The 72089-nt window shown below is 38.7% G+C and overlaps 1 protein-coding gene across 1 annotated transcript; it reads right to left on the bottom strand.

Moving 5' to 3' along the window:
- Nucleotides 1-41997: 41997 nt before the first annotated feature.
- Nucleotides 41998-70765, bottom strand: CPA3 (carboxypeptidase A3). The gene is given in 14 exon segments (XM_024769109.1): nt 41998-42185; nt 52484-52514; nt 52516-52569; nt 54256-54458; nt 55454-55544; nt 56585-56695; nt 58057-58158; nt 59190-59297; nt 59407-59509; nt 67647-67771; nt 70527-70576; nt 70579-70601; nt 70699-70747; nt 70750-70765. Coding segments are annotated over 14 exon segments (1254 nt in total).
- Nucleotides 70766-72089: the final 1324 nt, after the last annotated feature.

Genomic DNA, 72089 nt, shown 5'->3' with positions numbered 1-72089 from the left:
GTATGAGGCTGGAGAGCTGAGATTTTTTTCCTCCTCCTTTCTTTTTTCTTTTCTCTTTCAACTCTTCCCTTCTATTCCTTTCTCCCCTTTTCCTTCTGCTCTGTGTGACACTACTGAAGTGATGGCCCTTGTTTTTTTCTTCCCCTTCCTTCTTCCTTTGCTTCCGTTGCTTATAACGGATTCCGAGGGAAAAAAAGAATCAAATATCTGTTTCACAGCCATTTCATAAACAGTACTGGCTCCTTTCTTTTGATACCACTAGGCAATGAAAAGCACTGTAGGAGGACATTTGTGACAGTATAGTGATGAATTCATGACGCCTCCATAGCATCGACTTGAAACAGACCCACTGTGTTTCTCTGCATTTAGCCGAGACCAAACCAGAAAGAATGCCCATGGGTGCTCAGCTGGATACATGAAACAAAGAGGTTTTCTATTTTGTGATGAAAGGAAAATAATTTGGGTAGAAAAACCCTATCCAGATCAGAAGTTGAGTTTGTGTTTGTTTCAGCCAAACTGCTTCAAGGCCTGTCATATACTTCCGTGGACCTTGATTGTCGCGGAAATGTTTTTAAAGCCTTTCAGGTTTTTGTTAAACCTCTCCGGAAGTTTATTTCAAAATGGAGTTACTAACACAGCTTTCCCAACATTAGATCATATTCAACCTTCTTTGCTTTTAAACAACTTGAACTTTTGGAACCGAGTCTCTTTTTTAAAAATTGCATTTTGAAGTAGTCTCATCTCATGTGAAACGGATTTGCAGGACTTTATTTTAAAATCTGATAAGGATAGAAAATATTCCAGTTAACCGCAACAGGAGGAAGGATTAACATGGCTTATACCATTCTTCTTTTTCTTGTTATTTAAAACTTTTCGTGATCAAGAATATGCAACATATTGCATAAAAACAAGAAAACAAACTTTCAGCTGGAGCTGGAATCCTGACGTATGCTGTTGTGTAGAACAGACACACACAATGCTGGGGAGTCCATTCACATCAGAGCCATTGTACCTTTGTATATTTATTACAACAATTCCCTAGCAAATAGCTTGGAAATATTTTGGGGAAGGGGCTTCCCCTTCACCCTTCAATTTGCAAAAAGGTGACATCTGGGAAAGCAGTGGCCCTGATAATGAGTTAGTATGTAAAAGGTTTATTTTTGCCCCTTTGGTCTTAGGCCTCTAGCTGAATTGAAACGATTAATCTGGATTGGTTGTATCCTACTGTGCTTAAACTTAGGGACTTTCTCCCAACTTGTGGGTCATTCCAAAACAAACAAACACATCAAAAAGCAAAACACAGGGTATTTGCATTCTTCAGTTCCCCTTGTTTCCATTTGCTTTTTCCTGAGCCTGAACTGCTTCTTCTCCTTCTTCTCCTTAGTTGATACTTTATGCCAGATGTTGTTCTAAGCTCTTGATGGATGCTAGCTAATTGAGTCTTATACGTTAATCCTTTTTTAGGGATGAGGAATCTAAGGCCCAGAGAGGATAAGTAATTTTCTTGTGGTTACACAACCAGTCCGGTGACATAACCAGGATTTGAACTCTGGCAATGTGGCACCAAAGTTCCTGCTTTTAACCACTCTGCTCTTCTGCCTCGTCTGCGTTGGTCTCTTTTCCCTGAAGCCTGGGCCACTGTCTGAGGCCCTATTTTAAACAGCTCCGGCCATCCACGGCCCCATGGTAGATCTGCCCCTCCTTCATTGTGCCACTCAATCAGATTTCCTCTGGGCACTGTCCTTTGGTGTCTCGCTACACCTCCTTGAGGACCAGCCTAATTTGGATCAATTCCCTTAGCCCCGGTCCCCTCCAATTCCAATTTTCTGCCGTTCTCTATTGCGTTATCGCTGAGGTCTCAGCACACCTTCTGGTCGACCCCAGCCGCCTGTGACAGATGAAGGATGGGTGAGGGCAATTGCTGTTGAATTTGTTTCTACCTCCTAGCGTGCCAAGGCCTCAGGAGTTTGCCATGAGCTGTGCTGGCTTGACCAGGGTGTGGGGAAACAGGAAGTCTCCTTTGTTGGTGGGAAGATAAATTGGTGCAGCTGCTCCGGAGGGCAGTTTGGCAACCTCTGCCACATAGTTTCAAACTTTAGTTAGACTCTGACCGCAGCTCTGAGTCACCACATCTCTCACCTGGGTTGCTGCAGTAGACTCCTCTCCCATCTCCCCGCCTCCACTCTTGCCTCCCAAACTGTATTCTCAACACATTCTCTACTCTCAGTACATTCACGGTAAGTATTTTAGAACAGAAGCCAGATCATGTCCCACGTCTTGCTCAAATCCTTCCACTGGCTTCTCATTTAATTAAGAGAAAAAGCCAAAAGCCAAAATTCCCGTAATGGGCTACAAGGCCCTGCAGAACTTGGCCCCGGCACCTCTTTGATCTTATGTCTTATTCCGTCCTTCCTGCTCCCTCTGGCTCCAGCCACACGGGTCTAACTTGCTTTTCCTTGAATGTATCAGAGATCCTTCCATTCTAGAACCTTTACATGGGATGTTCCTTCTGCTTAGAACAGTCTTCCCTAGATATCTGCAGGGCCAAATCACTTACCTCCTTCAGGTCTTTGATGAAATATTACCTTCTCAATGGGTAATTGAGATTACCATTGGGTAATCACCAATGGGTAATCACCACTCGATTTAAAATAGCAAACTCTTGATCCCGTTCCCTTTTACTTTTCTCTACTTATTTTTAACGCTATTATCTAACATACTGTATGACTGACTCATTTGTTTTGGTTTTGTCTGTTTCTTTCCATATGATGTAAGCTCTACAGGGCAGAAAGTAATTTTTCTGTTTTGTTTATTGACAGTGCCTGGCAAGCTGTCAAATATTTATTTATAAATACATTTAAAAAATACTTATTGGATAGTTTTTGAACTGAGTGAATGGTATTTGACTCAACAGTTCCATTTCTAGGAATTTATTCTATGACACACACATGCACAAAGTGACATAAACACTGAGAGCCACTGAATATTATTCATTGTATGAAAAGACTGAGCATCTATCTCAAGAGATTGAGTGTTACCTGAAGGGTCTATTGGACAAAGTCTCAAACCAGATAGGAATAAAAGTTGCTTCGTGTTCCCACCACCTCCTAGAAAGTGGGGGCTGATGCGAAGACCACATTGGTTATAGTCAAAACCACATTTTCTTTGCACCTCTGAGTAAAAAACTGGAATGTATATCTGTGTGGAGTTGTACTTTTCTCACTTCTCCCAAATTAGTGAATAAGCTACAATGTTGAGAACAAAGAAGTGTTCACATGCTGAAGAAAGCCGCCAAAAATTAAGGTCAGACACTTCCCTTTGGGCTTCCCAAGAGGTGCCAAACTGGGGCTGTCCCCTCAATTGTCTCCTCTGCCCCCATATGCTTATATAAACAGATTATAGAATAAGTCCAGTGGTCAAGGTTCTGTCTCCCAAGATATGGTGAAGGGGCTCCAGAAAACTCACTCTTAGGATGGGGGCTCCTGTTAAGAAGTGGCATTTCCTTTCCTGGATGGATGTAGCCCCATCTGGAAGCTCACTGTGGTGTTGCCATTGGAGTGAAGCTCACTTCCTGGGAGAGCTTGAAAGTTGCTCCAGGGGTTGGGAGATAATCTGAACCCACTGACTACTGCTTATCTGGGAATTTCTGTAAGCAGGAGGCCTGCAGGGGTCATCCACTGCAGCAAGGTGAGAAGGGATGGGGGTCGTTTGCTTGGGAAGGGGAAGGGGGCCACCCCATCTGCAGCTCTCCATGCCCTTAAGAAAAATGGAAGATGAATTCACAGAGTACTGGATCTTCATGTAAAAGAGCATGAGGGAGAGAGCTGAGAGCGTAGGCTATGGGGTTGTCCAGGCAGCATCTGGTCCAAGTGGGTATACAGGGTTTGGGGACTGTATTAGTTTGTTAGGGCTGCCATAACAAAATACCACAGACTGGGAGGCTTAAACAACAGAAATTATTTTCTCACAGTTATGAAGGCTAGAAATCCAAGATCAAGGTGTTGGCAGGTTTGGTTTCTTCTGAGGTTTCTCTCCTTGGCTTGAAGACGGTTGTCTTCTCACTGTGTCCTCACATGGTCTTTCCTCTGTGTGTGCAGCCCTGGTGTCTCTTGTATGTCTAAATTACCTCTTCCTAAAGGGACACCCAGTCAGATTGGATTAGGGTCCAACCTAACAGCTTCCTTTTAACTTTTTTTTTTTTTTTTTGGTAACTTAAAACCTTTTTAAAGACCCTATTTACAAATACAGTCACATGCTGAGGTACTGGAGTTTTGGGCTTCAATCCATAAAATCTGGGGGGACACAATTCAGGGACCTAGTCTTTTAGTGGGGCTGGAGGGAGACAGAGCTGCCACTTTCTGAGATGGTTCTCAGCAATGGAGGAAGTCATGGGGAAGCTGAGTACCATTCCAAGAAAACCATCCCACCTGTGGGGAGACCCACCCCCCCCCATCAGCAGAGGCTACCAGTAGCAGGTAGAACTAAGCTGAGCCAGAGAAAGACCAGAGAGGCCTCCTAAACACCCATAAGTTGCCAATAATGTAAGACAGTCTTTGCTTCTCTTCTTCCTCCTACCCCCCAACTCAATCCAAAATGCCTGATCCGGGAAAGGAACCAAACTCCCACTTCCTCCATCCAATGAAAGAGCTTCTTCCCAACTCCAAGTCCCTTGAGGCAATGCCAGGTCTGGAGAGAAGAGAGGAGATGAGATTTAAATTGAATATGAAGTGGGGATTTAAAACAAATTAAAATGAAATTTAACTGAAAGTGGCAAGAAAGTTATAGGACCTGCCTAAGCAGTTGTATAGGAGGAGAAAGGAGATTCTTCAGAGCTCAGTTGAATATAGTGCTTGAAAAAAATAAAGATATCTCAATTTAAACTCCACTGAGTTGATATTTCTCAACAAACTCGCCATCTATCTGTCTATACAAGTAAAGGAGCATGTCTTGGAAAACACAACAAACTGTTTTCAGTAGTTATCTCTGGGAAAGGGGAATTAGAGATGGGAGTTGGTGTGGGAAGAAAACGTACCGTTCACTTTATACCCTTTTGAACTTTAAAAAAAAATACCATGTGCAAGTGTTACTTAAAAAACAAATAATTTAAAACTAATTAGAGGGCTTCCCTGGTGGCGCAGTGGTTGAGAGTCCGCCTGCCGATGCAGGGGACGCGGGTTCGTGCCCCGGTGTGGGAGGATCCCACGTGGGCCCGTGAGCCATGGCCGCTGAGCCTGCGCGTCCGGAGCCTGTTGGTCCGCAACGGGAGAGGCCACGACAGTGAGAGGCCCGCGTACCGCAAAAACAAACAAACAAACAAACAAAAAACTAATTAGAATCATATGATACTAATAGAGCAAAGACTGAGTTAAGAAATCGTCCACAAAGACACATGTCAAATCCAAATATATTAAAGGAGTTTTTCACCAGTGGGAAAAAATAATTATTGTAAGTTAAACCAGGGAAACTGTAATGGAAAGAAGGTGAGGTTTGCTGGATGTGAGGAGAAAAGCTTTCCTAAGAATTTGGAGAAAGATCTATAGAAGATGGAGTAAGAGAGCCTTGGACCAGAGCTCCAGTGTTAGAAAACAATGTTAACCGCTGATGCTGTCGCTTGAAGGGAGATAAATGTTGTGACAGATGCCTGCAAAGAATTTGGCAAGGAATGGGGTTCCATTTGGTATAATGCGCTTCAAGGTTAAGCTCCTTTGTGTCATGTAGACATGGCATGTTTTTGGCTCAGTGCTGAACCTTGGGGCTTGGGATTGATATAATTGTGGAAGACATTAAGTCAAGCGGCAATGCACAATGATTTGGCCAGTAACATTTGAAATAATATCTCACACATATGTTCAAGCAATAGAAATCACTGCCGAAATACCAGGAAAGGATTCCAGCAAAATAGGAAGGAAACAGAGAGGGGTCACTTATGTTAACACACCATAAGTTTACGCACGGATCATTATTTCCCCTTATATGATTAATTCTATTCTCAATGTGTTGAGCACATAAAAATTGAGAAATCATCACAAAAATTGTGAAATCATCCACATTCTGTGTGCACGGACAGTGGCTTAAGAGTGGGATCATAATCCCGTCATCCTCCTGGAACTGAATTAAGCCTGGATAGGAGTTCTGATGACATGAGGTGCAAAACTGGACATCAGAATGGATGCAACAAATGTGGCTAGTCCACACTGCCTGCCACAGTTCTTTCCCCTCATAGTCAGAGATGAAAGGGGAAAAACTATAAAATAGTAAGATAAATAGTAAAAAATGCGGGTTTCGAAACTGAGCTATTTGTAATGAGGTGGATAGACCTAGAGTCTGTCATACAGAGTGAAGTCAGAAAGAGAGAGACAAATACTGTATGCTAACACATATATATGGAATTTAAGAAAAAAAAAAAAACTGTCATGAAGAACCTAGGGGTAAGACAGGAATAAAGACTGTGTCCTACTAGACCTACTAGAGAACGGACTTGAGGATATGCGGAGGGGGAAGGGTGAGCTGTGACAAAGCGAGAGAGAGGCATGGACATATATACACTACCAAATGTAAGGTAGATAGCTAGTGGGAAGCAGCCGCATAGCACAGGGAGATCAGCTCGGTTCTTAGTAACCGCCTGGAGGGGTGGGATAGGGAGGGTGGGAGGGAGGGAGACACAAGAGGGAAGAGATATGGGAACATATGTATATGTATAACCGATTCACTTTGTTATAAAGCAGAAACTAATGCACCATTGTAAAGCAATTATACTCCAATAAAGATGTTAAAAAAAAAATGCAGGTTTCTGCCTTGTTTTAGAAGGAGGCTTTGCCATTGAGGAGCACATTCCAACGACTCTATTGGATCTTAAAAAAATGCAGCTATTGGCTTATCTTGATGCTTGTTACTCATTCAAGCCACCAATCTGATGGGGGTCAGACCAGTTACGTTGCCTAAGAAGTGTCTCCCCAAGGGGGGGCTCGCATACTAACTCCTCTTGGCTCATATATACGCTATTTCCATTGGATTTTAAAATGGAAGGTTTTTGTTTGTTTACTTAAAGCCTGGATTATGTGAGATGGCAGGAAGCTACTGTTTCACTAAACTTATCATTTCAGCTTTTTGGTGAGGCTTGCAGTTCTGAAAAGTATTTGTTTCTGAAGAATCATCAATAGAAAGGCTAGAGCGTCCACTGTAGGAAGGTGGAGAAGAGGCAGCCAGGAAAGAGGGAAGAAGCAGGGTCCCCAGCCTGCCCTGATGGGATGTAGGCTCATTTGACCATTCTGAGGTCAAGCATTTTAAAAACAACATAAAACTATGGAGGGTAGATGAAGTAGATACTGGCTAGTTTTTGTCTACACACCATTCTTTTTCTCATTTATGGGCAATGTATTCCCAGTTTCCTTCTGGGAAACCTTCCTCTTCTGCTGTCAGTTAAGGTGCTTTGACTGAGCCTGCGCCCTCTTCAGCTCCAGGAGTGGGCACCTGACATGGGTCTAAGTCAGTTAATAAATTCTGCTGGGTCACAGTGATTGCTTCAGACTCCAGGAAGAGGTACGGGGCTCAAGTGGAGCCAGTCATAGTGAAGTTCTGGTCCTGAACAGAGCTGACTGGTAAGGAGCGGTGCTCTCTCTCTTCTGAGGGATGTGAATGAGGAGGGATGCGGTAGGCAGAAACTGTTTTGGACATCTTGCCACGCTGTGGGTGGTGGCGGTGAGGCCTGTTTAGAATGTAGCAGCACAGTGGAAGCATGGAGAGAAGTGGGTCCTGATGAAAACTTTTGCATTTTTAAACTTAGTTATGCCTGAACCGAAAACTGCAAATTGATATTTTCAGTAATGTGACTTAACATATTCCACCTTCTTTACCCAAACATTTATTTTGCTCCAGGCATTTTTTTTTTTTTTTTTTTTTTGCGGTACGGGGGGCTCTCACTGTTGTGGTCTCTCCCGTTGCGGAGCACAGGCTCAGGACACGTAGGCTCAGCGGCCATGGCTCACGGGCCCAGGCGCTCCGCGGCATGTGGGATCTTCCCCGGGCCGGGGCACGAACACGTGGCCCCCGCATCGGCAGGAGGACTCTCAACCACTGCACCACCAGGGAAGCCCTGCTCCAGGCATTTTGAGTGAGGGCTTCTGTCACATGCAATAGAAGGATCCCTACCGGTTACCGTAAAGTGTTATGAGCTAATGATAAAAATCTGAGATGTAGGAAGAAATTAAAAGGAAAACCAGAATCTAAATATGACAATTAAATCCCAGTAAAGACAAAAGATTGGGAGCTGAAATTATGGATAAATAGGTGATTTAAAATAAAGATACAAAGATTCAAAGTTTAAAAATATAACATAAGAAGAAGATATGCACATAGAAGACTAAAACTCATGATATAAAGGTTTAGAATATTAAAGTAGAGGGCATTAAGGATTAAGAAAAGGAATTGGAAACAGTAAAGATAAAAATGAAGATTAAAAACCTCAGAAGAATAAAAATAGTTATGAAGAAATATTTTTGAGAGAAAACAAAAACCAAAACCTTAAAGATTGGAGAGAGTGATAGGAAAAAAAAAAAACAAACCCAGTCCAAAGTAAATCAGTGAGAATTCACACAAAGTTCAAGGTGGTGACTGAAAAAATTCTGTTGATGAGATGTCATTCAGTGGGGCAAAGAGCCAGGAAGGCAGAAAGCCCATAGCTTGAGTGGTATCTGTAAATACACAGGGTTTGTCTGCTTAATACTGACACATGGCAGAGCAGTGGGGAAAAAAAAAAGGCTTCTCATCCCTGGAAAACTTGAAAAGCTAGTGTCACTCACCTCCCTCCACCACCACGCACGACAGGTCTAGTTCTTTATTGTCTGAAAATTTGGAACCTTATGTGTACAGCCAATAGAACCTAGTTATCATCCATTAGACAACTGGCAGGAAAAGCAGGGAGTCACTCGATACATTTTTTGAAATGATTTTCTTTTAAAGCAGAAATACTTGGAGAATAGGCCGGAAATAAAGTAGCCCAGCTATAATTAAAAATGAGATTACTCAAAATGAACATTTCATACTCATCAAAAGTCTGAAAATATTAAGTATTATTGAAAACGAGGGGAAGTAAAAACTCATACACTGCTGGTGGCAATATAAACTGGTATACCACACGAGAGCAATTGGACTATATCTAGTATAATCAGAGATCCCTACATGCTTAATATATGCCTTAGAGAATGCTTACAAATATACATAATTAGACATACCACAATTACTTGTAACAGCTAAAATGTATATGAAACATATTAATAGAGGAATGAATAAAAATTGTGGTATACTGAATATATAGAGCAGTTAAAATGAATAAACTATTGTAATTATCAATGTAAGTACAGAAAACATAATGCTAAATGAAAAAATAAGTTGCAGATTCATAGGATAGGCTACTGTTTACGTAAATTTTTTAAAACACCCCACACTACTATTTTTACTTTGGGACAAATACACATGTAGTGAAAGTATAAACATATGGAAAGAAACAATAGACACCATATTCAGAGCAGAGGAATAAGGAAGGATGAAAGATTTGGGAAGATTACAAAAGGAGTTTCAAATATAACTATAATGTTCTTTTACTTAAAACAAACCTGGTGAGGATGGGATAGAAGTGAGAGAGGAGAGAACAGCACTTGCTGAAAGCATTGCTGTAGGAGTAGAGTGGCTGCTCCAGTTTTTGGTTGGCAGCGTCTTTGCATTTTGGAGCCAGGGCAGACAGTGGGGAGGGGCAAAGCATCTTTCTACCTTCTTTTCAGCCATCGGGTTTTCTGCAGCCCAGTGCCAACACATTCATGGGTCACCAATTTTATTTCTCAATCCAATTCTGAGGGCTCTGCAAGTAGTTGCCATTCTCCCAGATTTTGCCAATTAATTGTCAGTTTTAGTTTTCTCTGCTGTGAGTTTCCAACATTTTCTGGGGTCTTTTAAAGTATCTGTCTGTATTAGTCTGAGTAGGCTAGACTATGCTGTAGTACTAAATAAACACCCAAATCTCAGTGGCTCAATTCAGTGAAGGTTTCTTTAAAGCTCCTGCAATGTCAACGCAGATATTCTTGGTTAGGAGGCTTTCCTGGGTGGTTCTCCTTCAAGCAGTGTATACTAATTTACCTAGACTATGCCACCTTCTTAGCCACAGGGATGGAGGAAAAAGATGGTGGCAAATTGTGAAGGATGTTTAATGGCCAATTCTGCAAGTGGTGTACTTCACTTTTGGCCAGTACCATCAGTCAGAATTCAGTCACATAGTCCCATCTAGATGCAAGGGGATCCAGGGAATGCAGCCTTCCTCCGTGCCTGGGAGGAAAATAAAATAGTTTGGCGAATTCATAGCATGGTCCGGCCACCACATTTCACTAAGAACATAAGACCCTGAGATATAATTTAAAACCACCATGTTTTTTTTTAACTTTTCCTTTTAATTAGTTATTATTAATCATGTGATAAGCACCTACAAACTCACCACCTAAAAGAAGCACAAGGACCTTGACAATAACGTACAACTAACTATATGGTCTTCTTTCCTGCATCCCCTGACTCTATTCACAAGACAACCAGCATCCTGAAACTGCATGGATCATCCCATTTTTTTCCTTTTTTCAAAAAAATTAACCTTTTGAGATAATTCTAGATTCATATGCAGTTGTAAGAAATAACACAGAGTGATGCTGTGTGACCTTTACCCAGATTCTCCCAATGGCAACTTCTTGAAAAATTGTACTGCAGTATCATAGCCAGGATATCAATATTGATATAGTCAAGATACAGAACATTTCCGCCATCACAAGGATCAATTATACGGCCCTTTAACAGTCATATCAACTCCCCTCTGGCCCTCAACATCTCCTTAGTCCCTGGTAACCACTAAATTGTTCTCCACTCCCACAATTTTGTCAATTCAAGCTTGTTATATAAATGAAACCATTTCCTTTTGGGAAAATCAGCATAATTCTTTGGAGATTCATCCAGATTGTTGCACGTACCAACAGTCTATTCCTTTTTCTCTCTCAGTAGTATTCCATGGATGTACTGCAGTTTGTTTAGCCATTTACTCATTGAATAACTGGATTGTTCTTTTTCTTTCTTTCTCTCTCGCGCTCTCGCGCTCTCTCTCTCTCTGGCTGCATTGTGACTTCATTGCTGTGCGAGGGCTTTCTGCGGTGAGTGGGGGCTACTCTTTGTTGTGGTGCACGGGCTTCTCACTGAGGTGGCTTCTCTTGTTGCAGAGCATGGGCTTTAAGCAAGCAGGCTTCAGCAGTTGTGGCACATGGGCTTCATTAGTTGTGGTTCACGGGCTCTAGAGTGCAGACTCAGTAGTTGTGGTGCATGGGCTTAATTGCTCCGCGGCATGTGGGATCCTCCTGGACCAGGGCTCAAACCGGTGTCCCCTGCAATGGCAGGCGGATTCTTAACAACTGCGCCACCAGGGAAGTCCTGGATTGGTTTTCCTTTGAGCTATACAAATTAAGTTGCTATTAATATTCACATAAACATTTGTGTGTGTGAACACAAATCTTCATTTCTCTGGAATAAATGCCCAGGATTACAATTGGTGAGTTGCATGCTTCAGCTTTTCTAGTTCTCTCAACTTTCCATATAAACTTTAGAATAAACTTGTCTATATCTGCCAAAAATCTTGCTGGGATTTTGATAGTGACTGCATTAAACCTGTGTATCAATTTGGGGAGAATGTTGACTCTTCCAATCCAAGAACTTGGTGTGGCTCTTCTTTTATTTAGATCTTATTTGATTTATTTAATTAGTGTTTTGTAGTTTTCAGCATACAAGTCCAGTACATATTTTGTTAGATTTACACTTACTTTATTTTTTGTGCAATTTTTAATGATGTATTTTAAATTTGAGTGTCCACATTGTTTAAGTATATAGAAATATAATTGATATTTCTATGTTTATCTTATATTTTGCAAACTTACTGAATTTGCTTATTTCTAGGAGTTATTTTGAAATTCTTTGAGATCCTCTATGTAGATAATCATGTCCTCTGCAATAGGGACACTTTTATATCTTTCTTTCTTATCTGTATGCTTTTATTTCATTTTCTTGCATTATTGCACTGGCTAGACCTTCAAGTACTATCTGGAATAAGAGTGGTGAGAACAGATACCCTTTCCTTGTTCCTAATCTTAAGAGAAAAGCATTAATCTTTCACCATTAAGCATAATATTAGCTGTCAGGTTTTGTTTGTTTGTTTTTGGTTTTATTTCATTTTGCAGATATTCTTTAACAAGTTGAGGAAGTACTCCTCTATTCCTATTTTTCTGAGAGTTCTTGTAATAAATGAGTGTTGAATTTTGTCAAATGCTTTTTCTGCATCCATTGATACAATCCTGGGATTTTTCTTTTGGGAGTTTGTTAAGCTCCACTTGGGCATGGTATGTAAATCTTTTTATATCCTACTGAATTCTATTTGCTAATTTTTTTTTTTTTTTTTTTGTTCCACGCGGGCCTCTCACTGCTGTGGCCTCTCCTGTTGCAGAGCACAGGCTCTGGACGCGCAGGCTCAGCGGCCATGGCTCACAGACCCAGCTGCTCCATGGCATGTGGGATCTTCCCGGACCGGGGCACGAACCCGTGTCCCCTGCATTGGCAGGCAGACTCTCAACCACTGTGCCACCAGGGAAGCCCTTATTTGCTAATTTTTTATTAAGGATTTTTGCATCTATATTCTTGAGGGATATTGACCTATAGGTTTCTTTCTTCATACTGTCTTTAGTTTCAGTATCAGGGTAATACTGGCTTCATAAATGAACTGGGAGTATCTGCTCTTCTTCTATGCCTTTTGTTGGAAGAGGTTTTTAGAATTGGTATTAAATTCTGTTAATTTTTTTCCATTGTTTTAGATTGGGTAATTTCTACTTATTCTATTCTATTGTTTACTTGTCTGTCTACTCTGCTGTTGATCCTATCCACTGAGGTTTTTATTTAGTCAAACATTTTTGTTTGAATTCTAAAATTACCATTGGTTCTTCTTTTTAATCTTCTGTACCTTTGTGGATACTTTCTATTTTTTGCTGGGACTTTCTATTTTTCATTTGTTTCAAGTGTGCTCCTAATCACTCACTGAAGCATTTTTTTTTATCATGGTTGCTTTACTATCTTTATCAGATAATACATTTCTTTCATCTCTGTCTTTTCAACTATTGTCTTTTTCATTTAGTTCTAGATCTCAGTTTTTGGTATGCTGAGTAATTTTCTTTTTTTTATTGTTTTGATGATTTTATTGCTGAGTAATTTTCAAATGAAACCTGGACATTTTGGGTATTACATTATGAGATTCTGTTTAAACCTCCTGTTTTATTTGGCTTCCTCTGACACCTCTCCGGCAGGGTAAGGGAGGGCACTGTCTCATTACTGCCAGGTAGATGTAGAAGTCCAGGTTCCTTACTTGGCCTTTGTTGATACCCAAGGGTGGGGTCCCTAGTTTATGCTGGATAGCATTGGGAGTTCTGGCTGCTCACTAGATCTCCATTGAAACTTCCCAGGCAGAGAGGGCCATGAACACCTCATTACTGCTCCTCATGTGGCCTCCACTGACACAATGGAGTGTCAGTGTGGCCTCCTTTCTGCTGGGTGGTAGAGAACCTTCCCAAGGCTTCACACATCCCCACTGTGGAGAGAGAAGGGCACCTCTGATAGTGCCTGGCTGGAGGGGAAATCCAGCTTCCCATATTGTCTTCACTGAACCCACTGGGTGACCTCATTACCTCGTGGTGGAGATGAAAGTTCTGGTTCCATACTCTGCTGTCTTTGACACCATCCTTGTGGGTATTATGGAGTTCCTTATTACAGCATGATGGGGGTGGGTAGGGTGGGGATGGGGCTGGGTGTGGGGGGTGGAAGTCTAGACTCCCTCCTCAGTCTTTGCTGGCATGGGTTGGGCCACAGTTTTTACACAGTGTTTTGCTGGAATACAGCAGTTATTGCCTACAAGTTTTCTGTCTTGCTAAGCTGCCCCTTTCCTGGTTCCTTGTCTAGGGAGAGTAGGCTTTAGTTGGGCCTTTTATACTCTGTGTCCATTGGTGTTTCTATGTTGATAGCTTCTCCAGCTTTAAGTCTGGTCCATAGAAAGCAAAAAGAAAACCCATGGAATTCACCAGCATATCCGACCTTGAGTCCCAACATCCTTAAATGGTCTGCCTTCTCTCTACCTTTTGGGTCTTCTGATGTTTGCATGTAAGTATGTATGTGTTTAAAACTGAGCTATAATTGACATATATTAATTTCAGGTGTACAACATAATGACTTCATATTTGGATATACTGTGAAAGGATCACCACCATAAGTCTAGTTAACATGCATCATCACACACAGTGACAAAAGAATTCTTTTCTTGTGTTGAGGATTTTTAAGATCTACTCTCTAACCAGCTTGCAAATATGCAATACAGTATTATTAACTATATTCACTATGCTGTACATCACACTGTACAAGTAGACCTCAGCAACCTGTACCTGAACTTTCAGGGTGAGAAGATCTTTGAGAACCAAGACCAAGCTGCTCTGGTATCCCAACATCCTCCCCAAGAGTGAAAGTACTGTACCTGGCGGAGGAGCGGTGATGGCATCAGATGGCCGTGTCTCAGCTCGAGGGGGGAGAAACGGTGAAAAGATGGCAAGCAGGCACCGGGTGAACTGATGAACTGCAATTTCAACGCCGAGGAGGCCGGGTGCGGGCTTCCGAGTGCACCAGAAGCGCTTCCATCCAATCCAGGCCAAGAAGGTGCACAGGCGGCTGGTGGGAGCGAGTCGGGAGTACTACTCCCTGTGCAAGCAGTTGGCGTGCTCAGACTCCTCTGAGCAGATGCGGTTGAGGCGGAGGAAGTACGGACGGCCTTCCAGGAACCACAACCGCAAAACAGTACCGGGCCGCCAGATCCTCGCCGCCCGCCTCGCCGCCGGGCTGCTGCCGCGGCTGGCAACCCGGAACCGGAACCCCTGACACGCATGCGCACAGTGCACAGCGCGAGGAAGCGCGAGCGGCGGTCTGCGTGGGCCTGGGAAAGCTACGACGGCCTTGCGTCTTTGTCCCTGTCCCTTCCAGTAGCTGGACACGCCCAGATGTGTCCCTGCCCCAGGGGTCCCCAGCCCTGGCTGACCCGGCCGCAGCCGCTCTGGAGCCTGGCGCCAGCCAGAGACCGGCAGTGGATTGGCCCTGCCCGGACCCTCCTGGAGAGCTTAACCACTGCACCCGAGGAGGCCGTGCCCGGCACAGGTAACCTTGTCCGTCATTGAGTTTGGAGTCATTGGCGTTGAGGACGTGAATCCCTTCCTGGCTGCAGACGCAGCGTGCTTGGCCCCTGGGCTGCACTCAGAGAGGCCCTGTTAGACTGAAACTGTTGGCTCCTTGGCCACAGGCGGGCGTGTGTGGCCAAATTGGAGACGGGACTGCCGCGGGGCCTTGCCTCTTCGCGACCCTACTCCTCCTTGTGGGCTTTTCTTCTTCAGCGTACTTCAAGGACTAGGGTGAGTGGTGGCCCGGCCATGGGCCCCGCCCCTCCCTACAGGCACCACCACCCCGCGCCGGGCTGCTGCCCACTCCGTGGGCCCCATCTGGCAGCTGGATACCCACCGGGTACCCGGCAGCCAGCAGAGGAGAAGGAAAGGCGACCTTGCCCAGCATCCCCATTATTGACTGCCTGACTGCTTGTGTAAGTAGATATGATTGAGCAGTGAAGAGAAGATCCTTTGCCAGCCTCTGTTGGTTAAGCAGGGGGACACCATTGAGTGCTGGCATACTGGCAGTGGTCACCAATACACCAGACATATTCAGGAGGGGGGAGTGGGTGAAATGGGTGAGGGGGTCAAAAGGTACAGACTTCTAGTTACAAAATAAATGACACGGGGATGTAATATAGAGCATAATGTTAGTCTTATATTGATATATTATATCCTGTGTTTGTAGTTATACTTAGAGGGAAGATTTGGTAAAAATACATCTATCTTCCTGGAAGTGAAAGCTGCTTTTCTTTTTATATAGATTATTTTTATCTCTACTTATTTAGATTTTATTTTACTTATTTTTAACTTTATGTGTATATATACTGTGGTTTGTTCATCCAGTCACCTGTGGATGGATATTTGTGATGTTTCCAGGTTTTTACTAATGTGAATAAGCTGGTGTGAACAGTCTTTTACATGCATCGTGTCTTACATGTGCTAGAGTTTCTCTTAAAATATACCTAGGAGTGGATTGCTAGGCTATAGATTATGTAAATCTTAAACTATAGAAGATAATACTAAATTATTTTTTAAAGTGGTTGCACTAATTTATGTTACTACAAGTAATGTGTTAGAGATACTACAGATCCTTACTGAGCAGCAGCCTGAAAACTTTCCCCAGGCAGTAAGCTGGGGTAAGTAATTATGGGGCTCCCCTCAAATTTTCCCCTCTCAGGCATCACTCACTGTCTGTTGTTGCCTAATGACCAATATGTAAAAGTTACTGTTCTATATTTTTGGATTTTTTTTTTTTTTTGGTTGTTTTTGGCAGGTGAGTCAATCTGGTCCCAGATTCTCCATCTTGTTTGGAAGTAGATGTCTTTTAAAACCATTTTAGCCCCTACTTTTTCTGTAGTAATTGTCTCAGTTTTTATTTATAAAATCATTTGTGTCGTCTCTTTACTTGATTAATTTTGCTAAAGTTTTATTTTGTTAGTTTTTCCAAATAGCCATTTTTTTCTTTGTAGTCTTCTCTATTTTATGCTTTCTTTTATCCCTTATCTTGTATTTTCTTTAGTTTTTATCCTGTTATTTTTCTAACCTCTTCATTTTGGCAATTAATTTGTTAATTTTGGGGCTTTCATTTTTTTCCCTTAATATTCATGTTTAAGGCTATAAATTTCCCTCAGATCACTACTTTTGTTATGTCACATGAATTTTGATATATAGTTTAAAACCCTTTAAATCAGTTCTAGATATTTTAAAATTTCATTATGACCTCGTTGTAACTCATGAGTTATTTATCAGGGTTTAAAGTAGAATTTCAAATAAGTGGGGATCAAGAATTTATATTTGTTTTATTAATGTCTAACTTAGTTGCATACTTATTTTTATAAAATTATTCAGGCTTTCTTTATGACCTAATTCATGGTAAATTTCATTAGTAGTCATATATACTTGAGAACAATATTTTGATTGTAATTGGTGGATGCAGAATTCAATGCATGTTCACTAACTTAAGTTTCTTAGTTCTGTCCTTCAGATCTTGTATATCTTGGCTGATTTTTTAAAATTAATTTTTATTTTTTTAAATTTATTTTTATTTTTTGTCTGTGTTGGGTCTTCATTGCTGCACGCGGGCTTTCTCTAGTTGCGGCGAGCAGGGGCTACTCTTTGTTGTGGTGTGCAGGCTTCTCATTGTGGTGGCTTCTCTTGTTGCAGAGCATGGGCTCTAGGCGTGCAGGCTTCAGTAGTTGTGGTGTGTGGGCTCAGTGGTTGTGGCTTGCAGGCTCCAGAGCACAGGCTCAGTAGTTGTAGTGCATGGGCTTAGTTGCTCTGTGACATGTGGGATCTTCCCAGACTAGGGATTGAACCTGTGTCCCCTGCATTGGCAGGCGGATTCTTAACCACTGCACGACCAGGGAAGTCCCTGCTGATTTTTTTTTTGTCTATTTGACTTCTCAAGAATTGAGAGAGGTGTGCTGAAATCTCTCACTATGATGGTGTATTTATTACTGTGTCCCTGCAGTTCCAATAAAATTAACTTCATATGCTTTAAGGCAATTTTATTAGTAACTGTGTATTTAAAATTACTTCATCTTTTTGGAGAATTGAATTAAGTAGTAAATTGAATTATCTCTCCCTAATAATACATTTTACTTTAATATTTATTTTATCTATTATTAGTATAGCTACAGCAACTTTCTTTTAGTTGTATTTACTTCATATTTCATTTTCTATCCTTTTACTTTTAACCTTTGTGTTTTCTTATGGTTTAGGTATATCTTTTATAAACAGCATATTTTAGATTTTATAAAATCCAAACTGTGACTTTTATCTTTTAAAGTTTTAATTCATATTTATTTATGCTAATTGCTAATATACTTGGACCAGTTTTAAATATCTTAACTTATTATTTCTGTTTTTTTCTCCCATTTCTATTTCTTTCCCCCATTTCATTTCCTTCCCTCCTTTAAATTGATAGCAGCTGTATCTGCTCAAAATACTGATCTGGGAGTTGTTTGTTACTGATCCACAATGAGGTAAGGACCTCATGCCAGAACTTAAAGCACTGCTCCCTTCATTGAGAAAGTATGTAAAAAATCATATCAGCAGTGTGGGTGGTGACGTGGTTGATATACACCCTGGTGCAAAATCCTTCTCTTGTCAAGAACTGATAAATTGTTCACAGACCAGCTCGGTGGACTACACTTTGAGAAATACTATTTAGTGTGTTTTCACATCTCTTGTGAGATCCCGATGTTCAACATACTGATAATATCTCAGCTTTTAAATAAGGGTTGTTATGAATATGTTTCTTTTTTTACTTTGATAATAGAGTTCTTTCTTGTCCTCTCTTTAAAATAGCAACCAACTTTAAGATAACCAATATATTAGGTCTCTTTTATTCATATAACACAGCATCTCTTGTATTTGTTCTCTTATTTAAGAATATCCCCACCCTATTTTCAACATGGATCTTTGCATGGCAAACCTCCTGAGGCCTTATATGCCTGACAGTATGTTTATCAAGCCTTTACATTTGACTGATATTGGGCTGGATATAAAATTCTAATTTCTAAGTTCTTTTCCTTCAATATTTTGGAAATTCTATTCCCATAGTCTTGCAATCAGTGTTGCTTTTTTTTTTTTTTTTTTGGCGGTACCCGGGCCTCTCATTTGCAAGTAGTTTTTTTTTTTTTTTTTTTTTTTGGCGGTACGCGGGCCTCTCACTGCTGTGGCCTCTCCCGTTGCGGAGCACAGGCTCCGGATGCGCAGGCTCAGTGGCCATGGCTCACGGGCCCAGCCTCTCTGTGGCATGTGGGATCTTCCTGAACCGGGTCATGAACCTGTGTCCCCTGCATCGGCAGGCGGACTCTCAACCACTGCGCCACCAGGGAAGCCCAGTGTTGCTTTTCTTATTCCTTTGATTGATGTGGATATGCTTTTTCTTTTTGTTAGCTTTTAAAATGTTCTCTTTATCTTTCTTATTCTTAAATTTTAGTATAATGTGTAGATTTTTCTTTCTCCTCTTTGGTACTCTATAGGTTTTTTCAGTCTTAGTCCTGTTATCTTTTTAAAAATCTGGGATGTGTATCTACATTATTTCTTCAAATATTTACTCCTCTTTTAAAATTTTCTTTTCCTTCTGTGATTTATATTATTTGGATTTTAGCACTTCTGTTTCTATTCTTTATACCTACTGACTTTTCTTTTATATTTCTCATTTCTTTGCCTTTTCTTTCTTTTCTCAGAAAATTGTCCTTTTTAAAATGTATCTTACCTTTCTGTTCTTTGTTTCAACTATTATAATCACTAAAGTATCTGCTTGACTCTTTATAATGTATTTTTTCTTTTATCATATTGATACATTCTTCCCTTTTTAAAAATATATTTCATTAAGGTGATTTAAAATTATTAGTTTAAACATTTTGCTTCTGATGGAATCTAAAATACAGATAGTTGTACTCCTCAAATATCTTATCCTCTTGGTTTGTGGGCTTGTTTTTCCTGGAGGTATGTTTGACTCTGTCAAGCCATACACATATGGGAAGGCCAGACCCCTGTCTTTGTCATTACAACCAGCTCAGGGGGTGAAAGTGGCGTGTATGCACGAGTCCTAGTGTGGAGAGGTCCAGGCAGTGAGGTCCAGTCACTCCTCACTCTAAAAAAAGAAAGCAGGGCTTTGCTTGCCCCTCAGCTTTAGAGATCTTCCTTAAACATAACAACTTGCGAAACTCATTACTTTGTTTTTCTACACCATGACACAGTGGCTTCTGCCATTGATTTTCTTTTTTTTTGAGCTCACTTATACCAAGTCTGAGTTGCTGTAGGTGTGGGGTATACTTTGTCCCAACAGTACCTTTTCTTTTTTTTTTTTTGGTTTTGTTTTGTTTTGACTATGTGCCAAGCATTGCATTAAGTGCTTTATTTTTTTTTAACTTTTTTTTTTTATTTTATATTGGAGTATAGCCGATTAACTATGTTGTGACAGTTTCAGGTGCACAGCAAAGGGACTCAGCCATACATATATGTGTATCCTTTCTCCCCCAAACTCCCCTCCCATCCAGGCTGCCACATAACATTGAACAGAGTTCCCTGTGCTATACAGTAGGTCCTTGTTGGTTATCCATTTTAAATACAGCAGTGTGTACATGTCAATCCCAAACTCCCTAACCATCCCATCCCCCTGTCCTTCCCCTTGGTAACCATAAGTTCATTTGCTAAGTCCAACAGTACCTTTTCCACTTTATACTGGGCTGCCTCTTGTGCAGGTTGAAGCCACTCTTTCTCTCTTATAATAATTCAGAACAACCTTCTGTCTTTATTTCAAGGATTTCTCATATCTTTCTCAGTGTCTTTGGTTGATCTTGGGTGTGAGAGCCAGTAATAGTGCCTGTTCACCTTCCTAGTAGGATCTGGAAATGGATCCACCACCCTTTGCTACTGTTTTTAGGGACTAGCATTTTTTTTTTTTCAGCACAAATTAACATATAGTTTTGTCTCATGGTTTTATTTTTACAAAGAGTGTTTAGCATGGAAATATAAATGTAGAGTATAAAATACTATCCTGAAGCTCTTTGTGTTCCATTTCCAATCTTTAGCCATACACAATCACATTTTTTTATGCTGCAAGTTTTTTTCACCTTATTATTTTGAGTATACTTCTTTTGGTTTGCTCTTTTTGTTTATTTTAATGGTTCCAGTGTTTATTCTTAATACATTGCCTAATATTCTAAAAAATTACATACTAAAATTTATTAAAGCTCTCTTATGTTTAGGTTATTTTTACTTCTCACTACTAGAGATGATTATAACATCTTTAAAAATACATATTTTTCTTTTGATTTATTGGTTTAGATTTATTTTAAGAATGAGGTTACAGGGTCCATGGATGTAAAAACTTTATGGCTCTTGATAAGTATTGCCAAATTGCCCTTCAAAGAATTATGTTATTCTTTGAATGGTTTTCCATACACTTATTCTGATGTATACTTAATTGTATATGCACAAACTTGTATATCACTTAAGACAATTCCTCTTCTGTCTTTTTACACTACTCTGATTACATTTTTTAAGGATACATTAAATTTAAATGGCGATGGACCATCTTCCCTTTTTTAAAACCACTATTACTTCCAAATAGCCCTGTAAAATCCTGTTAATTCTAATTCTAATTTAAGTAATTAGGAATATAAATATAAATTGAGACAATGGGTGACATTTACTCCCTCAGATTCTACCGGTATAGAGAGTATGTATTATTTATATAGTTTGAAGTCTTAGGTGTCCCAGAAAGGTACAAAATATTTTTTGAAATCAGTGTGACCTTCAGAAGTTGTCTGAAAGTGTGACCCTCCCCTTCTGTTTGGAGCCACATTAGTCCTGGGGTTTTGTTATGTAAGAAAGGGATGGGGATTGAAAAGAACAGCTGTTAGCTTCTTGCCAACCCTAATGCCTGGTATTCAAACTAGATTTAATTTGACCTAGAAAAATTGCAAAAAGGTAACATTGTGTACATATTGAAGGTCTGCTATTCATACCTGCTGTTATCTTTAACAAAGACTCAGAATATATTGCTGACATTTTTATTTTCAGTATAATTTATAAGATTCCTGAAATAATTATGGTCAATATGTGCTAAACACTGTTTTAGATACTATATGTTTAATCCTCTCTTTAATTTTTGCTGCATAACAATGTCAGAATCTTGGGGATTTACAATAATACACATTCATTTTCTCCTTCACAGGTCTGTGGGTTGTCTGTGGCTCAGCTGGGTTCCAGGATTGGCCATCCTTGGCTCCAGGCTGTGGGTTGGATTCCCGTCTGCTTCACCAGTGCCAGCAGCTCTCTGGGGCATGCTCTTCTTATTGCAGACCACAGAAATGTAAGTCGGCAGGCCAAATCACACAACCATATTTAAAACTTCTGCTTGCATCACATCTGCTAAAATTCCATCATCCCACGCAAATCACGTGGCCAAGACCAACTGCAGTAGGCTGGGGTATATACTCTGCCCCCACTGGGAGACACTGAAAAGTCACATGGCAAAGACTGTGGATGTGTAACTTTATTAGGGAGTGAGTGAGGAAGTGAGAATAATAATCCTATATATCGTAATCCTCAAAGCAACAGTGTAGATGATCTATTGTTAACTCACCATCATCCCCATCCCTTATATTATATTAAAGGTGCTGATTGCACTGCATTTCATGGGGGATGCCTAGTGTATTAGTCAGCTTGGGTTGCCATAACAAAATACCATATACTGGGTGGCGTAAACAACAGACATTTATTCCTCACAGTTCTGGAGGCTGGGATCCTGAGATGAGGGTGCCAGCACGGTTGGGTTCTGGTGAGAGCTCTCTGCCTGGCTCGCTGCCTTCTCACAGTGCCCTTATGTGGTGGGTAGCGAGAGGGAACAAGCTCTCTGGTGTCTCCTTATAGGAGCACCAATTCCATCACGGGGGGCCCACCCTAATGACCTCACTTAAACCTAATTATATGCTAAAGGCACTGTCTCTAAATACCATCACATTGGGGGTTAGGCTGTCAACATGTGAATTGGGGGACGAACACAATTCAGTCCATAGTACCTAAGAGCAACATTTCCCAGAACCCCTAGCCAGCGGAGTTCCAGCTCAGATTCTGTTGATGAGAAACATTTACTTGACATATGAAAAATGGAAAATTAGGAGAAGGCATTATTTTCTGCCAGCAGGTGGGCAGGTAAAGGGCAAATGGCAGTCATGAAGTTTACTTTGAGTTCTGGGCATGTTTTTGAATCACTTGCTTTGTTGCTGGGGGCAGCTGAGAAGGATCGTTAGCAGAGGTTTTCCATGATTCTTAAGCCTTCTCATCTCTGAAAGCCAGTGATGCTTTCCCTGACTTTTGCTCCCTCAGACCTTTCCATGACTTTGTAAGTACTTATAATATTTTATTGAAGTTAAGATCCCATCAGTTGTGTCACTATGAAAGAAAATAGAGCTACCAAGTAGATTAAAAAATGTTAATCCCTAGGATTTTTATTCCGTACTTTTAAAAAGCGCTCTTTTAGACTTACTTAGACAGGTCTCAAAGATATGTGTGATAAAAAATATATCACAATTGTACATATATAAAAATGCAAATATGAGCACAGTAAATTTGCTGTTATTCCTGAAATAACCTCATATTCAGAATCTTGCTCCTGTGAATAATTTTCCTCCACTTAGAGGCCTCAGTGTGTGTGTTTTTCCACTCAACAGGAGGCATCAGGAGCATTGGTAACAGATCATTTCTGTAGAGTGTTCCGTCATTATCTCCTGTCTTTTTTCTTACAAGCTGCGAACAACTGTTCTGCCAGTTTGGTTGGAGTTATCTTGATTTTATGTCAACTCGTATTCCATTCTCAAGGAGTACTCAAACGGTCTGTGGGTTCAATATGTGAGGATTTGCAATGGTTCAGTTAGGCCACCGGGAATGACCATGAGATTCTGCACTTCTCAATGGGCTTATTCTTTACCCATCTTAATACACATTTCTGCATGTATCAAGAGCTAACCTAACTGGTGGGTTGTGTAGGGTTCCTGGATATCTATTCTGAGGACTTTTGAGTTAGCTCAGTGGCAACCCATCTATGTTTTTTGAGCACATACTATAACATTTGGGGGGAAGATCTCATTTTTATATATCATTTTGCAGTTAAAAATTAAATATAAAACCCATGGAATGTACAACAGCAAGAGTGAACCTTATCGTGAATCAGGACTGAGTGACAGGGATGTGTCAGTGTTGGTTCACTGATTGTAATAAATGTACACCGTGGTGGAAGATGTCACTGAGGGAGGCTTTGCACATGTGGAGGCTGGAGTTACATGGGAACTGTCTGTGCTTTCTGCTCAGTTTTGCTGTGCACCTAAAACTGCTGTAAAGAATAAATAAAGTCTATTGAAAAGTAAATATAACAACAACAGTTACTGGCAATTACTCATAGCTTTGCCGGTTTCGGCTGCTTTTTATAACCTGTGTCATGATCTCGATCTCTTTAGCACCTTTATCAGTGATGATATCATCACTAGAGTTTCTTTAGCATTTTTTATTTGACTGATAAACAAATAGTTTTATTAATTTCCTCAACTGAATCACATGTTGCTGGAAATTAAGTAACTTCAGTTCACAGTCAGCCAAGAGTTTCTGACAAATTGATACGTAGGGCCTTAAGGAGGGTGGTACGTGAATTATTCACATAAGCCTCTCTTTCTTCTCTTCTGGATGATTTGGCCATTTCTCCTGCCTTCATTTCCCTTTTAGTTTGGGTTCCCCTAAAAGCAGAGCCTGAGACAAGGATGTGGGTACATAGAGAACATATTTAGAAAGTGATCTCTGGAGGCAGGTGGCCTTTTAGGGGCATTAATGTCACCCCTGGGGGCATTTACTGTCCCTTGCCCCCCAATTTCCAGGCTTCTCTACGGTAGAAAGCAGAAACACCCTTATTGTTTTGAATAAAGGGAAAGAATGATGATAAAGACAGAGTGATGGCTACTGGGAGGTGCTAAGCGGGTTTTGTTTTTTCCATGATACTTGCTAGGCCAAAGTGCGTAAACTTGAGACTTAGCATGATCTTATGATATTTATTCTCCCAGCCTGTTTGCATTTCTGCTTCTTTAACAACTGCTGGGGATGGATGCTGCTTGTCTATCCCAAGTGTGTCTACTCCGTGTTCTCTAGTTCACTCCAAACCCGTAACAGCCCACCGTAAATTAATAGTTTGGCAGTCTCATTGTAGAAGTCAATCCTAGTGAGTCTGGTTGACATGCGTTCATTTAGCAGAGGCTGTTCACTCCTCATCACACTTCTGCACGTCAGATTCTGAACTGTGGTCCCTCCACCTAGGCATTGCCATCCTAGGAGGCCCTGCTGAAGCAGCCTGCCAGCGTTGGTCTTATCTTTTACCATGTCATAGATGTGGTAGGTGCTATGGGGAATAAAAAAGAAGTTTATGCAGTAGTAGCTGATTTCCAGGAGTATAGATGCATGCTCAGGAGTAACCCTACACAAGGGGTAGTTTATCAAAGTCAGTGACTCAAACTCTGGGAAAAAATGCAAGGGAGGAGGCTCCCATAGACTGGAACCTTGTGGAAAGGCCCCATGAAGGGGCTGGTCTGAGCAGTGAATTTGAATTGGGTGAGTAATGTTGATAAAGACTCCTAGGACACGTTCTTTTTAGATTCTGGTCCTCCAGAGCAAATGCCATGTTAAAACTCGATCTTATTCCTCTCTGGTCACCAAATTGTCTAGTAAATTAGCTGAAGTCTGTAGACACTAAGAGCAGGCAACTTGATTGTGGGATTGAGGTTTTAATGTAGGTCCAAATGCTATGTTTGCTGAGGAGGTTGGTGACTGACATTTAGCAATGTCCTTGGAGAGGCTTGGTGGCTTACTTGTGTATGGGAAGTTCAGTTTCTGAATGCCTGGAAGCTCTGGATAAGAGTCATAGATGCAGTGGGACCCATAAGGGGGAGAACCTGTTAGCTTGCTCTTTGAGACAGCCAGATGTACTACGGTCCACACACTTGGGTCCAAGCCGTCGTGTCACCTGGGCCGGATTGCTGGGGGAATTGCTGTCCCTGGCCTGGTGGGTGACACTGACCATCTCCTGGGTGGACCTGCACCTTCTGGAGCCATGCTCCCCTCTTCTTCATCACTACGGAAGAGCTGTAACCATTGCTTTTCCATGGGCTATGGTAGGATGGAGGCAGGGGTCTAAGGTGGCTGGGAGGAACATTAAACCTTCCTTTTGTTTACTCATTCCTTGTGAGCCTATGGTGTCTGTAAAGTCTCACTTGTTAGGAAACGGTTCGCTTTCAGTTCCAGAGGACTTGAATGAAGTACCACAAGAACTTATGGTCACTTTTGGAAGGCACTGTGTTTGGGGCTCAGACGTGGGTTCAAACCTTGATGCTGCCCCTCCAGTGAAAACCACGGGTGATTCTCTTAGATTCTTTGAGTCTTGGTTTCCTCCTTTATATGGTGGTTAATTATACCTAGCTCATAGCATTGTTGGGAGATTAAATAAAATGCTGTAAGTACCTGGCATGGAGCTCCAGAAGTGTCAGCTCCCTTCTACTACAGCCTAATATGTCAGTTGTGATACCTGACGCTAAAGCCTTAAAAGTCCAATTTAAATTTAATGAAAAAATAAGATATTTATGCATTATTTTAAAAAGATACACTGTGAGGAAAATCTTTAGATTTAAGCTGAGGAACTTTGAAGGTGGAATTATAGTCTTATTTCCTAAATGCAGTTGTTTTCAGTGACTGTTTTATTCACTTTATATGGAAAAAATATGTCATATAGAAGAGATAGCCTTGGTGTATGGGCATCTGATGAAGTGCAGCTAATTAAACACATAATTTGGTACAGACTGTGTACCCAACATATTTTGGCACATAAAATATTTGCTCTGATAGACAGAAGCTGTTACTCTGAACTGGGTCTGAGTTGTTATTGGGACTGAGTGTTTTTAATCTAGCAAACGATAATGACTTCATTACTTCTGACTTTGTGTGTCTGGTTTCAGCCTGGAATGAGATTTTATTGCTGTGCTTTCAGCTTTTGGTAAGATTGCTTGATACACTGTCTCTGCCAAGTTCCTGTTTTTGAAAAGAACATTAAATACTTTTAATCTTTTTTAAAATTTTAATTTATTTTTTATTGATGTACAGTTGATATACAATATGATGTAAGTTACAGGTATACAATATAGTAATTCACAATTTTTTGATTAAACTCCATTTATAGTTATTATAAAATATTGGCTATGTTCCCTGTGTTCTACAATATATCCTTGTAGCTTATTTTTTTTATCAATTTTGTTTATCTTCTCAAAGAACTATCTTTTATTTTTATTGATCTTTGCTATTGTTTTCTTTGTTTCTATTTCATTTATTTCTGCTCTGATCTTTATGATTTCTTTCCTTCTGCTAACTTTGGGTTTTGTTTGTTCTTCTTTCTCTAGTTCCTTTAGGTGTAAGGTTAGATTGTTTATCTGAGATTTTTGTTGTTTTTTTGAGGTAGGCTTGTATAGCTGTAAACTTCCCTCTTAGAACTGCTTTTGCTGCATCCCATAGGTTGTGGATTGTCATGTTTTCATTGTCCTTTGTCTCTAGGTATTTTTTGGTTTCCTCTTTGATTTCTTCAGTGATCTCTTGGTTATTTAGTAACGTATTGTTTAGCCTCCATGTGTTAGTGTTTTTTACGTTTTTTTCCCCTGTAATTGATTTCTAATCTCATAGTGCTTTGGTCAGAAAAGATGCTTGATATGATTTCAATATTCTTAAGTTTACTGAGGCTTGATTTGTGACCTAAGATGTGATCTATCCTGGAGAATGTCCTGTGTGCACTTGAGAAGAAAGTGTAATCTGCTGTTTTTGGGTGGAATGTCCTGTAAATATCAATTAAATCTGTCTGGTCTGTTGTGTCATTTAAAGGTTGTGTTCCCTTATTAATTTTCTGTTTGGATGATCTGTCCATTTTTGTAAGTGAGATGTTAAATTCCCCCACTATTATTGTGTTACTGTTGATTTCCTCTTTTATAGCTCTTAGCAGTTGCCTTATGTATTGAGGCACTCTTATGTTGGGTGCATATATATTAATAATTGTTATATCTTATTCTTGGATTGATCCCTTGGTCATTATGTAGTGTCCTTCCTTGTCTCTTGTAACATTGTTTATTTTAAAGTCTATTTTATCTGACATGAGTATTGCTACTCCAGCTTTCGTTTGACTTCCATTTGCATGGCATACCTTTTTCCAACCCCTCACTTTCAGTCTGTACGTGTCCCTAGGTCTGAAGTGGGTCTGTTGTAGACAGCATAAATATGGGTCTTGTTTTTGTATCCATTCAGTGAGCCTGTGTCTTTTGGTTGGAGCGTTTAATGCATTCACATTTAAGCTAATTATCGATATGTGTGTTCCTATGATCATTTTCTTAATTGTTTTGGGTTTGGTTTTGTAGGTCCTTTTCTTCTCTTGTGTTTCCCACTTAGAGAAGTTCCTTTAGCATTTGTTGTAGAGCTGGTTTGGTGGTGCTGAATTCTCTTAGCTTTTGCTTGTCTGTAAAGCTTTTGATTTTCCATCGAATCTGGATGGGATCCTTGCTGGGTAGAGTAATCTTGGTTGTAGGTTCTTCCCTTTCATCACTTTAAGTGTATCATGCTACTCCCTTCTGGCTTGTACAGTTTCTGCTGAGAAGTCAGCTGTTAGCCTCCTTGGAGTTCCCTTGTATGTTATTTGTCATTTTTTCTCTGCTGCTTTCAATAATTTTTCTTTATCTTTAATTTTTGCCAGTTTGATTACTGTGTGTCTCAGCATGTTTCTTCTTGGGTTTATCCTATATGGGACGCTCTGCACTTCCTGGACTTGGGTGGCTATTTCCTTTCGCATGGTAGGGAAGTTTTCGACTTTGATCTCTTCAGGTATTTTCTCGGGTCCTTTCTCTCTCTCGTCTCCTTCTGGGACCCCTATAATGCGAATGTTGTTGTGTTTAATATTGTCCCAGAGGTCTCTTAGGCTGTCTTCATTTCTTTTCATTCTTTTATCTTTATTCTGTTCCATGGCAGTGAATTCCACCATTCTGTCTTCCAGGTCACTTATCCGTTCTTCTGCCTCAGTTATTCTGCTATTGATTCCTTCTAGTGTAGTTTTCATTTCAGTTATTGTATTGTTCGTCTCTGTTTGTTTGTTCTTTAATTCTTCTAGGTCTTTGTTAACCATTTCTTGCATCTTCTCGATCTTTGCCTCCATTTTTTTCCGAGGTCCTGGACCATCTTCACTATCATTATTCTGAATTCTTTTTCTGGAAGGTTGCCTATCTCCACTTCATTTAGTTGTTTTTCTGGGGTTTTATCTTGTTCCTTCATCTGGTACATAGCCCTCTGCCTTTTCATCTTGTCTGTCTTTCTGTGAATGTGTTTTTTATTCCACAGCTACAGGATTGTAGTTCTTCTTGCTTCTGCTGTCTGCCCTCTGGTGGATGAGGCTATCAATACTTAATTTATATGTATATTCAAAACTCTAAATCCATGCTAAACATAAGCATGTCTCCTAATTATGAATTTCCTTCCTATTTTCAGTTTTATTTGAAAGCCAAGAACTTGCACAGCACAAAAAGTAGCTCAGCGGAAAGTTTCTTTTCAAAATGCTTTGATGTTTTGTCTCGACTGTCCGCACTTCCTGATGCATTTGTATTATAAGAAAGGTATAGTTTTGGTCATGTTCAAAGTAGATGTATTTGCAGGGAAACCCCCTCAAACCTGTGCTTTAAGAAAGCACTGCTTGGGTTTATTTCAATTCAAGAGTGCTTAGTATTTTTGTCTACTTCCAGAGATGCAAGGTCTACTTTAGCTCAACTTTAGTTTCCTTCACTAAGTCTCTGTGGAGCTTTTAGAAATTCTAGACTTCAGATTTGTGACCTCTCAAATTAGGGGCATGGTCTGAGAATTTGCTCATGTTATCTAAAGCTCACGATTTAAAATTCTTTCCAGCTATAAATATCTCAGGCACGATAGCATAGTGTTTTAGTACAGATTGTGGGTCAGTTAGTTTAGGATAGGTGTGGTGCTGAGAGTCTGCATTTCTGTCAGGCTCCCAGGTGATGCTGAGTAGAAGGAGTTCAGTGTGCACATTTAAAATTTTAACTGCTAGAAGTTGAATGCCTGTTGTTTCACTTATTAGCTCTGTGACCCTGAGTAGGGCATTCCGCTGCTCTGTGCCTCCATTTTGCATCTGTCAAAATGGGAGTGATTAAAATGGCATTTAGCTCTAAGGGTAATTTAAAGAATAACTGGTATAATTCATGTAAAGTATTTAACATCTAATAACTATGATAACTACTAATAAATATTGATCTATATTTTATCTGGTGAAGTAGTCTCTCAAGAATTGGAAGGGGAGGCGTCCTAATGTTTATTTTTGCTTGAGAAGCATTTCAGTAGAAGTCAGTGACCAACTGTCCCAGTTTTCCCAGGACTGTCTTGGTTTTAGCACTGAAAGGCTCATATCCTGGGAAACCTTTCACTTCTGAGCAAACTAGAACAATTAGTCACCCTTATGTTTTATATAGTTATTTTAAATTTTTCACAGTAACCTCGTGACATAGGTATTTCACAGATGGACTGAATTTCACAGATGGACTGAATTTCACAGATGGACTGAATTTCACAGATGGACCATAGCTAGTAAGTGGTGAAGCCTGTCTTCAGACCTGTGTTTGAGTGACTTCAGAGTCCTTGTGTGTTCCTTTACATCTGCTGTCCATTCAAATGTTGTTCCTGTATTATTAGTCTTTCAAAATGTATATCAGAAGCATATTTGGTTTAGAATAAGGTAAGGGAATAAAAAATCTTTAACTTCTACAATGTTATTTTAATAAAAAAATCAATAAGCAGTAAATAGGAATATACTAGACACACCAGAATCCTGAGGCTACCCTGGTCCACAGTCTGAGGAAAGTTGACTCATCTCAAAGCCTTGCTTTTTGTAGACCAAATGAAATGGACAGTTGGGTTAAGATGAAGCTTAGAGGCAGAATATTTAAATAATTCTGGGAGAAGGTGGTGTTCGGGGAAGTGGCTAGGGAAGAATCTGATTTTATTACTTTTTTCTTCTTGACCCTTTTTTCCTAGTCTTCTGCAAAAATGACTAGACATGTGTTCTTTACCTTTCTTCATTCCTCTGTCTTTGAAAAAGATTAATTGCAGCAGATTCAATTGAGCTTTGTCCAGTGGCAACATCAAGGGTTGCCAGAACATAAGAAAGCCCTCAGATTATCCCATCACCCTGTCTGAGCTTTTTATGTGACAGCCAAAGAACCGTATCAGCTGGAATCCTCCCCTTAAGTCTTCACTGAAACAAATGCTGTTAACTCCAGAAAAACTTTTGCAGATACTTCTCATAAAATTTGCTCAGTTTTACTATTAAGAAAGCTACTGCTCATTGCTGAAGAATTTTTTAGTCCAAAACAAACCAGAGGTTCCTCATTTGGATATAGCCATAGTGAACCTGGGCCTTGGCAGAAGTGTTATTTATTTATTTATTTTTTGCGGTACGTGGGCCTCTCACTGTCGTGGCCTCTCCTGTCATGGAGCACAGGCTCCGGACGTGCAGGCTCAGTGGCCATGGCTCACGGGCGCTCTGCGGCATGTGGGATCCTCTCGGACTGGGGCACGAACCCGTGTTCCCTGCATCAGCAGGCGGACTCTCAACCACTGTGCCACCAGGGAAGCCCAGAAGTGTTATTTTTATGTTCTAAAAATGGATTTGGATATGACTTTAACTTAAAAACTTTAAACATTTAAAAATTCAATAAATTGATAAATAAAAATATGTTATAAATATAAATAGTAAAAAATAAATTAATGCCAGTTAAAATCTGTAGAATCAACAGAATTTCAAAGGAGGGACCCTTTCTTATTTATTTATGTATATTTTAAGCTGTTTTAATATGTAATGGGTTTGAAATGTATAAATCTTTGTTCAAATACTTACTTACAAACATTTTTATGGAAAGATAGAAATTGAAATGGAAATATTATCCCCATTTCATCTATTTGATATGTCTACAATTTTAATTGAAGATAAAACCTATGAGTAAATTACTTTTGCAAATAAACTGCATACTTCAATAAAGATCACCATAATTATTGAGAAAAACAATCACTGAAAGATAGTTATTTTTATTTTAGAACATTTAGAATTATTCTATATCAGTGTTTCTCAAAGTGTGATTCCTGGACCAGCAGCATCAGCATTATCTGAAAACTTGTTAAAAGTGAAAATTATTGTGCTCCACCCCAAATCTAATGTTTCAGAAACTCTGGGGAAGGGGCCCAGCAATCTGTACTGTAGTAAGCTTCCCAGGTGATTCCAATACATGTTCAAGTCTAAACCATTTAGAAGAGTGTCTGATGGGTTGTTAAGAAGATATATTGATACCTTTGGCAGGGTTGGAGAATTAGAACCTAAATTGATGACTCACAAATTATATAACCTCTTTGGCTCTCTCCTTCTAGGAGAGTGATGACCATTGGACAGTGTGGTGTAAGGAAAAGAATTTGAATTTTTAATTGTGAAGGTCTAGTTTCAAGTTGCAACTTTATATATGCAAGTCACTTAAGAGCCATGGTTTCTAATACATAAAGTGGAGATAATACTAGCCTCCCCCCAACTCAGTCTCAGAGTTGTTGTGATCAAAGGCAGACATGCAAGTGAGGGTAATTTTTAAATTATCCAGTGCTATGCAAATGTTACTTTTCATATGATCATTACTGCCAGTATGATTACAATTCCCCCAATTTTTCCTTCTCACCTCCCCTCTCTTTGTCCCATTAAATTTGATTTCCTCTTGAAATTTGTTTTGCAAAGCATTGATTAAAAAAAAGAAATTGGAGACTTTTTAAATAAGAAGAGAAACCAGTGTTCTTGCAGTTTTTTTAATATATGAAATGATACATATAGGGATTTTTTCTTTGTTTCATGAATAGTCTTTTAAGTCTCTAATCCACGATGTAAAATGAATCAATAGCACATTTCAGTGATACCATGGCAATAATAATGCATTTGGAACATTAAGTGTCAAATTTCCCTCACATATTTCAAAAATTGTTTTACATTTTGCTGGTTTAACCTCTCTTGACACCAGTGAACTTAAGGCTTGTAATTGAAGGATAAGTGAGCAAAAAAGCAGTTCAAGTGATAATACATCCATTTCAATTCCTATTTTCTGGACGGAGACCTTTTATGCTAAGTTCATGTGAGAGTAAATTTTTATGACAAAATTATAACCCTCGGATAGATGCTACTCAGGCAGGCTGAGATCTCTCCTGGTATAATGGATTTTGTGACAATGAAATGCAAGAGAGTGTCCCAAAAGCTTTGCCTAAGGAATTTCTGACAGTAGCCTATATGCTGCCGAAAATTTCAAGATGCTATTATGACTCATTTCTACTCATTATAGAAAGATGGCTTGGTATTTTAATTGTGAAATACCATTGTGTTGAAAGGAGAAAGAAGTATAAAGCATAGTCTGAAAAACTGCCATGTATTCATTAGTTGCACTATTTAGTAAATTTTGTTGTTTTTGCTGTGATTTTACATAATAAAACCTTCTAATTTAGAAGGTCGAATATATTTGTTACTCCTAATTTGAGTTTCACAAATAATTTTCTCTTTGTCACTAGTTGAATGAAAAGGAGGTGCCCTCTGCCACCAGAGGTAATCTGAACTTCCTATAATTCTGTATAAGTTCTCTCTTCCCTGAGTGGTAGAATACTGCTTCTTCTCTCATTTCAATGGGTTATTTTTTTTTTTGAGGGTAAGTTTGTAAAGTTGTCTCATAATATTGTAACATGTGCAGTTAAAAATATTACAGCATCATAAGGGCCAAATATTTTTTCTTTTTCTCCCCCTAGTTTTATTGAGATATAATTGACATACACTGTGTACGTTTAAGGTGTACAACCTGCTGATTTGATATGTGTATATATTGTGAAATGACTACCACAATAGGTTAGTTAACACTTTCATCACCTCACATAATTATATGTTATTTTTGTGATGAGAACATTTAAGATTTACTTTCTTAGCAGCTTTCAAGTATGTGATATAATATTGTTAACTGTAGTCACCATGCTGTACATTAGATCCCTAGAAATTATTCATATTATAGCTGGAAGTTTGTACTCTTTGATCAGTATTTTCCCATTCCCCCAACTCCCAGTGGCCGGCAGCCCCTCACTATTCTACTCTGTTTCTATGAGTTTGGCTTTTTATATTCCCCATATAAGTGATATGCAGTATTTGTCTTTCTCTATCTGACTTCATTTCACTTAGCATAATGCCCTCAGGGACCATCCATGTTGTTACAAATGGCAGGATTTTCTTCTTTCTCATGGATGAATAATATTCTTCTTTATCCATTCATCTATAGCTGGGCACTTAGGTTGTTTCCATTTCTTGGCTACTGTGAATAATGCTGCAGTGAATATGGGAGTGCAGATATCTCTTTGAGATCCTGATTTCTTTTTCTTTGGATATGTACAGAGAAGGGGGATCATATGGTAGTTCTATTTTTAATACAGTGAGGAGCCTCCACACTGCTTTCCATAGTTGCTGTACTGATTACATTCCTACCAACAGTGCCCAAGGGTTCCCTTTTATTCACATCCTCGCCAACACTTGTTATCTCTTGTCTTTTTTGTAATGGCCATTATAACAGGTGTGAGGTGATATCTCATTGTGGTTTTGATTTGCATTTCCCTTGATGATTAATGATGCTAAGCATTTTTTTCATGTACCTGTTGGCCATTTGTATGTGTTCTTTGGCAATGTTTATTCAGGTCCTCTGCCCATTTTTTAATTCGATTTTTTGAGGTTTTTTTGTTTTTTTTTTCTTGCTATTGAGTTGTGTAATTCCTTATATATTTTGGATATTAACCCATTATCATATAGATGGTTTGCAAATATTTTCTCCATTTCCACAGGTTGCCTTTTCATTTTGTTGATTGTTTCTTTTACTATGCAGAAGCTTTTTAATTTGATGTAGTCCCACTTATTTATTTTTGCTTTTATTGTTTGTGTTTTTGGTGTCATATCCCAAAAATCATTGCCAAGACCAATGTCAAGAAGCCTTTTCTCTAAGTTTTCTTCTAGGAGTTTCATGGTTTTACATCTTATGTTTCAATCTTTAATCCATTTTGAGTTAAATGGTTTCCATCTGAGTGGAATATCTTTTTCCCTTCCTTCACTTTGAGCCTGTGGATGATCTTAAAGCTGAAATGAATCTCTTATAGGCAGCATGTAGTTGGGTCTTGGTTTATTATCCATTCTGTCTTTTGATTGTAGAATTTAATTCATTTACATTTAGAGTAATTATTAATAGATAAGTGCTTACAATGCCAAATTATTGTTTTCTGGCTGTGTTGTACTTCCCTTGTTCCTTTTTACTCTCTGTCTTCCTTTGTGAACTGGTGATTTTCCATAGTGGTATGGTTTAATTCCCTTTTCTTTATCCTTTGTGTATCTACTGTAGGTTTTTGCTTCGTGGTTACCATGAGGCTCACATAAACTACCTTACAGTCTGTTTTACATTGATGACAACTTCAGTTGCATACAGAAACTCTACCCTTTTATTCCCTACATTTTATGTTTTTGATGTCAAAATTTACCTCTTTTATATTGTGTATTTATTAACAAATTACTGTAGCTGTAGTTATTTTTAATACTTTTGTTCTTTAATCTTTTTTTTACTAGAGTTACGTAGGTTAATATGCCACCATATCAGAGAGTATTATGAATTTGACTATATACTTACCTTTGCCAGTGTGTTGTATATTTTCATATGTTTTCATGTCACTAATAGTTTCCTTTTATTTCAACTTGAAAAATTCACCATTTCTTGTAAGTCAAGTCCAGTGGTGATGAACTCCCTCAGCTTTTGTTTGTCTGGGGAAGTCTTTATCTCTCCTTCATTTCTGAAGGAAAACTTCTCTGGACAAAGTATGTGTGGTTGGCAGTTTTTTTCTTTCAGCACATTGATTGTATCATTCTGATCTCTCCGGGATTGTAAGTTTTCTGGGAAGAAATTCACTAATAGACTTATGGGGATTCCCTTGTAAATTACAAGCTTCTTTCCTGTTGCTGCTTTTAAGATTCTATGTTTGTCTTTGATATTTGACAGTTTTATTATCAATATATTGTGTCTTGGAGAAGATCTTTTTCAGTTGAATTTTTGGGGGGACCTGTGAGCTTCATGAACTTGGGTGAGCAAATCTCTCCCCAGATTTCAAAGTTTTCAGCCATTATTTCTTTAAATAAGCTTTCTGGCTCTTTCTCCCTCTCTTCTCCTTCTGTGACTCTGTAATTTGCAGATTGCTTCTCTTGATGGTATTTCATAATTCATGTAGGCATTCATTTTTTCTTCTTAATTCTTCTCTGGCTGGAGAATTTCAAAGTTCTCGTCTTCTGCTTCACAGATTCTTTCTTCTCCTTGATCTATTTGATGTTGATGCTGTCTAATGCATTTTTTTCATTTCATTCATTGTATTCTTCAGCTCCAGAATTTCTGTTGGGTTCTTTTTTTTTTTTTTTTTTTTTTACAATTTCTGTCTCTATTAAACTTCTCATGTTTTGTGTATATTGTTTTCCTAATTTCATTGCATTATTTTTTCTGTGTTTTCTTGTAGCTTATTGAGCTTCCTTTAAACAGCTGTTTTGAATTCTTTATCAGGTAAATTCCAGATCTCTATGTCTTTGGGGTGAGTTACTGGAATATTATTGTTTTCCTTTGGTGGTGTCATGTTTCCTTGATTTTCCATGTTCCTTGTAGTTTTGTGTTGCTGTCTTCACATTTGAAGTAGCAGTCACTTCCTCCAGTCCTTACTGACTGACAGTAGGAGAGAAATAACCTTCCTTCAGCCCTTCTAGAAATCCTGAGACTTTCTCAGACTTTCTGTAGATATGCCAGCCCCACACTTTTTACTCCATCTTGTGGCAGAATTCTTAAGCTTGTATGCCTTCTCTTGATCCTGCAATATACCAGGCTGGGTGCTGACAGCCTCCTTTTTTACTTTCCCAGGGGAAGTGCTAAAAGTTCAAGTTTGTCGTTTCTCTTTGGCCCACAGATTCAGGCCTGCTTTGAGCTTGTGCTCACTATCTGTCTGCCAAAGGTTGTTCTCACAACTCTTGGAAGCACACACAGGGAGCCGGCCATGGGGTGTGGGTATGTGTGTGTGTGTGTGTTTGTGAAGAGCTCGGAGTGACTGGGCTGGTTGGGGGGAATCTGCAGGCAGGGCATCCCAGTGACCCTTAGGCAGGTCTCTATGATGGAGTCTGTGATATGGTTAGTATCATTCATGTCCCTTTGATATGTTCCAAGCCCTGGCTCCTGTTCTCCTAGCTGCTCACTGCTCGCAGTCATGCAGCTCATGACTCAGTACTCTGGATGAGATGAGAGAGAAATGGGCCTCTTTGCTAGTGTCCCACATAGCTGGGGAAGCCAGGTGCTCACTCACATGCTCTCCTTTTCCTCTGTGGGAGAAATTGCAGGCCAAGAAGGGCTCTCTTAGGCTGAGTTGTGCCACCTTGGGGGAGAGGTGATGAGAGTAAAGTCAAACTATTCCTCTTACCCTCTCCAATGTGTCCAGTCTTGGATTTTTTTGCTCCAGTGGTTCAATGGCTAGAACTTCTCCATCGAACTCCTGGATTTTCACAAGGTAAGAGGCTGATTTTTTTAAAAAATAAGTTTATTTATTTATTTATTTTTGGCTACATTGGGTGTTCGTTGCTGCCGTCAGGCTTTCTCTAGTCACGGCAAGCAGGAGCTACTCTTCCTTGTGGTGTGCAGGCTTCTCATTGTGGTGGCTTCTCTTGTTGCAGAGCGTGGGCTCTAGGTGCACAGGCTTCAGTAGTAGTGGCACATGGGCTCAGTAATTGTGGCTTTCGGGCTCTAGAGCACAGGCTCAGTAGTTGTGGCACATGGGCTTAGTTGCTCTGTGGCATGTAGGATCTTCCCAGACCAGGGCTCAAACCCGTGTCCCCTGCCTTGGCAGGTAGATTCTTAACCACTGTGCCACCAGGGAAGTCCAAGGCTGATTGTTTAAGTCATTATTCTCCAGGGACTCCCAGACTGTGGCCAAGAGGGGCTAGAGCCAGTTCATGGGCCACTTCAGGGTCCATAGCCAGGGTTGAGGTCTGTATGTTTATTACCCTTGGCATATGGGGCTGGATTCTGTTGCTCCCACAGAGGCACCTTTGTCCATGGATGGATGCCAAATTGTTGTTGTTGAGGGGGGGATATTAGTGAGGGACATCTTATTTGGCCATCTTGGTGATGTCACTCTCCATATACTACATTTGGACAAGCACCAGCTCAGGGTCAGAACGACTGGGGAAACTGTAGGTGGCAGTACAGAGCAGGGAAACATTCAGGCCACATACTGTAACAAATACGTTGTCATGCTTTAATTATTTTATAAAATTTTAGGGCGTCTAATTTACTTGTTTTTGATAATCGGAAATGTTTTATATTTTCCAGCTATCTAGTAGACATTTTATTATGTATTTCTTCTGAATATTGTTAAAAAAACAAAGAAAAAAATCAGTATTAATAAACAACAACAAAAAAGAAACAAACTTCTCTACAAACTCTGAGTTCCCAGGGTTAGAGTTCATTTTTATGTGTGCAGATATTTTTCAAATTATGTTGGATTTTGTTTTCAGTTGTGCTTGTAAACTTTTGAACTGTCAATAACCCTTAGATTGTAATAATCTGATGAAAACTTTGCCTGCAGGGAAATGTCATATGCACACATCCCTTTGTACCTCATTATAGCAGAGCCCTGGGGGGGAAAAATCACACCTGAGTGCAGCCATGGTGCCATGTTTCTGTACCACCTGACACCTACCTCAATTAGGAGCCACCTGAGCCAACTCTCTTGAGGATAAGTGTTCTTTGTCTCAAATATAAACAAAATGGAAATAAGTAGCTTACCTTGTTGAGCATCTATTATCTCAAATCCCAACAAAAATCTAGGAGATAAGGAGGGCAGGCAAAGGGTGATTGTGTCTTGCTGAATATCATTCAGTGGATTCAGGAGTCTAAGCCAACCTCCTGATTTCTAGTCCTGTGATTTTGTATAACACCCTCTGGGGATTTTCATCCAGATCACATCTGGAACTGTTATGGTAGCTCCTACTATCATATTTTTAGCTTCAGTTCTCAAGAACATTTTATGGTCCAAGCTGATTGCTCAGCCTCAGTCATCACAGTTGTATTCCAGCCAAAAGAAAGAGAAAAGAACAGAAAGGAAGGACCAAAATGTATATGCCAGAGGTCTATGAAGTTAGCATTCTAGACTTTGCCACATGGTGTTTCCTCTTGCAACTCACTGTCCAGAACAGTCCAAGAGCCACTCTGTTTGAAAGGGAAGTTTGGAAATTGAGCCTTTGAGTAGCCATGTGCCCAGTTCAAAATTGGGAGGCCTATTACTAGGGAAGAGGGGAGAATAGATTTTAGGGGACAGCTAGCAGTTTATAAGCTTGGGCATAGTTTCTAGGTGCCATTGCTTCATATAAATGAGTGTTCAACTCAGATTGCTTTCTGCTACTGCTTCTTATAATTTGTATCCTGGGAAGTCAACATCAGTTTAATACTACCATATTTCATTGTAGGTTTTGGAACCAATGCACGTTCTCTTTTAGAAAAACTCCCATTTACATTTTGTATGTTAAAGGTAAAAGGTTAGAAGTTCTCTGTCTTTGATCTTTTCCCATGTCCACAAAAGCCCAACATTCATCTATTTGAAACGACCAAAATAATTTAAACACTTTGTGAGAACAAGTTGGTAGAACCTGAGAATAGAGAGAACTTGAGTATTTTCAGTGATTTCTTGCACGTTTCTCTGGGAATTACTTGTTTGTTTTTTCATCTAAAGAAAATGAGGCATAAATGTTTGTTTCAAATGAGAAACGGAAACTCTTGTCAATAAGCCTAGTGTTTACTTAGGCAGTGAGCACTTATGAAGTTATAGAACATATCCGATGTGTAGGGTATGGGGAGGGTACTTCTGATATGACATTTTAAAATCAGTTTGGAGTCATAATGCCCATTGGAAACTCAAATTTATTTGCATTGCTAAAACTAATCAGTAAGATGTTTCATTTTCTCATATAATGGAGGTCTGTGTCTCAGCTACTAGATCATGGCCATAAAAATTTTCAAAACATGCAGCAATGTTTCTTGAGTGAATTTGGTGGTATGAAAACTAGAAGAGGAATGATGACTTAGAAGATTTTTTTTGTGAGACATTGTCAAGAATATTTTAAGAGACAGCACTACTTGTAACTTGGGCACCAAGTCATTTTACTGATAAATGAGAAATATGACCAGGGAAGAATCAAGCACTGACACTACTTAAACTTTTCCGTAAATAAAATGAAGCTTTATAGTTTTTAAATTTTAATATATTGATAGATATTTTTCCTCACATGTTTATTTTCACAATTCATATGAAGTCAAGCGAAATACCCTGAGATGTCATGCAAAAGGTATTCAGTTAAGATAAGGAATGATCTTGTTAGGATTTTTGATTTTTAGTCACTCATATGCTTTCTCTCTGAGAAAAGAAATATTAAGCTACATAAAGTCTCAAATAAAATGGTGAGTAGAACTTTGTGTCTTTTATAAACTAGGTGAGCACTGGATGATATTCAATAATTGGGATTATCTCTTTTACCTCCGCCACCTAAAGACCTAACGGAATTAGAAATATTTATGTAAATGTTAAGATTACAGTTTCTTTCAGTCCTTTATCAGTTGAGTAAGTGTGAATGAGTGTATAATTCCCATATGGCACGTTTAATGGAACAAATTTGCGTTCCTGGGTTCAGAGCCAGTTTTGAATGCTAAATATTTAGGTATAGATATTATATTTTTTATAAGGGACAGTTTAACCTCATAATCAGAGTTTTATGTTTTACTTTCTTGCCATTGTCACCTTTCCCTCCTCCACGTGTAAAGCAATTTTGTTAGTTTATATTGGTTTCCCCCAGACAATTCTGCACGGGAAACTTTCACCTGCCTTCTAACTATCAGAAATACCATCACCTTGTAGATTTGATGGCACTCTTTCTTTTATGGGCCCTTAAAGGAGTCATGAGGAATGTCCTAGATTATTTGTTAACCTGGTTTCTCAGGATCTTTTAAGATCCTCAAAAATTTTATCCAGATTGTTCCGAGAAGTAAGTTTATAGGAAGTCAAGGAACTCTCTACTTGTCCCTCAAATTCTGGTCAGGCATCTATGTTCTGGATTTTTACAGTGTGGATGCCACTGTTGTCACATGATGCAGTATTGAAGAATAAAGTCAGGGAAAAGGTATTTTGTGACACTATCTTAAGCAACACTATTATAGACAGTATAAAGGTAATAAGTTACTCCGATTGCCCTTGGTCGACATGACTTTCTCTTTTCCTTTTCAACTTTATTTCCAGGCTTTTTTTCTATCCATCATTAGGCAGGGCTCACAGCTGACCAGATGTTCTGGCTGTGTCTGTAACTGCCAAGAGGTGTTTTGGCAGGTAATTTCCTCTGATTATGGCAGTTTAAACTATTTTGAATTTTATGTACATTATGTTGATGAGAACTGGATTGGTTGTTTAAGGCACTGAGATTCATCTCTAAATAAACCACTTTATTTCCTGCTAGAAAATCCTTTTGCTAGTGTGAAGATATAAACATTATCAACTTGTATTAAAAAAAATATGTAGGCAAAATATGTTTTGAAAAATTGAAGGTGTTCTTTCTTATTAACAGAATGCATAAGAAGCATTAATGCATGATTATTAATGCTAATGTAGAGAACATAATTTATAAAAAACAGAAGGTGCACTTTGGAATATGTTTTATTTTTATTATATTGGCACATGAAATGATGAAGCCACATGGTGAAAGTCTGGTTCTGGAGAAAGTGAAGGTTCTCATTTCCTTCCCGTGACCCACTGTATATCACCTTTCAAAATACTCAAAATAATACTTTGTGCTGGGTTCTAACTTAACTTGGTTAAACTTTCACCTAAGGCTATTTGTTGAGATACTGTTGAGAGTAAATAAAAGCAAAAAGAAATAACATAGGACTTAAGTGAAAAAGAGAGGACCTATTCAGGTGATGTGGAAACCACATTTAGGGATAAGCAAAGATTGACTTTCTAGTGAAAGGCACGGGAAGAATTAACTGGCTTATTCCAAACAGAGGGCAGTTCTTTAGGAAGTATGCTTGAGGATATACTTGACAATAACTTCGACAGCTAGCATGGTCTCTTTACAAGTTGACTTTATCTGAGATTCTGGAAGGAGAAAACCAAATTTGCCTTTATCTCGGAGCTCAAAGGCAAATGTGTGTTTGATGCCCAGGTTGTAAGCCCAGTCTAAAGAAGAAGCTGATGTCGGGTCTGCAAAACATAAGGAATAAATATTTAATTAGAAACAAATGTTAATGTTTTTCTTGAAATGGAAATTTACTGGTGTAAAATTAGCAATAAAAATAATTTCATGTACAGTTAATTGCAGTAAGGAATGGGGGTAGTGGTCTGCATAGTATAGTGTCGAGTAAAAAATAATCATGGCTTTGGAATCCATCACACGTTTTAAATATGTGCTGCATTTTCAAAATTACATTTTGCTTGGATCATTTTGAGTCTAAATTGAGTTTGTCTTCTGGGTGCACATTGTCGTAGATGGAGGTGGTCTGAGTAAGTGCAAGCAGTTGAGGAGACCAGCTGAGGAGGGGTCACTGGTCACTGAAAACCACCAAGGAAAACTACACATACAAGCTATGCAAAGTTACATTCTTTCTAGTAGTTCAGGTCTCTTTCCATTCATGTTGCTAGGATAAACTATTTTATAGTTAAAAGACCAAGAAAGTTTAAATCAATTATTTTAAGGATATATTTAATCCCCTAATCCAACTTTTCCATGTCAATTTTTGTGAAATTTTACTAAGAATGTTATTTGTTAAAAAGACTGAGAATATAAACATGTAGAGGTTATATACATATAAGGTTTATACAACATACCTTACATACAGTGTATGTACATACTGTAAAAGCATTTATGTATATTTTGATTTACATAATTGAAAAGCTAATTTTTTGTACATAAAATTATGTTTTAGGAAAAGTAATGAGTTTGATACAAACATTTTAGATTTGAAAGATAAAAATTCAAAGCTGTGATGAAGAAAGAGAGAAGGAATATTTTGGTAGAGAGAGACAGGGTTGGCTTTCAAATTATTCAACAAATATTTATTAAAACCTTTCATATGTGCAGTGCACTTTACTTGGCACTGTGGAGGGTGGGTGGTGCAAGGGTACAAAGATGAAGAAGATGCTACTGGTGTCTTTGGAACTTACAGTTGGGAGAGAAGTCAACTATGCAAATCAACAGAGATAGGGCAGATTATAAAAGTACCATAGGAAAGGTACAGTATCTTGTGAAGATTTAAAGGAAGAAAGCAATTATGCTTGGTGAAGAGGATGGCATTTCATGCTCAATACCTGCTCAAATACCACCTTCATGATGGAGGTTGTATTTGGGGAGAGCCTTGAAGAAAGGCTAGTGTTTTTCCAGATGGAGATTGAAGAAAAGCATTCTGGCCAGTGAACTACAAGGATGGAAAGCATGGAGGCATTTTTAGGGACCAGTGAGATATAGTTGGACTGGAAAATGGGGCAGTAAGAGTTTGTGGGCAAAGCTCAGAAAACCTACTAAAAAATGAAAGATGTTTTGTTTGGCAGCACAGGAGAGAGACCAGTTAGGAGGTATTGTGAAGTGAAAGCCTGAACTAGTGTAGAGTCACCACACTGGGGAGAGAATAGGTGGGACTCTGTGTAAGAAACGTTGGAATGGAAGAGTCACAGAATTTGATGAAAATGATTGAGATTTCAATCTGGGAAAAAATTTCAATCTTGGAAAAAATCCACATGTTATTAACAGAAACAGGAACTCAGAGAGAGTAGTGATGGGGAAAAGAAAGGGTAAAGGAAGGAAGAAAAAAGATGTTTAGCATCATTCAGGCAGGGGATGGGTGCTTCCTGCTAGGGATCTGGGGACTGGCGGCAGAACATTGCAGAGCTGTTTGGGCTGGAGCAGTCAGATGAGTACGGTCAGATGTCCAGCCTTGGCAGAATGGAAGAGTCATGTCCAGCCCTGGGATAGAAGGCAGGGGGGACTCCATGGGCGGGGCTTGTGCAGGGTCCTTGAGGCAATAGTTGGTCTCTGTGTGCCTCTTCCCCTTAGTCCTGTGCACAACAGCTACCAAATACATAGTGTTTGACGCAGAAGGATATGTGAAGCCTGGGTCCTGCATCGAAACGTGAGTTTGGAGGGTGGGGAGGCTGGTGAAAGCCAGGGGTCGCTGCCACCTTTCTCTGATTTGCTGCGCCATGGAGGAAGGAGCCTGGGAAAATGGATTTGAAAATTATTGGCTGAAGCATCATAGGTGAAACTGCCTTGCACACATTCAGGATTATTATGTCTTCTTGGTGGATTGATCCTTTTATCATTAACGTTCCTGTTTGTTTCTGGTAAATTCCATTGTTCTGAAATTTACTTTATCTGATGTTTAATATAGCCACTCCTACTTTGATTAATGTTTGCATGGTGTATCTTTTTCCCAGCCTTTCAATTTCAACCTGTGTTATATATGAAGTGAGTTTCTTGTAGCCAGTGTATTGTTGAATCATATTTTTCTTAATCCACTCTGCCAATATCTGTCTTTTAATTAATATATTTAGGTAAATTATTGATATACCTTAAATCTGCCATCTTACTATTTGATTTTTGTTTGTTCCCTCTGTTTTTCATTCCTCCATTTCTCTTTTATTGCCTTATTGTTGATTACATGAACATTTTTAGGATTCCATTTTGATTTATTTATAATAATGTTTTTGAGTATATCAGTTTGTTTAGTTTTCTTAGTGGTTGCTCTATGTATTATAATATACATACATGATTTATCACAGTCTACTGGTATCAGTGTTTTATCATGTCAAGTAAGATATAGAAATCTTACTTGCATTTAGATCGGCATGTGGGATCTTCCCGGACCGGGGCACGAATCCGTGTGTCTTGAATCGGCAGGCGGACTCTCAACCACTGTGCCACGAGGGAAGCCCCCCCTTCCCACTTTTAAAATACAGTTGTTTTGATTACTTCGCTACATATATTAAACATCACATCAGACGGAATTATACTTTTTGATTCAATCATCATGAGGAGAAAGATAGTCTATTTATCCTTCATTCATCCACCCATCCATTCATTATTCATTCATTCATTACCTAATCTATTGTTTTTCCTTCCTTTCCACAGTTTCAAGCCTCTGTTACCATGTCTTTCTTATTTGGAGAGCTTTCCTTATCCATCTTTAAATGGTAGGTCTGTAGGTGACAGATTCTCTTAGTTTTCCTTTGTCTGAGAATATCTTTATTTCCTCTTCATTTCTGAAGGATATTTTTTGCTGAATGTAAAATTAATCATTGATAGTTCTTTTAGCACTTGAAAAATATTATCCCTTCCTTTTGGCCTTCCACGTTTTCAAATGAGAAATCTGCTGTCATTTGAATTGTTTTGCCCCTTCTAGATTGTTTCTCTCTCGTTGCTTTCAAGAGTTTTTACTTTGTCTTTAGTTTTCAGAACTTTAATTATGGTGTGGCTTGATGTGAGTTTCTTTGAACTTATTCTGTTTGTGGTTCACTTGGTTTCTTGAATATGTTGGTTTATGTCTTTAAGAAATTTGGGAAATTTCAGTCTTTATTTCTTCAAATTTTTTTCCAGCACTATTCTCTTTCTCCTCTCCTTCTGAGACTTTGATGATATGAATGTTTGATCATTTGTTATTATGCCACAGGTCCCTTAGGCTTTGTTTATATATTTTTTCAATTTGTTTTCTCTCTTCAGACTGGATAAGTTCTATTGTTCTATCTTCAAGTTAACTGATTCTTCCCTCCATCATATTCATTCTGCTATTGGTCCTCTCCAGTGAGTTTTTAAAATTTAAGTACTGTGTTTTTCAGTTCTATAATTTCCATTTGCTTCCTTTTGATACCTTGCATTTCTTTCTTTTTAAATTGGAAAATGGAAATTGAGAATGTAGAATGGAAATTGAGAGCTATGAAAAACTCCACCATTTTTTTTTTTTTTTTGTGGTAAGTGGGCCTCTCACTTTTGTGGCCTCTCCCGTTGCGGAGCACAGGCTCCGGACGCGCAGTCTCAGCAGCCATGGCTCACGGGCCCAGCCACTCCGCGGCATGTGGGATCTTCCCAAACCGGGGCACGAACCCGTGTCCCCTGCATCGGCAGGCGGACTCTCAACCACTGCGCCACCAGGGAAGCCCAATCCCTTGCATTTCTTTGATGAGATTTTCTGTGTTATCATTTGTTTCAAGGCTATCTGTAATTGCTTTTTGAAGCATTTTTATGATGACGATTTTGGAATTCTTGTCAGATAATTCCAACACCTAAATCATCTCAGTGTTGGCATCTGTCAGTGTCTTTTCTCATTCGAGCTGTGCCTTTCTTTACTTTTGGCATAAGTGATTTTTGATTGTTTCCTAGACACTTTGGCTATTATGTTAAATCTTAAATTTTAACGGAAATCTACTTTAGCAGGCAGTCACCCTGTTTAGGTTTAGCATGCAGGCCCTGGTCTTCTTTAGTGACTTCTGGTTCCAGTGTCAATGTAGTTTTCAGAGCCTTTGCATTGCTGTTTTCGTCTAGTTGGTTCCCGTGGTGCTGCTGGGCTCCCACTGATCCCTGCAGGTAACCGCTGTATGGGTGAAAGGTGATTTCCTAGCTGGGCCACCCCAGTGCCTCTAGGTGGCAAATGCAGGCTCCAGCCTGTGAGGATAGTGAGTACTTCCCTGATGAGGAAAGAAGCAGAAGGAAGAGGAGGGGCCCGAAGAGACAACCTTGTGGAATATCTGCGTGATACCTATTTTTGGGAAAATATCTGCTTTTAGAGGCAGTCAGCAGAGACGAAGTGGAAAAGAAGGAGGAGGAGGCAAACCAGGTGAGTCTGGTGTCAAGGAAGCCAAGGGAATGGCAAGAAGAAGGTATATCGACAAGGGCCAATGTTGCAGGGAGTTTGTGGAGCATGTGAGCTGAGATAAATATTCTGGCTTCAGTGATCAAGATGGCTGCCATTTTTAGCAAGAGTTGAGTTTAAGTTCATTAGTAAAAAAGAACATAAGAGGTCTGTAGCAGTGGAGGTAGGATAAATAGGAATTGTGTCTTGCATGATGGCTTAAAGTGTGCTAGACATTTCAATAAATGTGGCCAGTTTCTAGCTGTACCAGCCCTCCATTTGCAGTTAAGTAAACTGCTGTAATTTCAAAGAGTTAAAGAATATTGATATTTCATTTTGAAAAATTTACTTTGTGAGAAATTTCTCATTAAGATTAATAGTGGTGATTGAGAATTTATGTAATTTGTGATTTTTCATAATTGATGTTATTGAGTGTAATACATTTTCTTTTATGATACCACTTTCTATATCTTTAGAACCTTAAATTTGCAAACAAAAACTATATTAAGACATAAAATAAATACAACATTGAAAGACTTTTACTTGTAAGAATATATTATTAAACAACTTAATTTGTTGAACATGCTGCTTAGCCTTTTGTTTATCTCCATCTATACCCACTAAAATATGTGTATATATTTATAGAATGTAATAACAATCACTTGCTAAATACCAGGCACCCTTCTAAGTGCTTTATGTACGCTAACTCATTTCGTTAATTCTTATCACAACCTTATGATTTAAGTACCAATTGCCGTTTTACAGAAGAGCAAATCTTGGCACAGAGAGATGAAGCAATTTACTCAAAGACAACATAGCTAGATGTGTAAAATAGATAGGTGACAAGGATATACTGTATAGCACAGGGAATTGTAGCCATTATCTTATAATAGCCTAAAATAAACTATAATCTGCAAAAATACCGAATCACTATGTTGTACACCTGAAACTAATATAATATTGTAAATCAACTACACATCAATTAAAAAATAAAGATACATAGCTAGTAAGTGGTTGAGTCAGGAATCAAACTCAAGCTGCATGTCTTCAGAGTTTGCGTGACTAACCATTGTACTGTATTACCTACCATATATGTCAATCTATAGTCCTGTCAATAAAAAGTCTTAATTGAGTTCTACAAGATAATTTTTTTTGTTGTTAACATTTTCTTAAAATGTTGACAATGAGAAAAAAATTTCCTACTCCTTTCAAGGCACATTAAGTGCAAGGAACTGACTGTAATACAGTCAAAACAAGTCAAGATAAAACCGAACTGAGCTAACACTCTTGTTTCATCCCAAAGAAATCCACGTAAAGTGACACTGGTGACTTAACTTCTGTGTTTTTAAAAAAATATTATTGATAGGCATTGAACATAATAACACACACTTTTATGTCAACAAGAGTGGAAATTCTATTTGAAGCAAGAGCTGAAGCTAGAGATGCATGGGCATGAACTGAAATATTTACTTTGCACTTCTGTTGCCCTTAGTATAATTTCAGCTTGAATGTCTTAGGGGATAGATAGTGGGTGTTGAGCTACAAATTCGGGGTCTTGATTTTCTCCTTTTCAAAATGTAGAGTAGTAAAGAGTATAGAAAACAGTACAGAGTTGAGAAACAAGAGCAGCTCTAGCGATTTTGATGCGTGGGGAAGGCAACAAGAGAGGCACTTTGAAATTAACTTTTTTTTTTTTTTTTACAGTTTATTGAAGAGGCTGTCCTTTCTCCACTGTACATTCCTGCCTCCTTTATCAAAGATAAGGTGACCATATGTGCGTGGGTTTATCTCTGGGCTTTCTGTCCTGTTCCATTGATCTATCTTTCTGTTTTTGTGCCAGTACCATACTGTCTTGATTACTGTAGCTTTGTAGTATAGTCTGAAGTCAGGGAGCCTAATTCCTCCAGCTCCATGACTCATAGATGGATGATATTAATGATACAAGCTACTTGATTCCTATCAATTCAGTGAACTGTTCTTGCTAACTGGGAACTTTCTTCAATTATTTCTAAGATGGTAAAGGATTGGCTATGTGTCAATATGCAAATATAAGTATTTCACAATCTTTCAATATCAATTTTTGTGCCATCTAAATATTGCTGCTTCGTGGCAAAATAGTTGGTATACAATTTGACTGTGGTCTGGAATGCTGATTTTTGACCCTATACTGCCCCTAAGTGGTGAAATCTTTCTGTATCTCAATTTCATAGTCTGTAAATGAGGGATTTAGCTTATATCAGTGGTTCTCAACCCTCGTTTCATCTTAGAATCACTTTGACCACTTAAAAAAATTCAAGTGCCTGGGCCCCACCAGGGACTAATGGAATCTGAATCTCCGGGTATAAGACCTGATCATCTGCATATTTTAAAAGCTCCTCAGATAATGCTAATTGGAAGTCAGGCTTGAGAACCATGAATTAGATAATTTCCTAGGTTTCCTCCTGGGTTCAAGTTTTATGGTTTTAACTTATTTTTAATTTGGTTCAAAGTGCAAACATATTTTTCTGGAGGTCAGAGATCTCTCCACAATTTGGGTTTTAAAAATGCTCCCTCAGTCCTTTTCTTCTGTCTCCATCAAATCAAAGAGAGAAAAATACTGGTAAATGTTAGATGCGTCCCCCAAATCCTGGAACTTGTTAAATGACAATTAGGATATTGGAATGACTAAACTTTAATTGTGGGGTGCTCCTATTTTCTTTTCTTACCAAGTGCTTTGTTACTGCCTGCTTCTTATGAATGTTTGATTAACATTTAATCAGGTGCTTTATTAAAGCAGTCACTCCTAAAAGTTTTGAACATCTATCAAGCTGTTGTAGCCCCATGTGGAAGAGGCAATTCTTTCTAAATCTGAATTGCTTAAAAAAACTTATAATAAAATAAAAGAGTTAAAAATACTACTACACAGTTGTATAGAATAGTAATTCCTCTTTATCCTCCCATATTGAAAGTGACACATGATAGCATGGAACTATGTTATCTTTAGTGATCTCCTGCTCCCAGTTAGAATGTAACTCTTTGAAAGTAGTCATTGTGTCTTCACTCCTTTCACCTATCTCTCAAAGCTCCAAGTGCTGGGCTATTAGGTGGGTGCTCCATAAATTCTTGCTTATTAAATGATTGTGATTCAGTGCAAATGCATAGCTCTAATATGCTCATAATTTGCATGTATATGCAAATATACATCATGTATATACATGTGCACGTGTGTGTGTGTGTGTGTGTATATATATATATATATATATATTTATATATATATAGAAAGTGAGAGTAATAATCCTTTGATGCCCTAGCTGCCATTTGCAAAGTTTTCTCCTGTTTGGAACCCTTTGTTCTTTGCTGCCAAGAAAATCTGTGTGTTTTTCCTCCTTACGATGTAGAAATTCCTCTTACATCATATCTGGGTGGCTTATCTGGCCCTGCTATTTCTCAGTATCCACTAAATAGGCCGCCATTTTAAACTGTTGTCCTAGTCTGTCCTTTGGTCCTTTACTTTGCTTACTTTTGTCCACTTATGTAGCTGGGTATATCACCTGTTTTGAAATCTTGTTGTCATCCACTTGTATGTGGAATGAATCCCTGGCCTGGCTATGTTGCAGCAGATCTATCTGGATGCTGGTGATCGGCTGTCACTGTACTTTCTCTTCTGCCCTTTAAAGCACACAACTGGTTGATATGTGATTGCTGATGAATGTTCTCTACGAATGGATTTTTTTTTTTTTTTTGTTTACGGGGGCCTCCCCCTCCGTGGCGCTAAATATCTCTCCTTTACCGTCTTCATTATTATTATTATTATTTTTGTGTGTGCTACGCGGGCCTCTCACTGCTGTGGCCTCTCCCATTGCGGAGCACAGGCTCCAGGCGCGCAGGCTCAGCGGCCATGGCTCACGGGCCCAGCCGCTCCGCGGCACGTGGGATCTTCCCGCACTGGGGCACGAACCTGTGTCCCCTGCATCGGCAGGCGGACTCCCAACTACTGTACCACCAGGGAAGCCCACTTGTCTGTTTTTTTAAGTCATTTTTCTAATACACCAAAGGAACCTCCAGTAAGTAGGCTCTAGAAGTTGTTTGTGATGACTAAAGCATTTTCAAATTCCATAGCAATTGTTGAGGGTGTAGACTTCTAGTTACAGTTTATTTTTTCAGCTTGGATTAGGGAAGTGGTTTATGAGGTATGGCCAGGTAGAGTTATTGAGTGGAATCCACAGATGCACATATTTATTTTTTCAATCCACACATTCTAAAAGTATCATGGAAATAATCAGTTGTATTTGGTGGTGGTGAGTTGTTCCATGAAATGTTTAAAAGTTAAACAGCAGTCTTCATGCTAAAAATGTTGGATATCTTGGCTCTAGAGAGTGATACAGGCTAAATCAAGTCTAATTTTGTGGTGGTTTCAATCTACATTCACACCTTTTTGACAAGTCAGGACACCATTTTCTTTGGCCAAGTTTATGAGAATTAATTCTGTTATTGTTCCCTGCCCCGTACTAGATATTGTATGATCTGAGAGGAGATCTGAAGTGTAATCCTTGCTTTTGAGGAATTAAATTTTGTTAGGAAGTTAAGGTTTTGTGAGCAGTTTCATTGGAATTTCCTGTAAAGTTTGGCACTAAGAACTTAAACTTGGAAACAGTTTGGAGAAAAGGCGAGTTTTACTAAAGAATTTCCAAACTAAGATCAGTGGGATCTGAGGAGAAACAGTCTCACTTCCCAGGGTCTGAATTAATGGTCTTTGGTGAAAACTAAATGAATTTATTTCTATTGCTTGAAAACAGAAATCCCTAGTTATTTTAGCTGCAAAAACCAAATGGGAAAGCAGTATGCGCAATGGTCAAGATCACGGACTCGGTTTTGTTAAAACCTGGGACTGAATCCCAGTTAAGCTAGTTGCAAGTACTGCACACCTCATCGAACATTGTGAGGAGTAACTGAGATTGTGAAAATCAAGGGCTGAGCACAGTGCCTGACTTGTAAGAAAATATGTCAATAATTAAAAAATGCAAAGACAAAGAAAGTTTAAAAATAGTGAAGATTAAGAAGTGGTGCTCAGACACTAAAGCAAAAGCAGCAGAACTAGGACCTTGTGACCTCCTTTCTTAATCCACCATATAGATTTCGGTTGAACACAGTAGGAAGGGGCTGGTGAGAGGGACAGGAGACTGGCTTTACACGAGCAGAGTGGCTGAAACTGTGGGCCTACCCGTTTTACCCCTAGGAGCTAGGGAAAAGACTGTGCTTGCATAGGGACAAGGCCAAGGAAGAAAGAGTCCAGTCAGAGTTAAATGGTTAAAAAAAAAAGAATTGACTCTGCCCCAGTTAATTCTTGTTAGTTCCTGTGAGGATAAAATGGTGGTGGTAGTGGTGGTAGAGAATAGGATGATGAAATAATTAAACTGTAAATTTGTCTTGATGTAATTACTTCTATCGACCTTGTAGCCTTGTAAAAGTTCAGTATAATTTGTTTCTAGAAAAATCTTATCCCCCCCAAAAGGGTGGAATCTGTCTCCTAGATTCACGTATAATTCAGAATCTCCTGTTAAAATCAAAGTTTAAATTAGCAGTTCCAAGATGTTCTAATCCTAACTTACAAATTGTATAACTTTCTTTAATGTCTCTAAAAGAGAATTAGGGGAAGTGACACAATAAATAATAGGAAAAGTGTACAAATGGTCGATGCTGTTGGACCACAGGTGTGGAGTGGGTTCATACTGAGTTGATAGGACATCAGTGCCAATCTTTGCAACTTTGACCTGGAGAGAAAGGGAAGTAGGAGTGGGATAACTGGATACCATGTGAATGCCGTTAATTCACTGGAGATTAAAAAAAGTCGATTTTACTGGTTATTTGTCATTTGAAGATCAAAATAAAATAAATGATTGAGTGAGAAGTTTATTTTCAGTAAGATATACATATTGTCATCGTGAGGCCTTCTAAACGTGAAATCAGTTATGTACAGTAATATCATAGCTCGTGTTTCTATCCTTTCTTCATACTCACTCTTCTTTCCTCTCTCCCTCCCTCCTTGTCTTCCTTTTGACTTCTGACCTTCCTTCTAAAAAAACATATTCTTTCTTTTTCCTCTCAGATTTTTTTTTGGCTTCAGATATTTGTCTCTCTCAAAGTCAGTTTCTCCCATGTTCCTCCTTCCTCGGTCTTCATAGGTTCCGTACCACCATATGTCTTTCTCCACATATGATTTTAGTATGCCAAGGGAAGAAAGGTGCTTGACTCCTTTTTAAAGTACTTCGGTTTAAACTAGAGTTTTTCTTCTTGAGTGGCAGCTTATGACCTTTAATACACAATAGTGTTTTGTGCTATGGGAATGATTATTGGAATTCATTTTAATGGAGTATAGTCACTAACGTTTTTGTACTCTAGTGAAGATTTTGTTTAGTCTACATGTATAATGTATATAACCAAAAAGTAAGTTTTTTTCTTAATCAATTTCGTTGCTGTGTAAGAGCACTTAACTTTACTCAGAATGGTTTGTTTTGTATATTTGTATTTTTTTAATCCATAATACCGTTTTCCTAAGGGTAGATTGAATTGCATTGCTGTACCTTTGCATAAATTAATAAAACTCATGGGTTCAGATTCTCAACTAGATTGATTAAATAAATGGCTCTTTGGGCCACATATTGCTTGTATATTTGTTGTATATAAACAGAAGGTTTTAATGACTGGTTCAAATCTTTGCTCCCACGCAGAATTGAATGCTGAAAACAATTGACTCAAGTCAGAAAGGCAATTGTAACCTCTAAAAAATTAAAAAAAAATTTTGTGAGGCAGTATTTGAATCACAGCTTTTATTTTTTCTAGAGCAATTAAAGATATTTATCCCTCATACGCAGAATTTTTTTTTTTAAAGCTAACATGATCAAATAGTTTTCACAGAAAGGAAAAGAATGCTTAGTGGATCATAGTTTTGGAGAGAGTATGTTTTTAGCGCAGAAGCTTCACAATCATTCAAAATTTCTTTCCTTGGTTAATAAAAGAATGAATGTAATTTCTAAGTTGATCAGGAGGATAAAAATACAATTGCTCTCCTTAAATCTGGTGTCTCGGTGACAGGAATAGCAGATGTTTTTGCTATTGTCTTAGGCTTTTGCTGTGTATGGTTTTATGTTATGATCCATGGTAAATGTTTAACTAGGCAACATCTGTGTAGTAATGGAATTCTACTCTGGTAGCCTAGACCTTTCTTCGTACTGGCTTTATCTTAGAATCATATCAAAAGATTCTATTACCTATGTACTTTTATCACATGAAAAAATTAACCTAAGGCTATGGTTTTAACTCTAAGGTAGACTTCATTAGTTCTCTTCTTTGGTATTCAAATGTGAAATTTTTTCAAGATAACCCAAGTTGTTAATGATGAACAGACTGAAAGTCAATGGTGGTGTCAGTGCATAAACCACAGCCTTTTCCTACATAACCAGTTCCTCGTGGTTAGGTGGCAGTTCTGATGTATATCCGTAGGGAAACAATAGCATCTGGGAGTAGGAATGGAAGGTAAGGTAAGCCTTGATTGATTTTCGGTGGCTTCGAATGAAGTCAGTGACAGCTTTGGTCTTTTTCTCAGACTCTGGTGCAGGGCCCCCATAGATCTCCCGACATGGGTCCTTGGTGTGAGGGAAAGCTGCAGAGGACATGGAGGGATGAGATCAGAATCTGCCCCCCATCAGTACAGCCCTTACTTCGTTTGATAGGGATTCACAAAATGTTTTTAACATTTTAGTCTCCCAGGTTTACAGGGCTGCCTCAGTGTCCCAGCAGACTAACTCTGTACGCATAACTCAAGAGTATAACAGAGTTAGCACACTTGAATATTCTTATTCTTAGCCTTGTTTATTTTCCCTCCGTTTCCCAGGGTCACAGGAATAATGCATCAGAAGCAGCCCAGGGCCTGGAGTCAGTTCCAATTCAGCCTCAGCTCTAACTCATTGGAGACTGCTGTACATTACCTTCTCTGAGCCTGAGTTTCTTTAACCTGTTTCAGTAGGCAGCTTTCACTTAGGGATATGTGCTGTTATCATATTCATTATGGTAGAATAGAATTAGATGCTGAGGTGGTATTTTCAACAAAGTTAGATGAATAAGAAATTTATGAGTTGGGATAGCGGCGATTTCTCTTTGAACGTATGTAATGATAGAGTAATAGTTGTGTTGCAGCTGTAGCATCATCTGATGTAGCAGGCCTCTGCTTATCATGGCTTTTTCCTGCAGCCTTTTCACTTTCTTTGCCCCAGATGTTTCTTTTCACTACACATCTGAAGAACTACCTATATGTTGCTTCTAACCACTGGTATTTCTCAAATTTTATCAGATCAGGAAGAGGAGGGACCTGAGGTCTCTGTTCAGATTATCAGAATTTCTGGATTGTGCCTGATTTTTAGCAAGCTAGATACATTGAGTAAGAGATTGTTTGATAAACAGCCCTACCTCCTACTTCCACCCATTCAGCAAAACATTCATAATACTTCTATGGTAGTGATGATTATCTTTCATTTTTTAGATTAGAAAATTAACACTTAGGGAATACCTATCTTTACTGAATAAGTAGGTAGTTTAACTAAATTCGGTGTCTAAACACTCTTTAGAGCTATTTCCCTTGAGATCTTGTCTGCTACTCACAGTTCCATGAGACATTAAAGTTCCTATTGAGGTCAGTTCCAATGCATTTGGAACGTTGGTTCTTGGAACGATTTTTTCTCCACATGCGGTCCTGCAGTATTGAATGATGAAAGTGTTTACACAAGCTCAGTTAGCATTTTTCAATTTGATCATTTCAGATTCTCCCTGCAGGTGTCTACAGCTTTATTTGAAATTTATCTAGTTAACCTGAGACCCATTATATAAAGAAAAAAAAAATTTTCTTACAACTTGTAATATTTTCAGAAATGTTTTTTATATTAACAGTTTAAGGCCTTGATAAAAAATTCAGCTAGTTTTAAAAACTGTTGATTAGTTCTGAGTATTAAAAAATGATCAGTTTTGTTCTGAAATTACCTATACGTTGAATTTTAGCTCCGTTACATCTTTCACCATTTATAGATTCAGATATAATACAGGCCAAATTGTGATTGTTGGAGCATAATTTTCAGAAAATAACTTTTTGTGATAGTTTCTGTCTGAAATCTCAAAATCAGTCTTATTTAGCAGCAGCAGGGTGTAAAGAGTTCTCTTAAAAGACAGATGTCTGTGGCACTCTTTTATTTATTTATTTTTAAAACATCTTTATTGGGGTATAATTGCTTTACAATGGTGTGTCAGTTTCTGCTTTATAACAAAGTGAATCAGTTATACATATACATACGTTCCCATATGTCTTCCCTCTTGCGTCTCCCTCCCTCCCACTTATTTATTTTTTGATACTATTATTCCACTGCAGATTCTGTCCCAGATTGATGGAATACAATGATTTTGTTTTGAAATCATTATGTTCAGAATGTCTCTAAATGCCTTTTACTCTTAGCTAGAAATACTTTTGCCATGTTGTATAATATACATTTCCTTTATAATTAGTGCTTTATTTCATTTTTCTGCATTACTAGCTTCAGCAGCGGAAATTTCACATTATTTTAAGAACTCCTGCGTAACCAGGAAATCATGCTTTCCTTAGTTGAAACTGAGTTTTTAAAAATATACTTTTCTGAACTGGAATTGATTAACCAAACCTTAAACTTAATGCATAACACTCAATGTGCATGAAAGTCGGTAAAGAATATATTACCTAAATGCAAACAAGAGACTACAGAGCAGGACCTGTCTCCATGACCAAATATATCCATCAACATTGAACACAGGAAGAACATAAAAATTCATGCGGTCCAGGAGTTTGGTCATAATTTTGTTTTTACCATAAGTGTTGGTTGCCTGTAGGGGTAGGAAAAAATTAAGCTATTGGTACAAAGTTTAGCTACCGTGTGGAAAGCTGTGGTTATAATTGTAATGACTACCACTCCTTAAGTCCATTTGCCCGTCACATGATTTCAAACGTATTTCCCCTAAACTGCATAAAGATAAATAACCCATATATATGACAGAAAAAAATGACACTTATTCAGACTAGTGAAATTAATTGAACTAAATATTCTTTGAAGGATCATTTAATTATCAAGACTTGTAGCATTCCAAATGTAGCATGCAAGATATGTTTTATGGAAAGAAGAGAGGCCACGTGAAAAATTAGCAATGCAACTTGTTTTAAATAGATTCTTTTCCTCACATCTTTCGGTAAATGTATATTGAATTTGTAAGCATAAGAATATGTAAATATTGGGGAGGATTCATGAATTAATTATAAGTAGGATTAAAGGAAAAACACCTTGTTAATAAAAAAATTAGAGCATTTAGATTGACCAATCAACTTGTTTTCTCACATCAGATGGAAATTTCTCTAATTATCTGGACTTTCTATGGCTACCTAAAATCTCTCATTATTCTTGGAAAATCTCTTCCAGGTATATCTGTACTGGAGCCAAGACATTTCTTGTAGCCCTATCTTGTGTGTTCCTTTATGGCTTATGTAAGCGAGCTTATTACTTAAGTAAGCTGAGCTCTCGGCCCTCAGCTGGAAGAACTAAAACAACTGCAGGGATAAAAGTTCTACTGGCAGATTCATTCCTAGTGAAAAGTATCCTTGCCCTGAAAGCAGTTGTGATGCCATATTCCAGCAGCATGATGTATGCAAAAGCTGGCAGAGAAGAGAAAGTTAAAAGATAGTAGGAGTCGGAATACAATAGAAATAGAGTGAGAAGAACAACAAGCTTATAAAGTGGATTTACTCTTTTTACAAAATGAGTCATTTTTCACTTGGAAAGGAAATTTAAGCATGAAAATTCCAAATGTGTGCATAGCCTTTTCAATATCTAAACAGGAGCTAATGTTCTGTGCTTTGAACTCACTGAAGAAAGGCCAAGTTTGTAGGTTGTAATATAAAGATAGTTTCAGATTTCCCATACTTAACTATAGGAAAAACCATATTGTAGCCAAAAGTTGTTTTTTTAGTTTTATAAACTGTCATCTGGAGTTCAAGAAGTTTAAAGGAAGGTGTCAATTTTATAAAAACCTCAATGATGAGTAAAATCCAGAGCATTTATTTCCTGACAGCACCAAATGTGGGCTCTTCTTGTTAAGAGGAACTGCACTCATTTGTAAAGGGGTGTTGCCACTCAGTGAAGTGATGGAGACTTGACAATCAAAGGAGAATTGTGTGACTGTTCCAATTGATTTACCTGATAGACAAACCACTGGCAGAATGCTGGGGAGATCCATTCTCGTGCATGAATGCCACAATCCATAAAAATAGCCTTTCTTCTTTCATCCTTTTCCCCAATCTTTTAAAAAATAAATTTGATATATTATTTTACATGAACTTACACACTGATCTCTTGTTGTCCAAATACTCATTCATAGTATCAGAGCAATTCTTTCACCTGTCTTCTGTTGAATGAGTAACTGTGTATGCACATATTTTTCTTAGGGAGGACCATGGCATGTATCCTTAAAATACATAATTCATAATCTGTTTCATAGTATAGTTTTCAAAAAATTTTCTTAGTGTCAGAGTTGCTTTTAGGGTTTAAAAAAATCACAATCTATTGTTATTTTATTGCTAACATCCTTTGGCCTGAGAAAAAGATTATAAAGTTGCTTCTGTTTCTGCCATTTCCTTTTGTTTTTCATACTTCATAAACATGATGTTTAGTCTGGAGTGGAAAAGATTTTGTAGTTGTGTTTGCAGTGGGGAGGAGGGTTAGTGGCTGCATATTTGAAGAACTGTCATTTTAGAGAATTTAGATTTGTTTTGAGTGATTGGAGAGCATGAATGGATGGGAAATCAGGGTAAGGAAGGGCTTCTCAGTTATTAAGGGGATGCTTTAGGGAGCAATGTCTTTGGAGGTACAAAAATCCAGTAGCAGCTGAATGGCAATTGTCAGCTCGGTCATAGAAGGGAATTCCCTATCAACACAGAGTTGAAATGCCTCACTTACTGTACTGGGATCCTATGATTATATGATTCTTTGGTTTATTTTCTTCCTGACATTTAGTCAACAGTTTCACTGAATTTTAATGGATGGAAAACTGTTTTATACACCAGGGACATCATAAACTCTTGTTATAAAGATATGGGATAAGAAACTTGTCTGGTTTTGTCCACTGTGTCTGTCAGGTGGTTTATTCAGGGACTTTCTTGGTTTTACGTAAAACCACCTGGCACTTCTATTCTTGAATGGATGTCTAGAGCTTATATGTTCTTCAAAGAAATAAGACTTTTTATTGTCTAAAAATTAGCTAGTTGTGTCACAAAGTAACTCTTACATTCATATTTTTCAATAATAGTAAGAATCTGTAGTTCTTAAATTACTTTTATCTTGAGAACATACAGTGGATTATCTTCAACAGTAGTTCCAATTTTAATACGAGAGACCATTTTAGGATGCTTATGTACCATTTTTTCAGTCCAAGCAACAGTCTTAAGAACAAAAACAATTTTGAGAGATTAGAATAAAAGAAAACTAAAAGACAACAAATGTTGAGGGTGACGTTTTTCTTTTTGGAAGTGCAGGCATTTTATACTATACCTTGTCCCAGTTATTGTATTTTGCATAGCTGTGCCTGCCTGGGATATCTTCTTTGACATCAAACTGTTTCTCAACCTCTTCTTGTACATCGTGAATCAAGATTCTGTTCGACAGGGGGAATGATAAAATACACATTTACTGGAGAAAGAAAAACAGTTATCTTTCATTTACAGAAATTTTCTCTTCCTTCATCTCTATCTTAGATCAATTTTACCTTGTTTCTTCTTTATTCTGTAACCATGTCTTTTAGATCTGTCATGTGTCTGGCTTCCAATCTTCCCATTTATCTAGAGTTGTGCTGTTCTTGCTGATTGACTGATTGAGTGTAGAGGAAGAACATAAATGAGGCATACTCTTAATTAGAGTTTATTTAGCACATGAGACCAAGTACTGCTCATGAATATTGATCCCCATTAACATCACTGACAAGCACATTATTATGCATATTATATCTAACTCACTGTATGCTTGGCTTTTGACCTAGGATGAATCTGGGATTTCTTTGAAAAAAATTATGACGACAAATTTGGAATCAGGTGGGGCATGTTGCACTAAAACTCACATGAAGTCTGAGAAGTTTGGAAGTTATATTCTGGGTTGTCTCTACAGACATAATTAAGTGTCTTAAGCTCTAAAGAGGGTATGTGGCTTTTGCTCCATCTGCATTAATAGAAGTAGAGGAACCAGGGAAAAGAGATTTTATGGTCTCAGGTTGATTTGTAGCATACGGCAGTATTAATTAGTCACAGGAAGCTTGTATCTAAGAATATTTTTAGACTTACACATATCAATTTAGCTCTTGTGATAACAGCAGCAAAAGAAAATCGTGTGAGACCTTTCCACAAATGCAGCTGCATGAAGACATCAGAATGGTAACAGATTGTTGCTGATAAAGACTAGAAATTAAGCCTAAGGCTGGAAATTAAGAACTGTGGCCAGATGTTATTTTCATGAGCCCTTCCACTAACCAGCAGCCAGGTTTAAGTAGATGCAACCAAATTACTTCCTCTCAGATATTATTATAGCCCTCCAAGATTTGTTTAATTTGTTAAAAATTCGTCCTAAATATAGGTGAAAGGATAAATAATTATCCCTGAGGAGTTAATGATAGAAATGGCTGTTTACTGAGTCTTTCTTATGTACCAGGCACTCTGTTCAGCATGTTATTTACATTTTTCCCTTAATCTTTACATCAACACTCTTAATTGGGTACCATTATAACTCCCATTTTTATAGAGGTTAGGTAGATTTCCAACATGGATATAACTAAAATACAGAAGTTGGGATTTGAACTTAGAGATGTATGACTTCAGTACTCTAGCTAAACCATATACAGCAGTGCCTCCATCACAAGGAGTGAAATCCCTGGGTATTGCTGTCAGATCTGTAGTCTTCTTAGTCTACTGAGGCTTGTGCAAGGTTTGCCCAGTTGACCAGCTCTCCAGGAAGCCTGAGTCCCAAGATCAGAGAGTTGGTAAGTTCAGAGAAGAGGCAAAATGAATCCTATGTTGACAATTTCAAGACTCCCTCCTCCTGCTGCTTTCAGAGAGTAAAAAAGAAGGAATGGAGATTGCTTTGGCAATATGTGGTCTTTTGTGGGTACATATAAATTTTAGGATTATTCGTTCTAGTTCTGTGAAAAATGTCATGGGTGTTTTGATAGGGATTACATTAAATCTGTAGGTTGATTTGAGTAGTATGGCCATTTTAACAATATTAATTCTTCTAATCCAAGAGCATGGGATTTGTATCATCTTCAGTTTCCTTCATCAGTGTTTTTTTTTTTTTTTGCGGTACGCTGGCCTCTCACTGTTGTGGCCTCTCCCGCTGCGGAGCACAGCCTCCGGACGCGCATGCTCAGTGGCCATGGCTCACGAGCCCAGCCGCTCCGCGGCATGTGGGATCTTCCCGGGCCAGGGCACGAACCCGTGTCCCCTGCATCGGCAGGCAGACTCTCAACCACTGTGCCACCAGGGAAGCCCTTCATCAGTGTTTTATAGTTTTCATAATATAGGTCTTTCACCTCCTTGGTTAAGTTTATTCTCTGGTATTTTATTCTTTTTGATGCAATTTTAAACAGAATTTTTTTTTTTTACTTTCTCTTTCTGATAGTTCATTATTAGTGTATAGAAAAGCAACAGATTTTTACCTGTTAATCTTGTATCCTGCAACTTTGTTGAATTAATTTATTAGTTCTAATAGTTTTTGGATAGAGACTTTAGGGTTTTCTATGTAAAGTATCTTGTCATCTGCAAATAGTGATAATTTTACCTCTTCCCTTCCACTTTGGATGACTTTTATTTCTTACTCTTGTCTGATTGCTGTGGCTAGGACTTCCAATACTATGTTAAATAGAAGTGGCAAGAGTGGACATCTGTGTCTTGTTCCTCAATTTAGAGGAAGGGCTTTCAGCTTTTCACCTAGCTCGAACCCAAGGTTGGATTTGTAATAAATGGCTTTTATGTTGAGATATATTCCCTTTATACCTACTTTGGTGAGAGGTTTTGTCGTGAATGGATGTTGAATTTTGTCAGATGCTTTTTCTGCATCTATTGAGATGATCATGTGATTTTTTATTCTTCCTTTTGTTAATGTGGTATATCATATTGATTGATTTGTGAATATTGAACCATCCTTGCATCCCTGGAATAAATCCCACTTGATCATGGTGTATGATCCTTTTTATATATTGTTGGATTCGGTTAGCTGGAGGTATCACTCTTTCTGACTTCAGACTATACTACAAAGCTACAGTAATCAAAACAGTAGAGTACTGGCAGAAAAACAGACACATAGATCAATAGAACAGAATAGAGACCCCAGGAATAAATATATGTACCTATGGTCATTAATCTGTGACAAAGGAGGGAAGAATATATGATAGAGAAAAGACATTCTCGTCTCTTCAATAAGTGGTGCTGGGAAAACAGGACAGCTACATCTAAAATAGTGAGATTAGAACACTTCCTCACTCTATATACAAAAATAAACTCAAAATGGATTAATGATCTAAATATAAGACCTGAAACCATAAAACTCCTACAAGAGAACATAGGAAGAACAGTCGTTGACATAACTTGTAGCAATATTTTTTTGGATCTGTCTCCTTAGGTAAAAGAAGCAAAAATAAACAAATGGGACCTAATTAAACTTAAAAACTTTTGCACAGCAAAGGAAACCATCAAGAAAACAAAAAGGCAACCTACTGAATGGGAGAAAATATTTGCAAATTATACGACCAACAGGGGGTTAATACCCAAAATGTATAAACAGCTCATACAACTCAATTATAAAAAAAAACCCAACCCAATCAGAAATTGGACAGAAGACCTGAAAAGACATTTTTTCAAAGAAGACATATGGATGGCTAACAGGCACATGAAAAAGATGCTCATCATTGCTAGTTATTAGAGAAATGCAAATCACAACAACGAGATATCACCTCACACTTGTTAGAATGGCCATCATCAGAAAGTCTACAAATAACAAATGTTGGCGAGGATGTGGAGGAAAGGAAACCCTCCTGAACTGTTGATGGGAATGTAAATTGGTGCAGCCCCACTATGGAAAACAGTATGGAGGTTCCTCAAAAAACTGAAAATAAAACTACCATATGATCCAGCAATTCCACTCCTGGGTATATATCCAAAAAAAACAAAAACACTAATTTGAAAAGATACATGCACCTGAATGTTCATAGCAGCACTATTTACAATAGCCAAGATATGGAAGCAACCCAGGTGTCCATCAACAGACAAATAGATAAAGAATACGTGGTGTGTGTGTGTGTGTGTGTGTGTGTGTGTGTGTATACAATGGAATATTACTCAGCCATAAAAAAGAATGAAATTCTGCCATTTGCAGCAACATGGATGGACCTAGAGAATATTATGCTTAGTGAAATAAGTCAAACAGAGAGAGAGAAATACTGTATGATATCACTTATTTGTGGAATCTAAAAAAATAAAGCAAGCAAATATACATATATAGCAAAACAGAAACAGACTCACAGATTTAGAAAACAAAATAGTGGGGGGAGGGATGTGGAGAGGGAAAAGATAGGGGTATGGGATTAAGAGATGCAAACTACTATACATAAGAATAGATAAGCAGCAAGAATATATTGTACAGAACAGGGAATTATAACCATTATTTTATAGTAACTTTTAATGGAGTGTCTTCTGTAAAAATACTGAATCACTATGGTATCCACCTGAAATGAATATAATATTGTACTCATGTGTACTTCCATAACAAAAAGGAAGGAATGGAGAACTGTGTGCCGGTATATGTGACTGCCATGAGCTTCGGGGTGTGTGTGTGTGTGTGTGTGTGTGTGTGTGTGTGTGTGTGTGTGTGTGTGTGTAACTGTAGTGGGGAAGGATGTTTCAGGGAGGCAGAGTCATTGTTATGGTGTCTTATAAGCTGGTCTGGACTGCGTTTCCCCCATGCCCACATTCCTACAGGATAGGGTCTACTCACAAAGCATGATTCAGGTTTCTACAGGATCTCATTTGTCTCCAGTAACTCCCTAATTGGGTTACTTTGTATCATACTTGGCACTTATCGACCTGGATTTCCCCCAGCATTTGAGGCATACCTCTGTGTTGGATAATAAACTTTAAGGCACTAATTTATTCAGTAGGAGGGGAAAGGTGCAGCTGATAGTCTCTAGTTATCCCCTGTTGCAGAGTGTGTGCGCATGTGTGTGCACATGCTCATGTAAGCACATGTATAAGTGGGCTTTCTTCCACTTGCATTAACAAAAGTAGTAAAGGAACCAGCCAAAGAACGTTATATGGTCCCAGCCAATCTTCATGAAACCCCTATGAAACATCATTTTAAAGAAGAAGAAAATGAGATGGAGAGAAGTTAAATGCACTGTCAATGTTAAATACCTAATGCATGGCTTAAATGGGACTAGATTCACACACCTTCACTCCAGAATCTGCATTCTTATCTACCACACTCTTCTGCTTTCCACCATGACCAACATCTCTTTGACATTTGTATCGGGTATTAACAATACCCATTTTATTCTTGGGTAAGGAATATATAAAAATGTGGAGCAGAAGGAAAAATGAATAGGATGAAACACTAGAATGATTTATTTGATTGAGATACTTATTGATAGGACCGTGCATATACTTGGAATATGGATTTGTATCTGACTGAACATTATTAGGTAATTAGACATTAATATGAAGTGTTGATGATCAGTTTGGTATAGATCTCTTCCACATTTCTCACATAATCTTATGTGGGTCTTGATAAGATTTTACTTAATTGTATCATTTGAGTTTTACTATTATATTAGTTGTTTCCGGAATTACCTTTCGTTAACAACTCTTTATTTTCTAATTTTAACTTTTGATCAAAGAAGAGATAATCTAAAATGTATCTAAAATATGAATATCTAAAATGTAGAAAAATTAATAAAAACACTAGGGTTTTCAACTGCTGTTTCTAAATATGGTGTCTGTCCTTTAAGGCTCAGTCCAAGGGGTGTGCATTCTTGTAGACATTATTGAACCAGTCTGTTCAGGTTTGTTAATATATACATATTATTTGTTTTTTAGGCTTGGCCTTTTGTGATTTTGTAAGAATGTAAAGGGAAAGAAAGGGAGCAAATATGCTACTTTAAAATAAAATCTGTCTTGGTAATTTAATTTTCTGAAAATTAAAAAAAAATATCACACAGATGCTTTAAACTAAGTAGTGGTTTATATGCACTGTCTAATGAAGGGTGTCTTAGTAAATCATTGTGTCAAGCCAGCCTCTTAATGTTTTATTCTGACTGGTGTCTGGGTCCAACCAGATGTTTCTGTTCTTAGAACCTTCTTCTGTTACTGACTGACACCAAGTAACACATGTAATTAATATGCAGATAAAATTATCTATATAATTAGTACTTGGAGACAAGCTTTTAAACAGTTCTTGTCTGCACAGATCACTTTACATATTTATATTTCTGAGGGAGGTAACTAATTATGTGGCTTTCTCACAACCGTGGCTAATTTGGACCAATTTCTAGAAATCATCTCCTAATTAGATAAAACTAGTTTTTTGTTTTTTTTTTTTGGCGGTACGCGGGCCTCTCACTGCTGTGGCCTCTCCCGTTGCGGAGCGAAGGCTCCGGACACGCAGGCTCAGCGGCCATGGCTCACGTGCCCAGCCGTCCCGTGGCATGTGGGATCCTCCTGGACCGGGGCACGAACTCGTCACCCCTGCATCGGCAGGCAGGCAGACTCTCAACCACCGCGCCACCGGGGAAGCCCTGATAAAACTAGTTTTTATAGGTAGTTAACACTTTGGTTCTTGATGTAGAGAGCAAGGAAGTATTTGGCATAAGGCAAAGTGAAAACCACAGTACTCGCAAGGATCTGGATTTAGACCTCTGTTTGAGTCAGAATTGTTCCAGGCTAGGAGAGGACCAAAGAGGAGAAAGGGCTGATGTGAGTTATTTGATAAAATGGAAAGATGGCAGCCCCTTGCCTGGGTGTCTTCTGTGACAGTGATTTAGTCCACTGTGGACACTCTGTTGAGCAACTTGCTGCTTGTCTACATTACCAGGATATTAAGGAAACATACTGCTTCATTTCTACCCTGCTGTTCAAACCAAATTATACAGTTTGCCAACTAAAATATATTTTAGCTTTGTAAGAATTAGTTGATCATAGGAATCTGGGTCAGGTTTATATTAATGAAGTAAAGTGAAGATTGTAATAATTGAGGCACATATTTGAGAAGTCTGGCTGTGAAATGATTCAAGAGACACGGTCACCAGGGAGTATATAGGGTAGAGGGGTGATTTCTTTTAGATGAAAGAAACAAGACGTCATATCGACCTTAGCAAACGCATACAGTCCATAACACACTACTAATTTCTGTGATTTGAAGGTATATTTGTAAACTGTCTATTTCTAATTTTAATGGTACAATTTATAAAACCATAGAAAAACATATATCAGTATATTAGTTAAAAAGGTTTAAATGCTGGTATAAATTAATTTTGAATATGTTCTCCCCATATATTAACTTCTACATTTGTTTTACCGCCCTCTTGAAACAACAACAAAAACAAAGACAGTGATAAAAACAATCACACATAATAGCCTGTGACTTTAAGCCATTAAGCCACAGACAGGAATATTTTTTGTTTACTTGTCTATGTATGTGTTTCCTTCATTTCAATAGTATTTATATTTACTAGGAATATTGAAGCAATGTAATAAATACAATCAAGTCATGATGAGCTGCAGTAAATCCTGCTCTGTAATATGACATTATAGGATCTTGGTCTGAGCCAGAAGTAGAAGGCCTTTTGAGTTACAGCACTAAGTTAGGTCGCAGAGGCATGAAATAGCAAGTCAAAAAGAAAGAACTGGTGTTCAGCAGTTTTGAGTGGTGGGGTTCTTAATAAAGGGGACTACTGGAATGACAAGGGCTGGGGGAGTACAGGATCCCTCAGTACATCAAATTGCTAAATACTTTAAAGTATAAAAAGACATTTTGTTTTCTATACTGTATATTGATTTGTGATATTCATCTCCAGGCTCCCTTCTTATTTGTTGCCCCAGGGCCCAGACTGCGTGTGCATGACCCATGGTTAGTGCCAACTTCCAATTTCCTTTTATTTCTCTGTGGGACCACGGCGACTCATTTCTGCATCTTTGGCCATTCGAGAATTCTCTCCTCTTAGATTTGTCTTATTTTACTGCATTGTTTTTGCTTTCTCTGAGGAAGAATTTCTTGCATAAAGAATTATTTATTTATTATGTATTTTACATTCCTACATCTCTGACTCAAGGATGAACATTGTTAGGGTCTCCTTTTATGTATCAGGAGAATTCAAATACAAGAATGTGGTGCTGGTAGTCGTCGGTAGTGCTGAGCTCTGGGTTGATTACCCGGCAGGGGTGACGAGTGTGACCAAACCGTCCATGCCTGATCACGTGTACTCTGTCCTTACCAGGGGCTGAGTTTTAGAGATGGCAGATATCGTAACTGTCGTTCTTGCAGATCATCGTGAACGTAAGATAGACGTTGAGTGGCCAACTTTGAGCTCATCACTTTTATAAGCAGGCCTCCCTAGTCTGTTTGGAAGTAACTATAAATTTTATCTCATAGATAGAGCTTTCATTTTGGGGGGCCCAATTTAAAAATTACACTTGCCTTTCAATTTCAAGACTCCAAGACTTTGAGTCTCTAGCACATTTGAATATTTGCATAGGACTTACTCATAGTGCATTCTGTTTTGATCGAAGGCAGCCTGAATGGACTGGAATTCCTTTTCACTAATTCGGAAATCCACTGTCATGTTAGCAGCTACATGGTGGGTGATGTCTGGATACCAGAAGCCAAGCTGTGCAGATGAGTTCAGTGTTCGTCGCAGTTGTTTATTTGCTCACCTGACACATACTTATTAAGAAATGACTATGTGTCATACACAATGAAAGGAATTTGAGGTTCAGCGTGACTGAAGTATGGACTCTTAATAAACCTATGAGATTTTTGCAAATGTATTTAAGAATTGTTGAATATTAGGGAGTGGGAAAAAAACTATTGTACTGATCACTTTTTTAGGACGTAGTATATACAGTTGCAAAAAGAATGAGCAGCTTTTGGGTAATCCATTTGCTTCTACCATCTTGGGGCCAATTGGAGTTGTTTCACGATTGATTTAGCCACAGCATCTGTCTCTAATTGGGAATATGGACTAATATATGGCACCACCCTCCCCTGCCCCTCCTCCTGAGTCAGGCCTCAGAACCACATGTCCCAGTAAACTCTGGAATTCCTGGAAGGTTTGTGTCCAATGAAAACATAATCTCTAGCCATGTCATTTTTCTAGCAGTATGTCCTTGGGCAAATTACTAAAACTCTTTGAGTTTCAGTCCTCGCCCCTAAAAAAGGGGCTAACAGTCCTCCATTGGGAGTGTTGTGAAGATTGTGAAACGGCTGTGACGTGTGGGCCATGCAGGCATTTAGCAACTGCTGATTCCCTTCTCTTTATCTTCCTGTAGCTGAGACTTTCAGAAATTCGGTGAATGGGACTATAAAGATGGCATTCAGATGAAAGAAATTTAAGAAGATTCCAATTCGTGTTCTTCAAAATCATACTCAATTGTGAAACCCAACGGAGTATAATTTCCCAACCTTGGAAATGTAGAGCAAGTGCTCACTTTCTACCCATCATGCCAAGCTTGTGGGCGTGTCTATATCTACCTGGCTGTTTTGTGATTGACTTCCTCTCTACCTCTAGGTCAGTCAGTTATGTGCCAATAGGGGGCTGCATGAACCAACCAATATTTATTGGCTTATTTGGATCAGGAAGCTACAGCCTGAATTAGACATGTGAGAGATGTAACGTGTGATGTAAAGGTAGGGCCATCTAATCACAATAGCAATCTCTCTGTTCCAACAGGGTAATGTAGTACAAGAGTTAGGGCTCAGTGAACCTTCATGAGCTTTTACTAAGCACCAGGCCCAGAGCTGGGTGCCAGGGTTGTAGAGGTTAATACAAGGGAAGCAAGAAGTTCAGTGTGGGAGACAGAGCCGTATATTCACTTCCAACATGCTGACCAATGCCAGAGGCAAGCACAAGTGTTCTAGGAGCATGACAGGCAACCTGAACTGGGCCATGAGAGTTGATGAACAGAGAAGGACTTCCTCCAGGAGGTACTGCCAGAGCTGGGTCTTGAAGAATAAATAGCAGTGAGCCAAGTAAAGAGGGAAGTGCATTCCTCCTGAGAAAAAGTGTGTAGGGCCAAAGTGGGTGAGTTTTTGGTGTTTATGGTGCTTGAAGGGTGAGAAAGAGGGTGGAGTGCTGAGGTTGGAGATTATGAAGTGCTTGGAACAGCACCCTGATCCCAACAGAAGATGCTTCTACGGTGCTTATTACGGCCAGGCCCACTTCTGAGCATTACCCAAGTATTAGCTCATTTAGTCTTTACAACAACGTTAGAAAGTAGGTGTGACCGTTATCCCCACTTTACAGAGGAGGCAGTTGAGTCCCAGAGAGGTTAAGTAACTTGTATAAGGACACAGAGCTAGGGTAGAGCTGGGGTTTGAACCTCTGAAGACCATGCTCTTTCCAGACGAGGCTGCCTCTCACTAAAAAGCTTCAAGTGGAGGAATGCAGTTGTCCGGCTTTAGAGAGAGCAAGCAGGGTGCCATGCGGACTTGGTTTTGTGGGAGACAGGGCTAGACCCCTGAACACGAGACGAATTGTAATTGTCTATTGAAATTGTCCCTGTAAAAGGTAGGGCAGAGGTGAATTTGGCAGGGACAGAGGAAGGAAGAGGAGAGTATGGATTTGAAAACCATTTGGGAATGAGTACAGGCAGAACTTTTGATTGATTTGATGTGGAGATAAGGGGGTATCTGACTGGATCTCAGATCCCATTCTGGCTTTAAATTTGATATGTCATCTTGGTCATTTAATTTACTGTCTTTGAACTTAAGTTATTGTTTTCAGCAAGTTACATTTTGACACTGACATTGAAAGTCTGACGGAGAATTTGAAACGACGTATGTAAGGTGGCTGGCACAGTGTGTCTTGTGTATAGGAGCAGCTGAATAACTGGGAAAATGATAACTTCAGCCCACTGGATTTTAAAAGACTGACCTAACTTTAAGAGTTTTCTTTCACCATGGACCTGCTCTTGGAAAGGGTCACATCTTGATATTATCAACCAGTGCATTGCTGTTATCAGGTAACCAGTACCTTGATGTTAATCATAATTTTGACAGAAATTATGCCACTGGTACAGATCAGTGTGGGAGTGAGGAGAATGGAGCAGGCAAGGCACTACCAGCAGGGAGGGAGAAGAGGCCGTGATAAAGGTGTCAGGAGCATCTCCCTATTTCACACTTTCACCTAGAAAAAGCTGTTGTTTGCAAAGCTTTTGGGTGGGAAAACAGAAGTGGTAATTTGGGGAAAAATAAATAAAAACAAAGGGAAGTACTGGCAACTGGCTGAATTATCCAAGTAGCTCCTGTCCCTTCCCCCTATCTTTGTCTTTGGTAGCTCCGTGAGCATTGAAAATAAAAGACAAAAGAAGCAGGTTTTAGGGAACAGAAAGAAAAGATTTAAAAAAACCCTCTATTTGCTTTACCTGGTTGGTTTTGGCCAAGTCCTTTATGATGTTTGCTTGTTTTTCATCCTGGGCTTCACACGTAACACCTTCTCCCTTTAAGAATACAAAAGATGAAACATGTAAACTGTGAAGAAGCGTTTCATAATCCTCTTCCCACATGGAGTCTGGAACACAGGGCGGCAAGATTCACCTGTCAAAGCGGACAGGAGCAATTGCAAGGGTGATAGCGGTCAAACCAGAGGCAGGATGAACCTCATGGTTCTTTGCCTGTCCCAAGCCCCTCTGCCAGTTTTATGCCTCAGCTCTTATCTGGAGGAGCAGCTCATTTCCTCTTAGGGTTCTGGTGGACAAAATGCCCCCCCCCTACCATATTTTCTAGTTGGGGAGGGGAGTAGGGTGGCAACACTAATACTAAATGCCCATTTGGTGACAGGTGAATTCCATGCTACTCATATACCTTTTACAGCTGGGAATACCCATTTTACAGATGAGATGAGAGGCAAATTTCTTGTTTAGCAAATAGCTTGCCCAAGGAAGCAGAGCTAGTATGATGAGATTTGAACCCAGTTCTTTGTTCTAAAATACTACTCTACCATATGCTTGAATTGAAGGATGGAAGGAATCAGTTTAAATTTGCACTTGGAACCCGAGATGAATTTGGGTATCTGGCCACAGAACCCTGATGGATGGTCCTTAATAGCAAAACTTTTTTTTTTTAACATCTTTATTGGAGTATAATTGCTTTACAATGGTGTGTTAGTTTCTGCTTTATAACAAAGTGAATCAGCTATACATATACATATATCCCCATATCTCTTCCCTCTTGCGTCTCCCTTGCACCCTCCCTCCCTCTCCCACCCCTCTAAAACAGATGTTTTTGAAGCTACATTGTAAATTGTTAAAATAAGAACTTTTGATTACAAATTATTTTGAATCTACTAAAAGTACTGTAAGTAATCTGGAAAACATTGATATGTTCACTGTCTAGATTTTATACTTTTGCCATCGTTTCTCGGTATCTCTCTTGGTAAAGAAGTTAACATTACAGAAATTGCTAAATTACTCACATCCCCACTCCTTTCCCCTTTCCCTTCCTCTGTCCTCAGGGGGAACCCCTATTCGTAAAGCAACTTGCGGACATTTAGAGGGCAAGATAATATGGTTGCTCAAATGTTTGTTCATGGGCTGCTGTCTTCAGGGTCTAGATGCTGTAGGTGCCCAATAAATGCTTTTTGCAAGTAGAATTACTGAAAGTCATTTATAAACCATTTTAAACAGTGTCTTGGGGGGAGGTCTTTAATCTTGAACAAAACTCGGTTAATTATGGATTATTTGGGAGAAGGCAACACTTTTACCCAGAATTATAGGTAACCTAATATACTGAGTGAATTTAATCAGATAACTTATTAGAATTTCCTTTAAAACTACCTCTTCATGTATAGATGGTCATACATGAAACTTCTCAGAGTCATAGTTGTATATTTTTATTATCAAAATAATGCTGTTGGGGAGATGCCCCTGTTATATGTATAGCAGCGATAGCTTCATTCCTCTCCACCTGATAGATGTGCAATGTGACGG

The sequence above is a fragment of the Neophocaena asiaeorientalis genome, unplaced genomic scaffold, assembly GCF_003031525.2.
Source record: "Neophocaena asiaeorientalis asiaeorientalis breed wild unplaced genomic scaffold, Neophocaena_asiaeorientalis_V1.1 scaffold118, whole genome shotgun sequence".
NCBI classification, from domain to species: Eukaryota; Metazoa; Chordata; class Mammalia; order Artiodactyla; family Phocoenidae; genus Neophocaena; species Neophocaena asiaeorientalis.
Note: the sequence above shows the minus strand (reverse complement) of the source record. Positions and strands in the feature narration are given on the sequence as shown.